Source organism: Salvelinus namaycush, chromosome 42 (genome assembly GCF_016432855.1).
Source record: "Salvelinus namaycush isolate Seneca chromosome 42, SaNama_1.0, whole genome shotgun sequence".
Classification (NCBI taxonomy): domain Eukaryota; kingdom Metazoa; phylum Chordata; class Actinopteri; order Salmoniformes; family Salmonidae; genus Salvelinus; species Salvelinus namaycush.
This window is the reverse complement of record NC_052348.1, coordinates 16521825-16593208: the sequence shown is the minus strand read 5'-3', so window position 1 is coordinate 16593208 and position 71384 is coordinate 16521825. Positions and strand designations below refer to the sequence as shown.

General features: G+C 43.6%; 5 protein-coding genes and 1 pseudogene across 6 annotated transcripts; 3 read left to right on the top strand and 3 right to left on the bottom strand.

The window, feature by feature from the left end:
• Positions 1-4484: 4484 nt before the first annotated feature.
• Positions 4485-11098, top strand: LOC120034685. Its single transcript, XM_038981289.1, has 11 exons — positions 4485-4898; positions 5208-5648; positions 5958-6398; positions 6647-6913; positions 7032-7289; positions 7397-7642; positions 7877-8134; positions 8378-8755; positions 8840-9109; positions 9273-9356; positions 9505-11098. Exons 1-11 carry the CDS (start codon positions 4609-4611, stop codon positions 9569-9571), a joined length of 3000 nt encoding a protein of 999 aa, XP_038837217.1. The 5' UTR covers positions 4485-4608; the 3' UTR covers positions 9572-11098.
• A 2659-nt stretch (positions 11099-13757) lies between these two features.
• Positions 13758-15031, bottom strand: LOC120034760 (annotated as a pseudogene).
• Positions 15032-15840: 809 nt separating this feature from the next.
• On the bottom strand, positions 15841-17401 carry LOC120034689. Its single transcript, XM_038981292.1, has 3 exons — positions 16872-17401; positions 16176-16601; positions 15841-16028 (listed from the first exon to the last, which is right to left on the bottom strand). Exons 1-3 carry the CDS (start codon positions 17345-17347, stop codon positions 16010-16012), a joined length of 921 nt encoding a protein of 306 aa, XP_038837220.1. The 5' UTR covers positions 17348-17401; the 3' UTR covers positions 15841-16009.
• Positions 17402-19944: 2543 nt separating this feature from the next.
• On the top strand, positions 19945-21893 carry LOC120034690. Its single transcript, XM_038981293.1, has 4 exons — positions 19945-20046; positions 20695-20791; positions 21035-21457; positions 21586-21893. The coding sequence occupies exons 1-4, from the start codon at positions 19980-19982 to the stop codon at positions 21614-21616; spliced, it is 618 nt and encodes a 205-aa protein (XP_038837221.1). The 5' UTR covers positions 19945-19979; the 3' UTR covers positions 21617-21893.
• Positions 21894-36022: 14129 nt separating this feature from the next.
• Positions 36023-52194, top strand: LOC120034901 (methylthioadenosine phosphorylase). 2 transcript variants are annotated; one of them, XM_038981559.1, is made up of 8 exons: positions 36023-36155; positions 36571-36657; positions 39498-39556; positions 40091-40258; positions 46059-46161; positions 46647-46886; positions 50504-50629; positions 51564-52194. In XM_038981559.1, exons 1-8 carry the CDS (start codon positions 36132-36134, stop codon positions 51603-51605), a joined length of 849 nt encoding a protein of 282 aa, XP_038837487.1. In that variant the 5' UTR covers positions 36023-36131; the 3' UTR covers positions 51606-52194. The 2 variants fall into 2 exon arrangements, with proteins under 2 accessions (XP_038837487.1, XP_038837488.1); XM_038981560.1 differs by lacking the exons at positions 50504-50629; positions 51564-52194 and adding an exon at positions 47047-50122.
• Positions 52195-54456: 2262 nt separating this feature from the next.
• On the bottom strand, positions 54457-57188 carry cdkn2a/b (cyclin-dependent kinase inhibitor 2A/B (p15, inhibits CDK4)). The gene is made up of 2 exons (XM_038981705.1): positions 56488-57188; positions 54457-55330 (listed from the first exon to the last, which is right to left on the bottom strand). The coding sequence occupies exons 1-2, from the start codon at positions 56614-56616 to the stop codon at positions 55079-55081; spliced, it is 381 nt and encodes a 126-aa protein (XP_038837633.1). The 5' UTR covers positions 56617-57188; the 3' UTR covers positions 54457-55078.
• Between the last annotated feature and the right edge of the window lie 14196 nt (positions 57189-71384).

Here is a 71384-nt window from a genome sequence, read left to right as displayed (position 1 = left end):
GGGCGGCTCTGGCTGCTCCTGACTGGCGGGCGGCTCTGGCTGCTCCTGACTGGCGGGTGGCTCTCGCTGCTCCTGACTGGCGGGCGGCTCTGGCTGCTCCTGACTGGCGGGCGGCTCTGGCTGCACCTGACTGGCGGGCGGCTCTGGCTGCACCTGACTGGCGGGCGGCTCTGGCTGCTCCTGATTGGCGGGCGGCTCTGGCTGCTCCTGACTGGCGGGCGGCTCTGGCTGCTCCTGACTGGCGGGCGGCTCTGGCTGCTCCTGACTGGCGGGCGGCTCTGGCTGCTCCCGACTGGCAGGCGGCTCTGGCTGCTCCTGACTGGCGGGCGGCTCCTGACTGACGGACGGCTCTGGCGGCTCCTGACTGACGGACGGCTCTGAAGGCTCAGGACAGACGGGCGGCTTTGAAGGCTCAGGACAGACGGGCGGCTTTGAAGGCTCAGGACAGACGGGCGGCTCAGACGGAGCTAGGCAGATGGGCAGCGCAGGCGGAGCTTGGCAGACGGACAGCTCAGACGGCGTTGGGCAGTGCAGGCGACGCTGGGCAGATGGACAGCGCAGACGGCGCTGGGCAGACGGCAGACTCTGGCCGGCTGAGGCGCACAGTAGGCCTGGTGCGTGGTGCCAGAACTGGTGGTACCGGGCTAAGGACACGCACCTCAAGGCTAGTGCGGGGAGCAGCAACAGGACGCACAGGACTCTGGAGACGCACAGGAGGCTTGGTGCGTGGTGCCGGAACTGGTGGTACCGGGCTGGAGACACGCACCATAGGGCGAGTGCGTGGAGGAGGAACAGGGCTCTGGAGACGCACCGGAAGCCTGGTGCGTGGTGTTGGCACTGGTGGTACTGGGCTGGGGCGGGGAGGTGGCGCCGGATATACCGGACCGTGCAGGCGTACTGGCTCCCTTGAGCACTGAGCCTGCCCAACCTTACCTGGTTGAATGCTCCCCGTAGCCCGACCAGTGCGGGGAGGTGGAATAACCCGCACTGGGCTGTATTGGCGAACCGGGGACACCATGCGTAAGGCTGATGCCATGTATGCCGGCCCGAGGAGACGCACTGGAGACCAGACGTGTTGAGCCGGCTTCATGGCACCTGGCTCAATGCTCAATCTAGCCCGGCCGATACGAGGAGCTGGTATGTACCGCACCGGGCTATGCACCCGTACAGGAAACACTGTGCGTTCTACCGCATAACACGGTGTCTGCCCGTACTCTCGCACTCCACGGTAAGCACAGGGAGTTGGCGCAGGTCTCCTACCTGACTTCGCCAGACTCCGTTGTCGCCCCCCCCCCCCCCCAAGAATTTTTTGGGTTTGACTCGCGGGCTTCCAGCCTCGCATCCGTGCTGCCTCCTCATATCGCCTCCTCTCGGGTTTAGCTGCCTCCAGCTCTTCACGAGGGAGGCGATATTCTCCCGGTTGTGCCCAAGGTCCCTTACCATCCAGTATCTCCTCCCAAGTCCATAAATCCTGTGTATTTTGCTCCTGCTGCTGCTTGACACGCTGCTTGGTCCTGGTATGGTGGGTAATTCTGTCACGTTCGTCTTTACGTGGAAGAGAGGACCAAGGCGCAGCGTGATACGAATACATCTTCTTTAATATGACGAAACAAACACGTTTACAAAACTAATACAAAAAACAACAAACGACCGTGAAGCTACAAACGAAAGTGCATACACAAGCTACTAACGTTAGACATAGACAATTACCCACGAAATACCCAATGAATATGGCTGCCTAAATATAGCTCTCAGAGACAAATGAACAACAGCTGCCTCTAATTGAGAACCAATCTAGGCAGCCATAGACATACAAACACCTATACAAGACACTGCCCCATTAAACATACAAAACCCCTGGACAATACAAACACACCTACATTCCCCATGTCACAACCTGACCTAACTAAAATAATAAAGAAAACAAAGATAACTAAGGCCGGGGCGTGACAGAACCCCCCCCCAAAGGTGCGGACTCCGACCGCAAAACCTGACACAGAAGGGGAGGGTCCGGGTGGGCCTTCTTATGGCGGCGGCTCAGGTGCGGGACGTGGACCCCACTCCACCATAGTCAATACCTGCTTTGGTGGCGCCTCTGGAACGGCGACCCTAGCAGCGAGTCCCGGACTGAAGACCATCCCAGAGGGCGCCACTGTACGGAGGGGCGGCTCCGGCAGAGCCTAGCTAGCGGGCGGCTCTGGCAGATCCTGGCTGACTGGCGGCTCTGGCAGATCCTGGCTGACTGGCGGCTCTAGCAGATCCTGGCTGACGGGCGGCTCTGGCAGATCCTGGCTGGCGGGCGGCTCTGGCAGATCCTGGCTGGCGGGCGGCTCTGGCAGATCCTGGCCTGGCTGCTCCTGGCTGGCGGGCGGCTCTGGCTGCTCCTGACTGGCGGGCGGCTCTGGCTGCTCCTGACTGGCGGGCGGCTCTGGCTGCTCCTGACTGGCGGGCGGCTCTGGCTGCTCCTGACTGGCGGGTGGCTCTGGCTGCACCTGACTGGCGGGCGACTCTGGCTGCAGCTGACTGGCGGGCGGGTCTGGCTGCTCCTGATTGGCGGGCGGCTCTGGCTGCTCCTGACTGGCGGGCGGCTCTGGCTGCTCCTGACTGGCGGGCGGCTCTGGCTGCTCCTGACTGACGGACGGCTCCTGACTGACGGACGGCTCTGGCGGCTCCTGACTGACGGACGGCTCTGGCGGCTCCTGACTGACTGACGGCTCTGAAGGCTCAGGACAGACGGGCGGCTTTGAAGGCTCAGGACAGACGGGCGGCTCAGACGGTGCTAGGCAGACGGGCAGCGCAGGCGGCGCTTGGCAGACGGACAGCTCAGACGACGTTGGGCAGTGCAGGCGACGCTGGGCAGACGGACAGCGCAGACGGCGCGTGGCAGACGGCAGACTCTGGCCGGCTGAGGCGCACAGTAGGCCTGGTGCGTGGTGCCAGAACTGGTGGTACCGGGCTAAGGACACGCACCTCAAGGCTAGTGCGGGGAGCAGCAACAGGACGCACAGGACTCTGGAGACGCACAGGAGGCTTGGTGCGTGGTGCCGGAACTGGTGGTACCGGGCTGGAGACACGCACCATAGGGCGAGTGCGTGGAGGAGGAACAGGGCTCTGGAGACGCACCGGAAGCCTGGTGCGTGGTGTTGGCACTGGTGGTACTGGGCTGGGGCGGGGAGGTGGCGCCGGATATACCGGACCGTGCAGGCGTACTGGCTCCCTTGAGCACTGAGCCTGCCCAACCTTACCTGGTTGAATGCTCCCCGTAGCCCGACCAGTGCGGGGAGGTGGAATAACCCGCACTGGGCTGTATTGGCGAACCGGGGACACCATGCGTAAGGCTGATGCCATGTATGCCGGCCCGAGGAGACGCACTGGAGACCAGACGCGTTGAGCCAGCTTCATGGCACCTGGCTCAATGCTCAATCTAGCCCGGCCGATACGAGGAGCTGGTATGTACCGCACCGGGCTATGCACCCGTACAGGAGACACCGTGCGTTCTACCGCATAACACGGTGTCTGCCCGTACTCTCGCACTCCACGGTAAGCACAGGGAGTTGGCGCAGGTCTCCTACCTGACTTCGCCACACTCCGTTGTCGCCCCCCCCCCCCCCCCCAAGAAATTTTGGGGTTTGACTCGCGGGCTTCCAGCCTCGCTTCCGTGCTGCCTCCTCATATCGCCTCCTCTCGGCTTTAGCTGCCTCCAGCTCTTCACGAGGGAGGCGATATTCTCCCGGTTGTGCCCAAGGTCCCTTACCATCCAGTATCTCCTCCCAAGTCCATAAATCCTGTGTATTTTGCTCCTGCTGCTGCTTGACACGCTGCTTGGTCCTGGTATGGTGGGTAATTCTGTCACGTTCGTCTTTACGTGGAAGAGAGGACCAAGGCGCAGCGTGATACGAATACATCTTCTTTAATATAACGAAGACGAAACAAACACTTTTACAAAACTAATACAAAAAACAACAAACGACCATGAAGCTACAAACGAAAGTGCATACACAAGCTACTAACGTTAGACATAGACAATTACCCACGAAATACCCAATGAATATGGCTGCCTTAAATATAGCTCTCAATCAGAGACAAATGAACAACAGCTGCCTCTAATTGAGAACCAATCTAGGCAGCCATAGACATACAAAACCCCTAGACAATACAAACACACATACATTCCCCATGTCACACCCTGACCTAACTAAAATAATAAAGAAAACAAAGATAACTAAGGCCAGGGCGTGACACCCTTTTAAAAAGGAAGTTTGTTCGTAACATCCTAATATGCTAAACATACACACACTGTTTTGAAAAGATACAATCTTACTTTGTGGTCATGATTATGAGGAATGATTGAAGTGGATGATGAGTTTAGAAAGATAGTCATGTTATTTTACCTGCCATAATGTGACCATCAGAAATGCATATTATATCTCACACATATTCATCTATTTGTTGTTAAACTGTTCATGCAGTTTTGCTCCACCACAGTATCAGAGAAGATCCCCTGAAGACTTGAGAAAGAGAGAGAAGACATTCCTACTGAATCTGTGTCTTCAAGCAGCCCTCCATGAGAGAGAAACCTTACAAACAACTGTAGAGAAAGTGTTTTCAATGTCTGAAGTTTATGACGATCGGAAATGGGATCTCCTGCTGGATCTGTACTCACATGTGAAGGACTATGAGACTCAAACAGGCAGGAGTGTCCTTCCAGCATTACAGCCAGTTTACCAGTCAGCTCCTGCAGTCTGGTCCATAGACCTCTCAGAGAGAAAGGTCTCCCTCCTCCTAGAAGTGCTGAAACTCCAACCAGAGAAGAAACCAGTAGAGCTGAAAGGCTGGTCAGATGAAGAGAGTGAAGTGAGGAGTTTCCTTCAGTGTCTGCCCTACATCTCACAGCTGAGGTGAGTCTGAACATGTGTGGTGGTTAGTGATTATGTGATGCTACTGATTATTGTCTTTTAGAAACCTGGTAAATATAAAAGTTCAAATGTTGGTGAATCTTGTAATATTTATGCTCAGATTTCCTGAATGAACATGTTGCATTTAGAAATGTCACACATATATATTTTGAATTTCTCTAAAATTATATATTTTTTCATTAAAACAAAAGCACATTATGTAAATGTATAACTACTTCATATATATTTTAGTGATGACTGGTTTCATGTGTCCATCCATGTCTGAATCAGCTGTTACTGTCCTTGTTGCAGTTTCTGTCCATGGTTGTCTGATAACTCAAAGCTGATCAAGTCCCTGGTGGGTCTCCTGTCTCAAGCAGCAGAGTGGGAGGAGCAGTCAGGAGAGAAGACACTGAGGCTGCTATCATCAGTGTGTACTTACAGAACTTTCCCTCTCTGTGACTGGGATGATGACGATAAGTGGTTTCAATGTGATTTCCTGCTGGATCTGTATTCACATGTGAAGGACTATGAGACTCAAACAGGCAGGAGTGTCCTTCCAGTATTACAGCCAGTTTACCAGTCAGCTCCTGCAGTCTGGTCTATAGACCTCTCAAAGAGAAAGGTCTCCCTTCTCCTAGAAGTGCTGAAACTCCAACCAGAGAAGAAACCAGTAGAGCTGAGAGGCTGGTCAGATGAAGAGAGTGAAGTGAGGAGTTTCCTTCAGTGTCTGCCCTACATCTCACAGCTGAGGTGAGTCTGAACATGTGTGGTGGTTAGTGATTATGTGATGCTACTGATTATTGTCTTTTAGAAACCTGGTAAATATAAAAGTTCAAATGTTGGTGAATCTTGTAATATTTATGCTCAGATTTCCTGAATGAACATGTTGCATTTAGAAATGTCACACATAGATATTTTGAATTTCTCTAAAATTATATATTTTTTCATTAAAACAAAAGCACATTATGTAAATGTATAACTACTTCATATATATTTTAGTAATGACTGGTTTCATGTGTCCATCCATGTCTGAATCAGCTGTTACTGTCCTTGTTGCAGTTTCTGTCCATGGTTGTCTGATAACTCAAAGCTGATCAAGTCCCTAGTGGGTCTCCTGTCTCAAGCAGCAGAGTGGGAGGAGCAGTCAGGAGAGAAGAGACTGAGGCTGCTATCATCAGTGTGTACTTACAGAACTTTCCCTTTCTGTGACGGGGATGATTATGATAAGTGGTTTCAATGTGATTTCCTGCTGGATCTGTACTCACATGTGAAGGACTATGAGACTCAAACAGGCAGGAGTGTCCTTCCAGTATTACAGCCAGTTTACCAGTCAGCTCCTGCAGTCTGGTCTATAGACCTCTCAAAGAGAAAGGTCTCCCTTCTCCTAGAAGTGCTGAAACTCCAACCAGAGAAGAAACCAGTAGAGCTGAAAGGCTGGTCAGATGAAGAGAGTGAAGTGAGGAGTTTCCTTCAGTGTCTGCCCTACATCTCACAGCTGAGGTGAGTCTGAACATGTGTAGTGGTTAGTGATTATGTGATGCTAATAGTGATGTGTCTTTATGAAATCTTGTAACATGAAACCTCAATGTTTACTCAGATTACCTGATCTATAAAACTCATATTACGTTATGTCGTGGCATATTATGTAACATTCTCTGTAACATCACATGGTATTACTTTTCCACAAGGCTGTTCAATATTCTAACTGTTGTTTGATTTCATGTGTCCCTCATGTTTTGCTGTTTCAGCTGTGATTCTGACAGGTTCTTCCAGCGCGTGTGTGAATCCATCCCTGTGAGGTCCAGAGAGGATGCCCAGCAGTTGGCCTCTCTCCTCCAGGCCTTGGGCTCCACCCTGTCACTGGGAGATCAGTTACCCAGGAAAACATGCAGGTCTGTGGTGAGAGTCCTAGGCCTCTGTGCCTCCAGAGTGGACCTCACTCTCACCCCCAGCAAGATCTCTCTGAAAGGGGCCTCGCTTCTCTTCACATATGTGTCACAGCTACACAAGCTCAGGTATGTTTTGTAAGCTATATTTTACAGGTCTATTGATTAGTTTGATTTCTTTTTGTGCATTTTATCTGAGAAGGTTTCTCTGTTTAAAAGTGGCTTGAGTTAGTTTTTTTCATTCCAGGCTGAATGTGGGCATGTCAGTGAGACTGGCCAGACTGGCTAGGAGGACAGGGAGAGGTGGGACTCCACTGACTGTCCCAGAACTCTCCCTGGTCCTAAAGAGCAGCCAGCCACCAGACAGAGTGTTATCCAGGGCTCTGAGTAGTGTGGCGTCCCTGCTGAGATTCTGGACGGTGCAGTGTTTGGACCTGACTGACTTCTGCATCCAGGGTCACTCTCTCATCACACTGCTGTGTCACCAGGGCCCTTTCACTCTCAGGTCAGTTTGAAGCTGTTTTTAACTAGTAGAAATAGGTAGAACATATACTTGTGTTTTTATTTATATCTGTGTTCATTTCTGACTGCCTGTATGTTCCAACCTCCTAGACTGCACTCAGACACTCTGCAGCAGCTGGCTGTAGTTGTGTATGAAGCTCAGGACAAGGACTTGACTCAGTGGTTCCTGGTGAAGGTTGGTGGAGACCTGACCTCCTGCAGGCTGGACTGCGAAGTCCTTCTCTCTCTGCTGCAGCATTCAACCCACAACATCACAGTGGACCTCAGGAAGAACAGGCTTCTAGAGAAGAACATCTCGGATCTTCTCCCCTTTCTGGGAAGGGTTATATTCAAGAGGTGACTGAACTTAATTTTATATATAAAGACTTTTTAGAAAGAAGAAAACAAATATTTTTGTTTTGAGTTATACCCTGTATTATCATTAGGGTTATATTCAAGAGGTATTTGATCTTTATTTAATATTGATAGACTTGAACTATTAATGTTCTACCCAGCTAGTTGTTGCTATGTGAGTTATCCTTTTTAAAACCTTAACATAACCATGACAATCCATTCTACATCTTTCTGCAGGCTCAGTTCCAGCTTTGTGAAGTCCATCATCAGACAGATCTATAACAGTAGAGACAGTGACTGTGTGTCCAGTTTGTTGAGGTCTTCAGACCATTGGATCAACCTGAACAGCAGAGAGCTGGACAGAGTGGACTGTACTGCTCTGTGTTTCACCCTGCAGCACAGCCACCAAGTCAAAGTCAACCTGCTGTGGACCTCCATACCACCGGGGGAGATAGAGAGCATCCTGCCTCTTCTGGACAGAGTCTCCCAACTCAGGTTTCGTTGGCACTCTTTGACCATTTTAGAATGGATAGAACTACGGTGCTTTACACTGTCTGACTCTGATAACCACTAACCCTAACCTTAGTGTAATGCACTTACCTTTCTCTCAGGGGTGGAATTGAAGGGGAACGTGTGGGAGTTGACGTGAATCACAGAGTTGTAGTGTGTTTTATCAGTGTTTTATTGTGTGCTGGTGTGTAAATAAGACGGTCTCTGTCTCTCTCTCACCTGCTGTAGTGTTGACAGGAAGCTGTTGCTGAGTTTCCTCCACTCCTGCGCTGCCTCTCAAATCCTGCAGGGGGCACTATCACCAACAACAACAACAACAGCAGCGGAGCTGCTCAGGGCTCTGCAGTACAGGTTGGACTTTTCCTGCTCCTCCTCTGTGGACCTGTCAGCTCACTACCAGGGGGAGGCGCTGTGTCTGACCACTGACCACTGTAGGGCCATAAACTCTGTTCTGAAGCAGAGCCAGCACAGCACACGGCTGGTTCAGAACCCAACCCAGAACCAGTCCCGAAACCAGCCCCACGTGCAGCTCATCCTTAAAGACTGTGAGGTGGAGCACGGAGCACTGAGAGAGCTGCTTCCCATCCTGCATATTGTCAAGCTGAGGTTAGACACACAAGGACAAACTAGTTTATAAAAGTAGGAGTTAGAGCTGTCCCATAATGTTATCTCTGGTTATTGTTCCCTCAGTCTCAGCAAAGCTCTGCTACTTCAGCTGCTGGACCATGTGTGTGAGGGGATTGAAGAGGGGGTTCTGAGGCACGCAGAGTTCCTGTGCAGAGCCCTGGATGGGGAGCTGGACCTCAGTGAGACCAGGCTGAACCAAAAGGCCTGTGGATCTCTGGCCCTGGTTCTGGAACACTCAGAGGGGCTGTCAGAACTGGACCTCAACCACTGCCAACTCACAGACCGCCATCTACAGCCCCTGCTCACACACCTGCACAAAGTTGAAGTCCTGGAGTGAGTGGGTTTCACTGTGTGTGTGTGTGTGTGTGTGTGTGTGTGTGTGTGTGTGTGTGTGTGTGTGTGTGTGTGTGTGTGTGTGTGTGTGTGTGTGTGTGTGTCCATGTGACTACATGACAAATGTCTGATCCTTCATTCTCTTTCTGTCTCTGTATTGTAGCCTGAGTCACAATGACATCACTGATGCTCTGACCGACAGAATACTCCAACTGGTCTCCACCAACACTTCAATACGCACCGTACGGTGAGTGTGTGTGACGTCAGTTTGTGTGTGCACGTGAGATCATATGGTCTCTTTTTCTGGGTGCAACTATTTAATGATGGTGATCTGTAGTGAAATGTTCTAAAACTAATAATGATGATGATGATGATAATAGTGTTCTTCTCTGCAGGCTCTTCAACAACAGAATCAAGGACAGAAGTCCGTTCCTGACAGACAAGAGGTTTGAGATCTGGTGAAGCAGCATCAGGTCCAAGTCCAGACAGGAAGAGAAGATGGATGTTGCAGAGGCAGAGGAAGAGAAGATGGATGTTGCAGAGGAAGAGAAGATGGATGTTGAAGAGGCAGAGGAAGAGAAGATGGATGTTGAAGATGGGTGTAGTAGCTACGAAGCCTCGGCAGGGTGAGACTAGAGGGACTCTTCTGACCAGCATCTCATCAACCCTAACCTTGACCCTAACCGTAACCTCATTTTAACCAATTCTTAAATTAAATATTGGTTTGCATGTCAGCCACATCCCCTTAGGTTTTAGCTGACCTCATCATGATGTCAGAAGAATGACCAGTGATGTCATCAGGGATTTTGGGACTAAGGTATTGAAAAAATAGTTGAGACTCCAGAACTCTGGAATGTTCTGAGTGTAATGGATAGGAATGTGTAGTTTTATTTACCTCTTACATGGTTCTTAAACACAGGAACATGTGTAGTATAACGGTTTTTGAGCTTTACTTAACTAGATGATTTTTGTGATCTGACAATTTGTGAAATTCCTTCAGAAGGAATAGATTGTATATGTGTTTTTATAGTCTAGTATTTATCAGGTTGATGTGAATGTGTTCTACAATTGCAGTGGGAGACTAATACATGAGTGTTTTGTTGCAGGTCAACTGCAGGGTATTGTGTTACTCAGGCTAGCCTTGTTGAGAACCAAGCTTCCCTATTCAGGAAGCAAGAGGTGTGTTGAGTTCGCTTGAACGTTTGCTATGTTGTGCAACGTTTTGTACTGAATGACACGTTTCCCCAAAATGTTCTTGAACAGACTTCGAGGTACGTTTGGTGGGTGTGGCGAGGTGTGGCTTGAAGCAATGAGTGACATATTTTTATTTTTAAAGGGCAGTGGCCATGCTGACAGCGTTCTCCAACCCACAACCCAACCCCTCCCCATTTTTCAACTGGTTGTTCAGTACAGCACCGTTTACCTTCAATTGAACCGTTTCAGAACGTAAAAACATACTGAACGCAGCCCTGGTGTAGTTCATGACAGAAAGTAGCTACAAGTGGGTGGAAACCATTGATGCCTCGCAACACGTCACACCAATCAATTGCCTTGCTTTGGCGGAGCCCTAAAGTTGCCCACTAGTGCCGTAGGAGGAACAGTGTGAGGATGCCCAGGAAATCGCTGATGTATAACATAGCCTGTATGTACACACACCATAACAAAATGTATTTAGTAGAGCAGTTGTAATGCCTTCATCGACTTGAGAAGAACATTACACGCAGCTTCCCTTTTAGGGGCATGTGGGGGAGGTTTCTTGAAATATAACATCCAATCAAAATGTAGCCACTGGAACCCAGCAGACCATTCTAACTGTTTTGGCTAATACAAAATTCTCCAGACCTCCAAAGGAGGCATGACAACAATGTGATTTTGGAGGTATGGCTACATGAGACTAGTACAAGCCTTTCTCATATCAAAACAGACAAACTATAAGAAATAATATATGAATATTTTGTGTTTTTAATAAATGTACCTTGAGGCCCATGATTGGTTTTTGACTGTGTTCTCTTCAGGTTGAAATCATTACTAATAAATCCTAAATAATCTGTATCGAGTTAATGCTGGTATTAAAGCGATCCCATCCCACGTGTATTTATTTTCATGAGAATTTAAGTTGAGAGCTAAGCACTATGGACCAGCAGATGGGGTTGCTTCAGAGAGACTTGACTGGGGATAGAACCTACAACCATGATTCAGAGAGCCTTGACTGGGGTTAGAACCTACAACCATGATTCAGAGAGCCTTGACTGGGGTTAGAACTTACAACCATGCTTCAGAGAGCCTTGACTGGGGTTAGAACCTACAACCATGCTTCAGAGAGCCTTGACTGGGGTTAGAACATACAACCATGCTTCAGAGAGCCTTGACTGGGGTTAGAACCTACAACCATGCTTCAGAGAGCCTTGACTGGGGTTAGAACCTACAACCATGCTTCAGAGAGCCTTGACTGGGGTTAGAACCTACAACCATGCTTCAGAGAGCCTTGACTGGGGTTAGAACCTACAACCATGCTTCAGAGAGCCTTGACTGGGGTTAGAACATACAACCATGCTTCAGAGAGCCTTGACTGGGGTTAGAACCTACAACCATGCTTCAGAGAGCCTTGACTGGGGTTAGAACCTACAACCATGCTTCAGAGAGCCTTGACTGGGGTTAGAACCTACAACCATAATTCAGAGAGCCTTGACTGGGGTTAGAACTTACAACCATGCTTCAGAGAGCCTTGACTGGGGTTAGAACCTACACAATGCTCTAGAGCCTTGACCAACTCCTTTCTTAATTGAGCCCACAGACAGAATCTTGAGGCTATGACTCACTCTCCAGCTAGGTGCCGCTGTTGGTCGAAGTCTTTAGCTTATTCTTTTAGTCCCGCCCCATTTTATCTTCACAAATTTATGCTGGGACCTGTTCCAAGTGTGAAGTAGCTGGTGGCTCTTGCCCTTGAAGCATGGTGTCACAGATTCATTTACATTTTTACATTTTAGTCATTTAGCAGACGCTCTTATCCAGAGCGACTTACAGTAGAGTGCATACATTTTATTACATTTTACATACTGAGACAAGGATATCCCTACCGGCCAAACCCTCCCTAACCCGGACGACGCTATGCCAATTGTGCGTCGCCCCACGGACCTCCCGGTTGCGGCCGGCTGCGACAGAGCCTGGGCGCAAACCCAGAGACTCTGGTGGCGCAGCTAGCACTGCGATGCAGTGCCCTAGACAACTGCGCCACCCGGGAGGCCAGATTCAAGCCTGGAATGTCAATATGAAGCCCATTGCCAAGGCAGGCCATGTGGCCACCCCATCAGCAGCAGGCAGTAGCCAGGGGACTGCTGAAAGTGTCCAAATGACAAGTACTCTATGGCATGGCTAGTCCACGGCTGCACTGTGGAGGCAACAGGTGTCCAGTCAGGTGCTGGTGGTGGCTCCCCAGCAGAGGAGGGCCACAACGCAGCATAGGAGAGCAGGCCCGAGGTGTGCTGTCCCACTAGTGCAGGAACCCGGATGAGGATAGATGGCGCTGCTGAGTGGACTGGAGGGCCGACGAATGCTGGGTCAGCCGGGGTTCTGGCTGCTGCTGGTCTAGTGAAGGGGCCTGTGGCCCTTGGCTAGGCGGGTGTGCTGGCTGAGGCTCCAGCTGGGATGCTGTCTCCGCTGTCAGCTGAAGTGTCGTCCGTTATTTCTCTACAACGCCCACAAGCTTCACAGGACTAGTCAGAAGGTCATTCAGTGACTGCGGTAAAAATGACTGGAGGTGAAGAGAGCCATTCCACATTTCCACATTTTATTCCACATATATCTCATACTTCAAACATTCTTCCTTTTTATAAAAAAAATGTACCATCTGTTTTGCCATGTATGAATGTTATTCAATGTGTTTCTATGGGCTAATAGATCCCCCTACAGGAGTCCTAAAATGCTATAAGAAATAGCTAAATGGTCCTTGGTATGATCATCTTAAAGGCCCAGCGCAGTCAAAAATGTGATTCTCCTGTGTTTTCCTGTGTTTTATACACTGAGTATACAAAACATTAAGAGCACCTTCCTAATATTGAGTTGCACCTCCCTTTTTGCCCTCAGAACAGCCTCAATTCATCAGGGCATAGACTATAAGGTGTTGAAAGTGTTCCACAGGGATGCTGGCCCACGTTGACTCCAAAGCTTCCCACAGTTGTCAAATTGGCAAATGCCCGTTGGGTGGTGGACCATTCTTGATACACACGGGAAACTTGATTGTGAAAAAAACAGCAGCGTTGCAGTTCTTAACACAAACCGGTGCGCCTGGCACCTACTACCATACCCCATTCAAAGGCACTTAAATATTTTGTCTTGCCCATTCACTCTCTAAATGGCAGACATACACAATTGTCTCAAGGCTTAAAAATCTGTTTATGTCATGGAAAGAGCAGGTGTTCATAATGTTTTGTACACTCAGTGATAATGTAAGAGCTGTTTGAGAAGACTGTTTTGGTGGGATGGAGTTTTGGCCTTCCATGGTGACATCACCATGTGTTAATTAGTGAATAGACCATATTCACTAATTAAGGCTATATTTCACAATAGGCCTACTCAGGCTAACTATTGCAATATGCAATTATTCATGTAACAATCATAACAAATACTTCAGAAATATAATCAATAATATTCACGATGTCATTGCCCACACTTTGATTGTCTTTGGATTGTAGACACACAAGTCTTCCTCTTGGTTGCTCTGCACCATCCCAACACCTGGTGAAAGCCAGGCAGAGTCAGAACAAGTTGTGATTGTCTATGATCAGAACTTCCAAAATCCAACCTTAGTTTCAGAACCACCCTGTCGGATTCAGGAACACCTAATGGGGTATTTAACGGCTTTTCGGACACCAGCACCAAGCATACCATCTCTGGATGGTGTGAAGCCATATCTCTGTAGTGTCACCGCAGACTGTTTTGTTGTTTCAAGATACATGGCGTAGACACGGCAACCTTTAGGGATGACTCCACTCTTAACATGATTGTTTTTAGATCAGTAAAACATACAGTATTTGCTGAAATTAGATATTGCATTTGTAGGTAGGTTACATTATTTCATATTATAGGCAAATTATTTTGTTGTTTGTCTGATTGAGGAAGGGGGAGTAAAAGATTTTGTAGAATTCATCACCAACTGGAATCACTGCTCTACTGTGAAGTTGTCACGTACCATCCCATACCATCACAGGTAATGACAAGAAAAATGGTTTGCAATGTATTTCAACAGTCTTTCATACTTACAAGTTCTTTCCAGTCATCTCCATGACCTTTCACTATCTTTGGGTCGTAGACACAGTCCTCCTCTTCCATGCCAACCTCAGGTGGTACCCAGCCAGTGTCATAGCCATGCAGTGTGCCAGGTCTTCTGCTTGGGGTGGTTCTTCTCATCCATGATAATAACCTTCCCCACATCCACTCTGACTTGAAGTACTCTTGTCTCCCAGTAGGGGACACCAGGAGGGTTTTCAATGGCTTTTAGAATGTCCCATCTAACATAGACACCAGTTCCAAGAACACTTTAGTCTGCACTTGGTGTGAAACCGTTGTTCTTAATCAACTCTGTTGTGGTGCCGTGGAACATCACATATTCTGTCTGATCTTCAGGACGTGTGTTGTTGTCTAGGAAGTTGATGTAGTATGGAGAGTTAGCCATAAGCTAGTAACCAAACTGCAACTGAATACACCTCTGCTGAGGTGAACAGTATTATAAGTCAATACAATGCACAATTACACTTTGTAATATTAAATAGTCCTTTGGCTGAAACTGTTACACCAAATAGTGATGTTTATACAATAACAATGTGCTGAATTACTATTGTTACAGTAATATTGTTTAATATATATCAGTGATGTGGTCAATAGCAAGACTTACCTGCTATTACTTGACAAATGCAGGACTATCATACTGTATTCTTAGGAAACCTACAGTAGTGCTTCATACAGAGTGTTTACTGATTTCATTTCCTGGTTACAACTCTTGTCTCTATAGAGATGGATAAGGCACACAGAGCAGGGATCTCCAACTGGTGGCCCAGTTAAATGGTTGGACATAAAAGACTGTAAAAACACCAACAAATCAGCTCCAAGTTATTTCAATTTGGGAAATCTGTAGGTATTCCCACGTATAATAGGGGTTTGTAATGATATTTTAGTCTAACATTATATTTGATTGGGCTTCTTGCGGTCAATATTCAGTCTACAAATTATTTGTAATTATGTTCCGGCCCCCTGACCACCCGTTCAAGAAAGAAATCGGACCTGCGGCTGAATCTAGTAGATGATCGCTGACCTAGAGCATAGTAGTCCCTCAGAATGTAGAACCATGATACCTCTATGTAAGGGGAAAGCAACAACACCCACTCAGATAGTAGAGGTAGTCTAATGAATACAGAACCATAAACATATATGGTATCCCAATCTGAGCATTTCAAAATGGCTGACACCTTCCGCAAACAGTGAGAACTCAGCTGCCACCTGTCTATGGAAGTCTATGGAAGTCTATGGAAGACACACAACATTGACTAAATTAGTTGCTATATTTCCGCAGCACAGATACTTCAATAGATTAACTGATTGGAATTCGGAGGGGGGAAAACACAACAAACAATGTGTGAAACTTGTTTATTTGAGATTTATTATAGGAACAAAGATCATTGCTACACATGTATTATTTACATCAGGTAAATATGAATATTTGATATGATGAGGTTATATGATTGATTGCATATAGATTGACATGTGAAATCATCTTGTGGGCCTGCAAAATATAGCTTCTTCTTCCTATGAACTGCATCATGTCGGTCCGTCTGATTCTATCCATCCTCTTCTGGTGACCATGAGGTGATGCTGGATGCTCCCACTGACTGCAGAACGCCATCAGTTCTACAGTGACGGGTTTAACCTGCAGGAAAGAGAATAGAATACAAACTGTCTCAAATAAAACCTGCATGTGTGTATAGTGGGGCTCACATTAAGTGCCCTTCAAGCCTTCTACTGTAGGGGTACTTCCATTGTGATAAGGTACTGACTGTGGCTCAATATCACTCACATTTTCATGGTGGACACTTTCAGCATTGCCAACACTGTGATTCTCTTTGGGTCGAAAACACAGTCCTCCTCTTGGTTGCGTTCCACCATGCCAACTCCAGGTGGAACCCAGGCAGTGTCATACCCATGCTTAGTGTGCCAGTTGTATTGCATGTCGTGACCCTGTTTGTTAATGATCTTAACCTTGCCAACATTCACCTTCACTTTCAGAACCATCTTGTCTGAGTCATCAGCACCAATGGGGTATTTGATGACTTTTCGGATGTCTCGACTGAGGTAGACACCGGCACCAAGCATACCATCTTTGGAAGGTTCGAATCCATTTCTCTGTATTTTCACAGCAATCTGTTTTGATGTTCCATGGTACATCACGTAGACGTGGCTGTCCTCAGGTGTGACTCCACTCTGAAGATGATTGTATCTAGATCTGTAAGACAGGCAGACAGTTTTTGCTTCAATATGATATTATATTAGCTTCTATTCTTCACATAGTTTATTTAAAATAATGATTTGTTAAAGGAGACTTGATTTTTAGGTCATTTGGGAAATTTTGATTTTTTTAAATTCCTGGTCATCTGACCTCCCAAACTAGGCTCTAAAAACAAATCAGTTAGAAAGCTCTAGAATGTATCTATTGCATCATCACAGGTAAAACCAATCAGAGGGTTTGCACTATAACAGTCTCTTTCATACTTACATGGTCTTTTTGTTTACTTTCATGACCTCCACGACTTTGATTCTCTTTGGGTCGTAGACACAGTTCTCCTGTCGGTTGCTTTCTACCATATCGACCCCTGGTGGAACCCAGGCGGTGTCATATCCATGCTCGGTGTGCCAGGTCTTCTGCATGGGGTGATCCTGCTGGTCTATGATCTTAACCTTCCCTACATCCACTCTGACTTTTAGTACTCTTCTCTTAGACTTGGAAACACCAGGAGGGTATTTACAGGCTTTTTGAATGTCCCGTGTAACATAAACACCAGCACCAAGCATGCTGATATCTGCTCTTGACGGTGTGAAGCCATTCTTCTTTATCAGCTCTGCAGCCTCTACTGAGGTGCCATGGAACATCACATATGTTCTTTGATCCTCAGGATGTTCACCAGTGTCGAGAAAGTTGTCTAAGTATGGAGAGTTTGGTTTCATTTTCCTCAGGCAAGCCCTAGTCAACATGATGATTCTAGCTGTGAGAACCTGTGGCAAAACATGCTTCTATGAGTAGACAAACTTCTGCAATCCTGTAGTAACGATTTAGATCTCCTACAGTGCCTTCAGAAAATATTCATACCTCTTGACTTATTCCTCATTTTGTCATGTTACAGCCGGAATTCAAAATGGATTAAATATATTTTTTTTCTCACCCATCTACACACACAATACCCCATAATGACAAAGTGAAAACATGTTTTTAGACATTTTAGCAAATTTATTGAAAATTAAAGACATAACTATCTCATTTAGATAAGTATTCGCACCCCTTTTCTATGACACTCCAAATTGAAAAAATAAATAATTGAATCCATTTTGAATTCAGGCTGTAGCACAACAAAATGTGGAATAAGTCAAGAGGTATGAATACTTTCTGAAGGTCCTGTACATGTGGAAGTAACCTGAAGTGTAATAAAAGGGGACTCCGCCTGCACATTATAATACTTGCCAATTAAATATTAATTAAAAAGGGCAACATGTCAACCACAAATAGACTTTATCCAGGCTACTAATTCAGAAATGTCACATGCTATTGCCAACTACTGTGTTGCCTTAGTACATTTCTTTGGCTCACATGAATAATACGTCAATAGTGCACAATATACTTGGTATGTTACAAGCACTTGAAACTTGTTTGTAATGTTATAAATACATTATAATTCAGATAATCTCTATTGTATCATTCACTTTTATAGAAAATACTATATATTGGACTATATCCTCCTGCTTGTGATTAAAATTTTTCAATGCGATGTTTAACATACGTGAAGTAGCAAATAAGCAACTTTCTAAAAAGTCAAATTATAATTTGGTCATCCTTACCTGCTACTGTGGAATCAGATTCAACCAACCAGTCAGACTAATTCAGGATTATATGACAGAGTTTAGGTCTCGTTTCTCCTGTGTTTCCTCTCTCTCCCCCCTCCCCTCTCTCTCTCAAATTCTAATTCGAGAGAGAGAGCAAAGTCCATCCATATTTATGACCAGGATATCTCTTTGCTAGTGAAAAGCAACCACACCAACTCAGATGAGAAAGAAGCCTAATCTAATGGGTACATAAACATGTATGATACATCTTATTATTGGAAGATGTCTGGAGCATTTTGAAATTGCAATGCTGACACCTTTGACCAGTAAATTGATGTCTGTCGTGTTTTTACATCAGACTAAGATCAGTTGTTGAGTCAATCTGAACAGTGAGTACACAGCTGTCATTTGCGACTAAATTGAAGATACTATTAGTCTATAGAAGACATCTATTGACTAATATTATACATTTGTCCATTAGATATATTATTTTAAGGTGCATTATATATTTAAGTGCAGTATTGTAGAGGTAAGTGCCAAAATAAAGGAAACGCCAACATAAAGTGTTTTAATAAGGTGTTGGGCACCACGATCTAGAACAGCTTCAATGCATCTTGGCATAGATTCTACAAGTGTCTGGAACTCTACTGGAGGGATGCGACACCATTCTTCCATGAGAAATTCCATCATTTGGTGTTTTGTTGATGGTGGTGGAAACGCTGTCTCAGGCTCCGCTCCAGAATCTCCCATAAGTGTTTAATTGTTTTGAGATCTGGTGGCTGAGACGGCCAGGGCATATAGTTTACATCGTTTTCATGCTCATCAAACCATTACGTCACCACTCGTGCCCTGTGGATGGGGGCATTATCATCCTATGGGGGCATCGCCATGGTAGCCAAAATAATGGCCTGCCCAGTATTTTTATACTGTACATGACCCTAAGCATGATGGAATGTTAAGTGATGAATTAACTCAGGGACCACACCTGTGTCAGTCTACAGTCCACAGTAAGAAGTAGCTAAATAGGCTCACAATAGGCTGAGGATTTGATATGGGAATTCATGTGCAAACAATCATATAACCTTATCATATATTTTAGAAATATAATCAATCATATTTACTTGATAATGAATGTGTATCAATGATCATACGTTGTTTAAAGAAGGGTTTTCTTTCTATAATACATTTCAAATAAACTAGAAGTTCCCGATACTGTTTGAGTGTTTTACCTCCACAAAGCATCTGTGGTGCAGAAATATATTGATAATATTGGTCAATGTTGTGTCTTCCATAGACGTATCAACGGTGTCTTCCTGTTAGTCGCAGACAGCAGTTGTGTGATCACTGTTTAGATTGACAACACATTACCGATTCTGATCCTAGTCTATATACAAGGCAAAGGGTGGCTACTTTGAAGAATCTCAAATATAACATATTTTTTTATTTGTTTAACACTTCTTTGGTTACTACATGATTACGTGTTATTTAATAGTTTTGATGTCTTCGCTACTTTTTTACAATGTAGAAAATAGTAAAAATAAAGAAAAACCCTTGAATGAGTAGGTGTGTCCAAACTTTTGACTGGTACTGTATAAAGACGAAAAACGTCAATGTATTTGTCAAAGGTGTCCGCATTGCAATTTGAAAACGCTCCAGAGGTCTTAATACGGCATGACGTTACACATATGTTTATAATCATGTACCCATTAGACTACATTCGAATGTGAGTGGGCGTGGTTTTTACTTACAAAGAAACAGAAAACCTAACGTTTTTCTCAAGAACCAGGAAATGAAACTTGAGTGGAAGGAAACCCTCACATACGGTATAATCCTGCATTCGTCTGTTAGTATAACGGGTGAGAATAATGTTATTTGAAACACTAGACAAGTTAGCTGTCTTATTATTGAACACTTGATATAAGTCAAATACTGTTTTGTTTACCAGTCTTTACTTGAGAATGTTATAATGCTATTCTAATACTATTGTAACATTGATTCTGGATACGTTGAATAGTTATTTAAATATTACAATTTGCTTTAACGGTTTTAACGGTAACTAGCCCTTAAAAATAGTTTTGGGGATTACAGCTCATTTGTCAGAGGTGTATACAGCTGCAGATTGATTACTATGGCTTTGAAGGGGTACACCAAGCAGAAAAACAAAACAAATTCACCATACTACTTAGAAAACATTCTTGAGACCAATGAGCATCCAGAGGATCACAAAGAATATGTGATGTTCCACGGCACCACAAAAGAGGCTACAGAGTTGATAAAGAAGAATGGTTTCACACCATCAAGAGAAGAACTTGGGCCTGGTGTGTATGTCAGTCGAGACATAGGGAAAGCAATTAAATACCCCCTTGGTGTTTCCAACAATAAGAGAAGAGTACTAAAAGTCAAAGTGGATGTAGGGAAGGTTAAAATCATAGATCAACAGGATCACCCCATGCAGAAGACCTGGCATACCGAGCATGGATATGACACCGCCTGGGTTCCCCCAGGGGTCAGTATGGTGCTGAGCAACCAACAGGGGAACTGTGTCTACGACCCAAAGAGAATCAAAGTCATGCAGGTCATGAAAGTAAAAGAAAGCAACATGTAAGTATGAAAGTGACTGTTGTAAAGCACTGCTAACTTTCTCTTGGTTTTACCTGTCATGAACAATTGAACTTCACAGCAGTCAATTGTGTTTTGAGCTTTCCAATGGCATCGTTTTATAGTCTATTTGTGGAGGGCTTACAAATTCGTTTGAGATATTTTGCCTCAAATTTTAAAATACTGCAACTGTAGAAGGTTGTACTTTTATCACATTTCTGCAAAAACTGTCTCCCTGTCTTACAGATCTAGACACCGTCATCTTCAGAGTGGAGTCACCCCTGAGGACAGCCACGTCTACGTGATGTATCATGGAACATCAAAACAGGCTGCAGTAGAAATACAGAGACATGGCTTCACACCATCCACAGATGGCATGCTTGGTGCAGGTGTCTATGTCAGTCGAGACATCAGAAAAGCCATCAAATACCCCATTGGTGCTGATGACTCAGACAAGATGGTTCTGAAAGTGAAGGTGGATGTTGGCAAGGTTAAGATCATTGATGTGCAGGGTCACGACAGGCAATACGACTGGCACACACATGGGTATGACACTGCCTGGGTTCCACCTGGTGTAGACATGGTGCCGAGCAACCAACAGGAGAACTGTGTCTACGACCCAAAGAGAATCAAAGTCATGGCATTGCTGAAAGTGGCCATCTTGAAAAAGTATGTAATATTGAACTTCTCTCACAAATCACGAGATGGAAGTTTATTTTCCTAGAAGGCTTGCACTTGAAATATGAACTCCACTACTTGCAGGTTCTAACATGTTGTATTTGTTTCTCTATCCTCAGGTTAAACCCGTCACTGGAGGTGGAGGCTTGAAGGTGTATTCAAGGAGTATTAATTACACTTCATGTTCATCGAGATAAGAGGATGTAGCATGCTGCTATAGCTACACATTCAATATTGCATAGGAAGAAGCTATATTTTGCCAAAGGCTTACTGATTATTGGCAATATACCTACTGTATATGCAATTAATATACCCTTGTCACATTTCAAAAACCGATTCAATGATATTCACTTGACGTAAACAAGGTGTGTATCAATGATCATAATTGTTCAGAATAATTGTCTTCCTGTAATAAATCTCAAATAAACCTCTAAAAGTCACCCATTGTTTGAGTGTGTTCATTTCATCTGAAGCATCTTTACTGCGGAAACATTGGCAATATTTAGTCAATGTTGTGTGTCTGCCATAGGTTTATAAGGTGTCTTCCAGTTTGACGCTGGTGGCAGCTGAATGCTCACTACTGTTTGCAAAAGGTGTCAGCAGCTTTCAATGTCAGGTTGGTGGCATACTACTTAAACATTTTAATACTATAGGTTCATGGTTATGCATTTATTAGACTACCTCTACTATCTGTGTGGGATGGTTGCTTTTCACTTACATAGAGGTATCATGGTTCTACATTCTGATGGACTACTATGCTCTCTAGAGACAGTTATTTGTGGCAATTGTGCCCTCTATCCATCTCTATGTCTAGTGAGAGAGGAAACCTGGAAATGAAACCTAAGCACGGGAGTGAGTCGTTACTAGTTACCTCAGCCGCAAAGTACTCTACCTCGCCTATTTCTTATTAAAGTGTGATTTTAAACCGAACCCTAACCTTAACCCTAGCCGTAACCTCACTGCTAACCCTTATGCCTAACCTTAAATGAAGACCAAAAAGCTCATTTTTGTTTACATGCATTTTTTTGTGGCTGTGGTAACTAGTGGAAAGCACAGCAGCGAGATCAGTAAGAAGCACTGTTTCCTAAGCATACACAGTATAATAAACAAATTTTTTATTAAACAGTCTTGTTATTGGACACTTAACTTAGATATATCAAACAATCCCTGTTTACAAAGTACATTTCTATGTTAAGCATGATAATGTTACAACACTTGTAATATTACTGTAACAATAGTGATTCGGCATATTGTTATTGTATAAATATCACTATTTAGTGTAACAGTTTTAGCCAAAGGACTATTTAATATTACACAGTGTAATTGTGCATTGTATTGACTTATAATACTGTTCACCTCAGCAGAGGTGTATTCAGTTGCAGTTTGGTTACTAGCTTATGGCTAACTGTCCATACTACATCAACTTCCTAGACAACAACACACGTCCTGAAGATCAGACAGAATATGTGATGTTCCACGGCACCACAACAGAGTTGATTAAGAACAATGGTTTCACACCAAGTGCAGACTAAAGTGTTCTTGGAACTGGTGTCTATGTTAGTTGGGACATTCTAAAAGCCATTGAAAACCCTCCTGGTGTCCCCTACTGGGAGAAAATAGTACTTCAAGTCAGAGTGGATGTGGGGAAGGTTATTATCATGGATGAGAAGAACCACCCCAAGCAGAAGACCTGGCACACTGCATGGCTATGACACTGGCTGGAGGAGGACTGTGTCTACGACCCAAATATAGTGAAAGGTCATGGAGATGACTGGAAAGAACTTGTAAGTATGAAAGACTGTTGAAATACATTGCAAACCATTTTTCTTGTCATTACCTGTGATGGTATGGGATGGTACGTGACAACTTCACAGTAGAGCAGTGATTCCATTTGGTGATGAATTCTACAAAATCAGACAAACACACTCAAAAACATGTAAATAATTTGCCTACAATTTCGAATAATGTATCCTACCTACGAATGCAATATCGTATATTTCAGCAATTGTCCTACAGATGTAAAAACAGCCACCTTAAAAGTAAAGTCGCCCCAGACTATAGACACATCTACGCCATGTATCATGGAACAACAAAACAACACGTCCAGGTGTCAAGCCTCAGTTGCGGTCCTAGAGCCTCAGGCCCTCTGGAAGAGGAGACAGAGAAAAGATGAGGGAGTTCATTTGACTTGAGGGAGAGAAAGAACCAGTGGAGGCAGCAACAAGCAGGGATTGGCCCAGGCACGTCTAGGAATCAGGACACCAACAGGCAGGTAGAAGGGGGCCAGGTGGGATTGGCCCAGGCACGTCTAGGAATCAGGACACCAACAGGCAGGTAGAAGGGGGCCAGGTGGGATTGGCCCAGGCACGTCTAGGAATCAGGCCAGGGTGTCCTCAGTTGCGGTCCAAGAACCTCCGTAAGGGGAGAAAGAGAAAATATGAGTGTTAGTGAGAGCATGGCTAAAACCATAGTACACATCACAGTAGAGAATAATCAATGATGTTACTGTGGACACTGGATAATCTGACACAAACACCTGTTTGACCTTGCTGTGATACTATAGGCCTACTTATGTTACCTTTCTGAGTCAATTCAGGTAGCATTCAATGTCCTGCATTTTTGTTAACCATGACAGCCAGCATTGTAAATAAAGAGATGTGCAGAAAGATAATCAGCCTCTGTATCTATGGATCCTTTCCCCTAATGTATTTTTCATGTCAGCCAGGCCCATCTTTTCAAAGAAATACCATTTAATTAAATCTATAGTTGAGTAAAATAAGTAGTTTTGTTCTGGTCACAAGATACTCCAGAAAATAGCTGTAAACATCGCCACACTCAGGCAGAAAACCGACTTTGTCTTGAATCCATCAATAGCCTAGGCCTAGGTGTTTGGAGACAGTATATTATTACTTTCATTTTAAAATTAAACGACTAAAATCAAAGTGAGCTCAAAAGTTAATGGACCTATATTTTAAAATAAGATCATCTTTGAGAACTAACAATCACCAAAATAAAACTAAACAGTAAGGGAGAATCTAAAATTATCCAAATGATGCATTCAGGAGTATATTTGTTATGGCATGGGGCCCATTGATTTTGATATAATGTTTGAGTCACTCAATTGGCCACGTTCATGACCACGCCCCCGCCATACCACCTAAATTATGATCCAGAAAAACCCTGCACAGAAGAACAATATTCTCTCGCACTCTCTGCAGCAAGCGCGATGCCACATCCTTAGTCCGCATGATCCTAAAGCCCCCTTCTCGCAGGAATTATTTTCGAGCAATTATTAGACCATCAAACGGTTCGGGGCTAGACCAAAAACATTCAGGGCTGCACCCCGTGAAGCCTACCTTTAACAACGCAGATAGCTTGGTTATACTCCACTTGTTCAATAAGTGTCTATTGATCCACATGGGAACGCAACCTGCTAGTCTCCACTGTCTGCTCGGGTGGAGAGAGGACAAAACACGATTAAAGGTACAATCTGCAATATTCAATCGCCATTACCCAGTGCTTAATTTGGACCGGATCCTGGCACCTCTCCGTTTTGGACTGTGTTGTCCCGGAACCTAATTGGCCAGACCCGGTACCTCTAGTGGCATGAACACTTATTTAAACTTTTCTCGGAATTGATCAAAGTTCATTCGAGTTGCCTCTTCATTAATTCTCCTGCCGCCACAAACAAAAACGTATTGTGAAAAAGTTGATTTTCAGCCCGGGCCAAATATTCTAAGAGTTGATTTGGGTTGGGTTTATGGTTTGCCACATCCTTAGTCCATTGTAACCTATGTTTGAGACCAACGCTTGGCGGTGGCTGTGTGAGAAGCGCGCCAGTATCTCTCACATAACTAGGATATTTGCTTTCTATGATACCTCTCTGCTCTGATAGACATATGCCTGATAAAGATATGCCTGATAGCAACTCATCTCTCCAGTGTTGCAATTCAACATTTATTTCCTTATATAATTTTTTATTTATCCTTTATTTAACTAGGCAAGTCAGCTGATAAAACATTCTTATTTACAATGACAGCCTACCGGTGAACAGTGGGTTAACTGCCTTGTTCAGGGGCAGCATGACAGATTTTTACCATGTCAGCTCAGGGATTCGATCCAGCAACCTTTCAGTTACTGGCTCAATGCTCTCACCACTAGGCTACCTGCTGCCCTGAATCATAGCCCCGCGAAGTCTTTTGAATGAACTGCAGCACCCCTAATAAATTTAAATACATTTGCTAAAGTTATAGAATTACTGCTGTCTGTTCAGAAATAAATTAAATAATTCAGAATACCCTACTACGCCATGAGAAGGCCTATAATTTAGCAACAGAGGATCAATAGCTTTTTTTTATAGCCTGGCTGTGGATTGTAGCACAATAACAAGGAAAAAGGAATAGCAAGGAACGAGGAATAGAACAAGGAATAGCCTACAGTTGGGAACAAGCAGCAAATATGTCTGTGGAAAAAAGCAGCATGCAGACAAAACAGGCCCTTCAGTATATTTCAAATACAATCGAGGAAAAACACAGGTTGGAAAGCAAATGGCTCCTGCTGAAAAGAGAAGACTTGTGTAACAGTATAATTTCCGTCCCTCTCCTCGCCCCTACCTGGGCTCGAACCAGGGACCCTCTGCACACATCAACAACAGTCACCCACGAAGCATTGTTACCCATCGCGCAACAAAAGCTGGGGCCCTTGCAGAGCAAGGGGAACAACTACTTCAGGTCTCAGAGCGAGTGAGGTCAACAATTGAAACGCTATTAGCGCGCACCACCGCTAACTAGCTAGCCATTTCACATCGGTTACATAGGCTACCAAAATATTTGATCGACTTCCAAATATTGTTTTACAAGAGAGAGAGCGTGAGAGGTAGGCTTTTGGCATGTGTTGATAATACAAGTTTACTGGAGAACTGAGACGAAGTAGAGACTCTGGACAGGGTGGATGAGGTTTAATTAAATGCAATTTATTCAGAGGTAAAGATATCTGAAATAGCGTGCACGGACCCTTTTCATCAAGCTCAAATGGAACTATCCGAAAGAAGCCCAGATAACAGAGTGCATATACATTTTATACAGTACAGAAAGTAGGTTGAGTCTGGAAGTTCTGGTCCTCTGGTTGGTTCTGATGAGTTGGGCGAGGTCTCCTTCAGGCCAGTATCACTGTCCCATTGGCTCTGAGTAGAGTTCTTTGTCTTCAGAAATGTTCAGCTAAAACAGGAGATTAGGTGTGTGCGTAGATGTTCCTATTTTGACATTTCTGTGTGTCTCTGTAAAATGTTCAGACTGAAGAGGAGTTTTTGTGTGTGCGAAGATGTTCCTGTCTTATCTGTGTTTATGAAAGGTTTACGTCAGCCCTCTGTCCTTGGGTATGTGTGTGTCTCAGTTTCTCGTGATATGCAGTACCAGGCACCACTTTTCTTATCAGTCTTTATGAAAAGGCCTGTGTCAGCCATCTGTCTCTGGGTGTGTGAGAAACCCTGCTTAGAAAGAAGTTAGTTATAACAATGTAATAGCAATATGCTTGTGTTATTTTCAAATGGTATTTATTACACATGAGTGCATCGGCCATCACCAGCAAGTGAGCTGCGCAACATTGGGTGAGTCAGTGAAACTGGAAAGCATTTTTAGGACTATAATTTCCTCCTCATATTGTAGCCTACAATATGTGTCTCCACACACACAGGCCTGGGCTATTAATTGATTCAACACAAACTCGTTTTTATTGATCTCAGATTCTCAGTTTGTCAGTGTAAAGTAACCTGCCATTTCGATCATGTGTGTGGTATTAACAAGTATTCTGCCAAAGTCTTCAGTCATGTAAAATGAAGAAGAATTGCATGAAATGCATTTATAAAAGGCCAACATTTTCCCGGACGTTATGCTACTAAAAACGTTCTCCATGTTTGCAACCTGTGTAAGGGCCTCTCCTCTACAGCTCTATGCCACTAGCAAATGCAATGATATTATAAAGGACTTTTTTTGTATGCGTTCCGGTACTTCAGATCCTCCCCAGGTCACCCCACTCCAGTGCTCACTTTATGTTCCGGCACCTCCCGATTTACAAATTAAGCACCCGTATTACCATAAACGGTCATAGTTTACAGCCCATATTGTACTGCAAATACCGTATAGTGATTCAAGGGGATATTTTTATTTAACTAGGCAAGTCAGTTAAGAACAAATTCTTATTTACAATGACGGCCTACCACGGCCAAACCCTAAGGACGCTGGGCCAATTGTGCACCGCCCTATGGGACTCCCAATCACGACCAGTTGTGATACAGCCTGGATTTCGAACCAGGGTCTGTAGTGACACCTCTAGCACTGCGATACAATGCCTTAGACCGCTGCGCCACTCGGGAGCCCTGGATCGGTATATCCACCATTTTTTAAAGTAGGCCTAATGATATACACTGAGTGTACAAAACATTAAGGACACCTTTCTAATATTGAGTTGCAACTCTCATCTCTCCAGTATTGCAGTTCATCATGTATTTCTTTGTATGTGTGTTTTGTGAGTTCACCAGATCAGAGGCAGTAGGGATGACCAGGGAAGTTCTCTTGATAAGTGCGTGAATTTGAAAATGTTCCTGTCCTGCGAAGCATTCAAAATATAACAAGTACTTTTGGGTGTCAGGGAAAATATATGGAGAAGTACAATATTTTCTTTAGGAATGTAGTGAAGTAAAAGTTACAAAAAAAATAGAAATAAATTTCCAAATATTGTTTTACAAGAGAGAGAGCGTGAGAGGTAGGCTTTTGGCATGAGCGCATCGGCCATCACCAGCAAGATCAGTACTTAATTAGTACTTTAAGGTATTTTTACTAAAGAACTTTACACCACTGATTCTTGCATTCTAAATAACAGGCTCTCTCACTATCTAGAACTGTCTGGCCAGCTTTGTGATGAACAGAATGCTTTTAGGAAAGCCAGAGCATGTATAGAACATATCTATACCACAGGAGGTTGGTGGCCCATTAATTTGGGAGGACTGGCTCATAATGGCTGGAGCGGAATAAGTGGAATGGTATGAAATGCATCAAACACATGGTTTCCATGTGTTCGATGCCATTCCATTACCTCTGTTCCAGACCTTATTATGAGCCGTCCTCCCCTCAGCAGCCTCCACTAATCTATACTGTCTAGAATTCAAGAGAGAGAACCAACTTCTGAACTAAAACTTCCTGTTTTATTGATTTTCAGAAGGCTTTTTATTGGGTGAATCGAAACCTTGCTTTTAGACAAATTAAAATAGGAATTGATGGATTATTCTTTGATGCTATCAAAGCTCTTTATCTGACTCCAGGTGCCTGTATTTAGGTCAGTATCCTCAGGACTGGCTTGTTTCCAACCCCTTTACGGTGTAAAGCAGGGAGACACACTCTTGCCCACTTTATTTGCACTATATGCTAATGATTTAGCCCTACAAATCAAAAATGCTACACTGGGTGTTGAAATTGCAGATATATTCCTGGGCATCTTGTTGTATGCTGATGTCATAGTTCTCCTTGCTTCCAGAATGTGTAGAATATTGTTAATTTATGGTGTACTAAATCGACACTAGCGATGAATCAAGAGAAGAACCAGATTGTTCATTTCAGAAAGAAGGGTGTGCAGAGAAGTGGACACAACCTTTGTTTTGGCACAACCCCATTATTCTACACTGGGCTCTATAATTACCTTGGTTTCACACTGGATGAACACATGACCGTTGAAGACGGCATTAGATCACTGGCAGAATCTGCAGGTAGAGCCTTGGGGTCAGTGTTTAAACAAAATGAAAATATGTAAGGATCTTGCTTACTTTCAGCTGTATACATGTTGTGGGTGTCCAGTGATAGACTATGCTGCTGGGGTGTGGGATCCAACGTGCTTACTAACTGTAACAATGTTCAAAACAGAGCATTCTGTTTCTTGGACTGTACAAACTGACGGTGGTTGGGAACCATGTGTGCCATGGAACATCTATAGAAAAGACTGATAAATATGCCAGAACACAGAATCACTAAAGAATTGTTAGACTGGGATCTTACTCATAACAATTCTCTAGCCCTCGGAAAGTTATCTATTTTTTTGTGATATATTCAGGAACAAATGACTATGTGATTCACAAGGAACAATGGCCAGTTAATGTTTGGTGCAAACCTAAACTTAGAACGTACACTTTCATCAAAGAGAACTACGCCCCTGAACCATTATGTCTGCCTGAACCTAACGAAAATCCGGCCCCCTTCCTCTGGCTATATAGACGAGTAGATTAACAGAGTGCCTGAAGAGGAGACAATGTGTCTACTGTGTGATCTTGGCGAAAACAAAATCCATTTAGTGTTTTATTGTCCTCTGTATATCTAAGACATGTTGTGTTTTGTGAAAATGGTGATGATAACCCTGAAGTATTCTGGTTAGGGGACAAGTAGAGGCTTGAATTCTGTTTCAGACAGGGCCTATTTTAGATTGCTCACCTTGTCCACAATGCCTGAATGAGAAGGAGAAATGTACTGTTTGTGTAGTGTGGCTAGATGGTAGCTGTTCTGGGCATTGTTATTGTATGAGTATAATTTGTAAAATGTTATTTAGTTCTGTCTTATTTTTGGACATAGGCGGCCTGAAAAAAACTCAGGTGGCCCACCGAAGACTTTTCTATGCAGGAAAAACCCTGCTGCTATTAGTTTTCATGATAGCGGTGCGTGTAGTAGCTTGTTTTCATCAAACTGGTGTGGTGAGATCTCTCGATCCGTTGGAAAATGGTGACGGGTGCTTATTTCAAAGAGCGCTCCGTAAGCCATGTCCCAGTGGGCAGAGCTAGGCATGTTGCACTGGGACACGTTTTAATACAGGAAAATCATCTCTTTCTATTTCTAAGTAACAGCCATATCAATCAGAGAAACACTTTGTTCTCACTTTATAATAGAACAGTCAGATTTTTCTGCCTGGCTGTGGCGCTTTTTTCCTGAATTGTTAGGATTTTCTTGTGATCACAAACAAAACAACCTATTTTGTTCAAATAGATATAATTAGTTTTCTTTGAAAAGGTGGGCCTTGCTGAGAATAGAACATTCAGTTTTCTGCCCGAGTCTGGAGCTGTTTACCGCTATTCTCTGGATTATTTTATGACGAGAACAAAACAATTTATTTTACTCAACTAGAAATGGAAATAAAAGGGGTTTCTTTAAAAAGATGGCCCTGGCTGACATGGACAGTTCCCTCGCCTTTTTCTCCTTGGGGTTAACCATGGCTGTTGGTTATTTACCAGGTAACAAGAAGTCAAAACGAAACAACTGAAGCAATATCTGGCTGTCATGGTTAACACAACCGCAGGACATTGAATGCTACCTGAATTAACTCAGAAAAGTAACATAAATAGGCCTACAGTATCACAGCAAGGTCAAACAGGTGTTTGTGTCAGATTATCCAGTGTCCACAGCAACATCATTGATTATTCCCTACTGTGATGTGTACTATGGTTTTAGCCATGCTCTCACTAACCCTCATCTTTTCAAGGTCTCCCCTCCCCTTGGACCGCGACTAAGAACACCCTGGCCTGACACCTGGACATGCTGTACCTGGCCCAATTCCACCTGGCCCCCTTCTACCTGCTTGTTGATGCCTCCACAGGTTCTTGCTCCCCCTCAAGTCACTGATCCTTCTCCGCACACACACAGAAACCTGGATTCCATTACTTACCATCACGTCTTTATCAAAAGCCATCAGACCATCTGACCAAGGCTCTCAAAAACTCAAAAGTAGAGCATTATACATGGAAAAGTTAGAGAAAATGGTGCCCTTTGGGATGCCTTCCGCCTGTTGAGCCCCGCCCTGCTTATTGTAAACCGTTTCTTCAGCCCTTCCCCCCAGTTAAGCAAATGAGAGAGGCTGTGCCTACAACTGATGAAGTGAATGACTTTTCTTGTCAATGACTTTATTTGATAAACTCCCTTTATTGTGTGTGTGTCCCTTTTTGACGGTCAAATAAAGCCAAGAAATCCCTCTGTTCATTGATGGAATATTCAACAGGCTGAACAGTCTGTTGAATATTCCATCATTAGTTCCATCATTAGTTGCATTGCAGTTGTGTGTGGTGTTGTTGCCATTCAGCTTCATCTAGCCTTGGTATGGAATAACTGATAACTGACAGGCTCAGACCATATCCATAATGACTATAGGGAAAGTACTAACACTTCAAGACCCTATGGTCTGATGGCTTTTGATGAAGACGTGATGGTAATGGAATCCAGGTTTCTGGGTGTGTGCAGAGTGGCATCAGTTACTTGAGGGGGAGAAAGAACCAGTGGAGGCAGCAACAAGCAGGTAGAAGGGGACCAGGAGGGATTGGCCCAGGCACGTCTAGGAATCAGGCCAGGGTGTCCTCAGTTGCGGTCCAAGAGCCTCCGTAAGGGGAGAAAGAGAAAATATGAGTGTTAGTGAGAGCATGGCTAAAACCATAGTACACATCACAGTAGAGAATAATCAATGATGTTACTGTGGACACTGGATAATCTGACACAAACACCTGTTTGACCTTGCTGTGATACTATAGGCCTACTTATGTTACCTTTCTGAGTCAATTCAGGTAGCATTCAATGTCCTGCATTTTTGTTAACCATGACAGCCAGCATTGTAAATAAAGAGATGTGCAGAAAGATAAGCAGCCTCTGTATCTGTGGATCCTTACCCCTAATATATTTTTGTGTCAGCCAGGCCCATCTTTTAAAAGAAATACAATTTATTTCAATCTCTAGTTGAGTCAAATAAATGGTTTTGTTCCGGTAACAAGATAATCCGGACAATTGCGGTAAACAGCACCCCACTCAGGCAGAAAACGGAATGTTCTATTTGAGCAAAATAAGTAGTCTTGTGATCACAAGAAAATCCTAATAATTCAGATAAAGAACGCCACAGTCAGGCAGAAAAATCTGACTGATCTATCATAAAGTGAGAACAATTGGTTTTCGGGGTTGCTACTTAGAGATACTATAACAGTAAATTAATAGATAACTGTCACTGCCATCAACCTGTCTCCAATACAATCGCATAATTTACACAGGCCCACTGCGGAATTTGAACAATGAATCTCTTTGTGAAAAGGTGTCCCATGGTCTGTTTTGTCAAGGAGGTCAATGTATTCCAAACACTGGTGGTAACCAGATAATCCCGATAATTTAGGTAGTAAACGATGCCCCTCTTCTCGTATGTACATTGCGAACTGTCTGGACTCATTGGCATAAACTACAGACGAACACAATTAGCATTTTATCGATGGCAGTTTGAATGCACAGAGATACCGTGACGAGATCCTGAGGCCCATTGTCGTGCCATTCAATCGCCGCCATCACCTCATGTTTCCGCATGATAATGCACGGCCCCATGTCGCAAGGTTCTGTACACAATTCCTGAAAGCTGAAAATGTCCCAGTTCTTCCATGGCCTGCATACTCACCAGGCATGAATTCCCAGTCATGTGAAATAAATAGATTAGGGCTGAAAGAATGTATTTAAATGGACAGATTTTCTTATATGAACTGTAACTCAGTAAAACAATTTAATTGTTGCATGTTGCGTTTTATATATATTTTTCAGTATAAAAGTCAAATGATGAGGACAGGCTACAACACCAAGAGCCAACAGGTAGGCTGCTACTTAATCATATGAATGGATTTGGACGGGGAGAAAGAGCACAGTTACATTTATGTAAACTCAATTAGCCTAGTTAACGTTACCTAGCTGAGCTTAACTAGCTTCTCTCGGTTTGATGCAGTCAAGACACGTACTATGTAATCAGATGAGATGATAAATAACTAGCAATAAGTTAGCAACCAAATCGACTCCTGTTGGTAAACCTATCTCACTCCCCTTCCGTTCTCCCTTCGTCACACCTTCACTTCTCAGGTTTTACATTTTTTATATAAACTCAGCAAAAAAAGAAACGTCCTCACTGTCAACTGCATTTATTTTCAACAAACTTAACATGTGTAAATATTTGTATGAACATAAGATTCAACAATTGAGACATAAACTGAACAAGTTCCACAGACATGTGACTAACAGAAATGGAATAATGGGTCCCTGAACAAAGGGGGGGGGGTCAAAATCAAAAGAAACAGTCAGTATCTGGTGTGGCCACCAGCTGCATTAAGTACTGCAGTGCATCTTCTCCTCATGGACTGCACCAGATTTTTGCTGTGAGATGTTACCCCACTCATTCACTAAGGCACCGGCAAGTTCCCGGATATTTCCCCTCACCCTCCGATCCAACAGGTCCCAGACATGCTCAACGGGATTGAGATCCAGGCTCTTCGCTGGCCATGGCAGAACACTGACAATCCTGTCTTGCAGGAAATCACATACAGAACGAGCAGTATGGCTGGTGGCATTGTCATGCTGGAGGGTCATGTCAGGATGATCCTGCAGGAAGGGTACCACATGAAGGAGGAGGATGTCTTCCCTGTAATGCACAGCATTGAGATTGCCTGCAATGACAACAAGCTCAGTCCGATGATGCTGTGACACACCGCCCCAGACCATGATGGCCCCTCCACCTCCAAATCGATCCCGCTCCAGAGTACAGGCCTCGGTGTAACGCTCAGTCCTTCGATGATAAACGCGAATCCGACCATCGGTTGTGCGTGGCTACACAGTCATGGGTGAACAGGGAGTACAGGAGGGGACTAAGCACACACCCTTGAGGGGCCCCCGTGTTGAGGGTCAACGTGGCAGATGGGTAGTAATTTAACTTTTTAAATCTAATTTTAAAACATACAATCTACCTGCAGTGAAGCTGCTCAACATTTACATTACATTCAGTCCTCTAGCAGACACTCCCATCCAGAGCGACCCACAGGAGCAACCAGGCTCAAGCGCCCCACCCAAGGCCACAAGGACCGAATCTCCACCAAGTCGAACTGTGGACCCAAACCAGCAACCTCTTGGCCGCTGGCCCTAGCTCCTAATCATCAGGCCACCAACCATCCAAGATCCCCCTCACAGCCCCCCCCCCCCCCCCCCCCCCCCCCGAAGAAAAAAAACCTCCCCCGCCACTCTCCAACCCCAAACCCCTCCCATCCCCCCAAGACACCGTCCCCCTCCAACCCAACCAAAACCACCCAATGCACCAACAAAAATAACTAAAGAGAAAAACTACGAAAAACATCAGAAAACAACAATGCTAAAACAAAAGACATCGAGGACAACAAACATCTAAACAGCAAGGCCAACTGTATACGTTTGAGGGCATGTGTGGCACTATTTAATTGTGTATATGTGTGTATGTGTGTTTGAATGTGAGTGTGTGTGTGTATGCATGTGCAGATGGGTTGTTACCTACCCTCACCACCTGGGGGTGGCCCGTCAGAAAGTTCAGGATCCAGTTGTATAGGGAGGTATTCAGTCCCAGGGTCCCGAGCTTGAGTGGACTATGAATGCTGAGCTGTAGTCAATGAACAGCACTCACATAGGTAATCCTCTTGTCCAGGAGAGAGCAGTGTAGAGTGCAATAGAGATTGCATCATCTGTGGATCTGTTGGGGCGGTATGCGAATTGGAGTGGGTCCAGAGTGTCTGGGATGATGGTGTTGATATTCACTAGCCTTTACCAGCCTTTCAAAGCATTTAATGTTTACAGATGTGAGTGCTACGGGACGATAGTTGTTTAGGAAGGCTGCCTTTGAGCTCTCAGGAGCAGGGACAATGGTGGTCCGCTTGAAACATGCCAGCTGGTCTGAGCATGCTCTGAAAATGTGCCCTGGTATTCCATTTGTCCCAGCTGCCATGTGAGTGGTAACCAATTATGTGTATAAACTCTGGATTGCTAATGCTATGTATTGGCCATTGAGAGGCTTTGAAGCCACCGGTCGGCCATATTGGCTCTCACCAGTAGGAGCAGCCCTCCATAGGAATTAATGGAATTCTACAGTATTTCAATTAAATGTTTCATGGACAAAATTACATGTATTTAATACGTTTGTTGTTGTAGTGGGGGCAGTAACATTAGCAATCTCAAAAAATTATACTTTAAGGAAAATGTTTTATATATTTTGTCATGTTTTATTTTTATGTTTAACTCACATAATATAAGGTGTCTGTAATATAAAAAACCAATGTAGGCATTAATAGTTAAACCACTGTTCCCCGGGCGCGGATGACGTGGATGTTGATTAATGCACCCCGCACCTTTCTGATTTTAGAGGGGTTGGGTTAAATTCGGAAGACTCATTTCAGTTGAATGCGTTCAGTTGTACAACTGGCTAGGTATCCCGCTTTCCCTTGCACATAATGCATCCATTTCTGTGCTTCCAAAATATTTTTTACAACCGTGGGGGAGTGCGGATGGTTTCAAAACAGCGCCCCCTAACAGTCATCTAGTGTTTATATAAATAATTGGCGTTAACTTAATAACTGCCAATGGTACAAATAAAGTTTGTTTTATGGATTAATTATAATGAATCTCAAAGTCTACAATCCATAACAAATTAGCCTCTAAAAGTTTCTCGACATTGTTTGAGTGAGAGTATTGTTCTGATACGAGAGACTAACGGTACGCTTAAGTACACGTAACGTTACTGTACAAGTCATCGTATGACATAGGAGGAAGTGAAGGCAGCAGTTGCAAGATATAGTAATTTTGCCAGCTAATCTCAGATACATTTTTTTATCCGAGAAGATATGTCAGCAAGCATGCAAATTAAGGTAATAACGTTCTCCTGTTGAAATGTTTGACTTCTCGTGACAAACTGACCAAAGCATTATGCACTAGCTAGAATGTTACAATTCTACAGCGATACACGTGTCACATTATGGTAGCTATTAGCTACCCAGGATATAGCTAGGTCGCTAGCTAGCTATATCTACATGGACAACGTTAAACTCAAACGTCTCAAGTATACACTTTACAGCTTGCAGAACTAGTTAGTGCACTAGCAGCTAGCTAACATCATGCTAGTAGGCATCCGCTAGCAGTCAAACTGTATCACGTATTTCACCATAGATAGCTACTGTAGAATGGTCATTGACATTACTCCACTCCAATGCACCTACATAGCTATTAATTTATGTGACAGGTCATAGTCAAGAGTGTGACTAATGACATGTATATTCTTGCTAGATTGGAATCATTGGAGGCTCTGGCCTTGATGACCCAGACATATTGGAGGGAAGGACCGAGAAATATGTAGACACACCTTATGGAAAGGTAAGTTCAAATTCTAAATATCCTATGTGGTAGGCAGGCAGGCTGTCTCTGCTATGAACAAACAGTCATGTGCACCTTTGAATGATGCACGATACCGAAATCTCCGCCATTTTCTGGTTGCTAAAATTCAAATAGTTCTCCTAATTTCAGTGTGACAACTAGCATGTATAGTGTTGAGAATCATTGTACCATCCAAACCGCTGTGAAATATATTTTCCATAACCAAAAATATTTTATTTTCAGCTGTTTTGAAACTGGTGTACAACACCGAAGTAAAAGACTCAAACGAAATTTAAACTCGAAGCATAGAAATAGCACACATAGAACAGATGTACTGCTTCTTAGACTTGTTTTCAATGAGAATGACGGATCCATTTATATGTGAATTTGGTTTGGTAGCACAACAATTACATATTGCAGCTTTAAAATTACAAGTACCACCAATCTTAGTCCTGAATGTGGAAATGCTTTCCATTGTGTACAGCATAGCCATTACTAACCTAATATTGGACGAAAGGAGCTTAACATTACTCCATAGGCCAAGGACCTTGTGTCAGGGTTCCCCAACTGGCAGGCTGAATTTAGCCCTTGGGTGTAATGTTAGGCTCTGAGCAACAACAAAGTTTTGAAATTATGTTGTAATCAAATATTTTATGTTTGGGCTTCTTGCGGTCAATTTGCAGTCTACAAATGATTTGTACTTCAGGGGAAAGGAGATGCCTAGTCAGTTGCACAACTGAATGCATTCAACTGTAATGTCTTCCTCATTTAACCCACCCCTCTGAATCAGACATCTACTTCATCAGCACCCAGGGAATTTGTTGTTGTTTGGGGTTAAGGGCAGAACGGCAGATTTTTCAACCTTGCTGGCTTGGGATTTCAAACAACAACCTTTCGGTTACTGGTGCAACGCTCTTAACCGCTAGGCTACCTGCCGCGGTTATGTTCCGGCCCCCTGGCCATCCGCTAAAGAAAAAAATTGGCCCGCGGCATGATCTAGTTGATGGTCCCTGACATGGATGTTATGTTTAAAGGGAGAATTAGCCCTGGAAGCAAAAACGGCTAAATACGCCATCTAAATGTGAGCCAAGGAAAGCCCCCTGGCCAAACCCTTCCCTAACCCGGATGGCGCTGGACCAACTGTGTGCCGCCCTATGGGGCTCCCGGTCACAGCTGGATGTGGGATTGAACCCCAGGCTGTAGTGGCGGTTAAAACAGTCTACAGTAAGTGTATATTTTCCATTTGTGAAATAATTTGAAGTGATATGAAAGCAGAGGGATTTATGTTCCTGAGTCTTAGATTGCTGCGCCACTCGGGAGGCTCGATTGCGGTATGGTTCTAGAAACATAAATCCCTCTGCTTGCATGTCACATCAAAATATACACTTACTATTTTAACACAGTTGCAGCAGACAGTATTTTTCAGTGACAACACATTTGTGGTGTCTGTCTAACGTTTACACACAGGTGTTCGGAGACACCGATAGTTAATTAGCACAGGTAGTCCCTTCTGTCAGTTTTCAGTAAACATGGAAATATAGCCGTGTGGGAACCCTATAAAGTCGTTTATCAATTTACCTTTTTGTTTTATGCTTCCAAAACCGTACCTCAAGCGATGTGTGTTAATGTTCAGACTGAGCGTAGTGGCTCTTAACAAACTCCCCTCTACAGAAGACGCCTTCCTCCAATGATTCCTATGTGTAATGGAACTGAACTCATTACACAAGTCATTGGCTATCTAGTGTGTGTAAGCGTAACTGTTAAGTGTAGTTTGTCAACTGGAGGCACACACACAGCGTGTTGATACTGTGCAAGACTTATACAAAATGTGTAGCTTTTTTATTTGAAAGATTTTTCTTGCTGTTATGAAAGATAAGGGGAATATCGGCATAGGTTTCCAAAACCAGTTTGAACGTGATGTTTATTGACTTTTCCAAACGTTAAAACACAATGACTGTAGTTCACATGGAGCCAAATGTGGACAAATGTAACTGAGAAGGGTTTTCCAGAGCTACATAGCCACGCACATTTACATAAAACGAAATGGCCCTTGTCTCACGATTTGTTGATTCAAATTATATTTGAATTTACTCTGCCGATTGTCCATGGGGTTGGTCCTTCAGCTGGTCAAACTTTTTGACAAAATATCGACAGGAAAGTATTCTTAAACAGACTTCAAAACGGGGGTCTCGGAGAATGTGTGCTGCAATCAAGATGTTTGCTCATGCATGTGATGCATGTATGTTAACCAAAGTCTTGCAGGTGTTTACGTGGTTTTGCGCATGTGCCAGGGGATCGAAATTTCAACGGCAGTAGCCGGGTATAACATTTTGACCAGCTGAAGGACCAACCGCACAGATAACCTGTAGGATTATGGAAAATATATTTCACAGGGGTTTAGATGCTACAATGATTCTCTACACTATACATTGCTTGTTTTGCCACAAACTAAAATTAGGCAAATTATTAGAATTTTAGCAACCAGGAAATGGTGGTGTGATTTCCGCATAGTGCATCTTTAAACTTAGAATCGTTTACTTGACTTTTATACTCCTAGAAATTGACTCCTTAAAATAATTTAGTCTGTCAAGTTTGCCACCGGCGTGCTGCTGTGGGAAGTAAAGCGGAAGTCGAATCCATCACTTCCGTTGTTTGGCTGTGCCCATAGCAACATTTAGAAAATGAGGTGGATACCAATGATTGGTATAACAGTCTGGTTTATTAGACAACACCAATCTCTGCGTTCCAGTGTAATGCCAATCTTTTTTACCAGCTGAAAATTGTGCTTTAGATCCTACCTAATGCCATCTTTTCTATTTTTCCCCTGACAACCCAACCAGCCTTCAGATGCCCTTATAATGGGGAAGATCAAAAATGTTGAATGTGTGCTCCTTGCAAGGTAAGCAGTGGAATGAATTGGAGAATCTCAATTGCATTCTCTTTGCGTCCTCTCTCCTCACCTCCTTCTCAAAACCCATTGGATGAGGCGAGGAGAGAGGACACGAGGAGTATGCAATTGAGATTCACCCTAGGTGTACTGAACCAGATGAACTCCTCCTGTTTCTTATGAATTTGCGCCATCTAGTGGCTGTGCGTTGCAATTTTAAAACATATTTGACCTGATCTCTTCTCCAACACCCTATAGGCTAAACATTCCCCCAATACCAAATCCACCACTAGCCCTCTATGTAGATGTCTAATAATCAGATAGGTATAGTTAGAATGATTTTTTTTTTAAAACAGCTTGCCCTTTTTATAGGTGGAGTTTGTAAACGTATTGCTTAGCCTACACATACAAATCCTTTCAGAGATACAGAAGTTTCTAGGGGATTAGGTGCTATAGGAGTCGATTTAGTGATTCATTTTCAGGCTTTTCACTGTCCTTCGGTAAATACTGAAAACTATTCACACTCCCCATTATACTGGTCCCCAGGCATGGGAGACAGCACACCATCATGCCAACCGACATCAACTACCAGGCTAACATCTGGGCGTTGCGAGAGGAGGGCTGCACACATCTCCTGGTCACCACGGCCTGTGGTTCCCTCCGGGAAGAGATCCAACCGGGAGACATCGTCATCATCGACCAGTTCATAGACAGGTGAGTGCCAGAGTTTCCTTGGCCTGGAATCCAGGACTCACCGAAGGTTGAATCCATGATTGAAATGAGAATGAGTCCAAATCCAATGCTTCTCTGGTATATGTACTGTTATGTACACTGAACAAAAATACAAAATCAACATATAAAGTGTTGGTCCCATGTTTCATGAGCTGAAATAAAAAATCTCAGAAATTGTCCCTATGCAACAAAAAGCTTATTCCTCTCAAATTTTGTGCACAAATTTGGTTACATCCCCGTTCTCCTTAGCCAAGATAATCTGCAGGAATGTCCACCATTTCTCTACCATAAGCTGCCTCCAACTTCGTTTTAGAGAATTTGGCAGTATGTCCAACCGGCCTCACAAACGCAGACCACATGTAACCACGCCAAGTGGGTGGGCCTATTCCCTCCAAGGCCCACTCATGGCTGCACCCTGCCCAGTCATGTGAAATCCATAGATTAGGGCCTAATTTATTTAAATTGACTGATTCCCTTATGTGAACTGTAACTCAGTAAAATCTTTGCAATTGTTGCATGTTGCATTTATATTTTTGTTCAGTAGGCTATGTTTGACTTTTACTCTATATCTGTAAATGCTATCAATTGATAAGTCTAGATATTGTTTAGGTTTCTACCTATTACATACCTGATGGAGTATAAATAGAACGGTACATGTGTCATGGCCAAACAGAATGTTTGTAAAGCCATGGAATTACAGTAGGAATGAGAAGTCATCAAGAGAGAATCTCAGTTATTTGAAGAATTATTCCCAAGTCACTATCTCTGAAATGGGCCGGTCTGGCTCAGACAAGGATTTCTTCATCTCTCAACCATCTTTCTCCTGTTTAAGTTCAGACAGTGCGACATCTATCTCAACTGATAACATTCAAAAGAACTTGCAAGTTGTCCATTATTTTCCCTTCCAAACAGTGACTGATGCAGAGTGTGTGTGTACAGTATTCCAGCCTGGGGCAAGGCAACAACAAAGGCGATGGTGTCAAACAGAAACAGATGGTGGCATCCAGGCTCACATTACTCATCTCTGAAGACCACATTCTCTGACTGGTATTTCTAATAGTCCACGACTCAACTATCATCCCACTGCCACCCACTGTTCATCTGTCTCATTTCCTCATTCCCTAAAAGAACCAATAAGAGAAGGAAAGAGATTGTGTCTCATGATTGGTGGATAGGCGACACTTTGAAACGGACTCTGCACTGAGGGCCCGGGACTTGTCTGTGTGGCGGAGTACAGCTGCCACGTGTGTCACGTTGTGGCTAGAGCTGCGTCCTGAGAGGAAACCAACACTTTTTTTAAAGAACCGACAGGACTTGTAGGGTTTTAAGGGCTGCTGTTTTGAAACGGGGGTTTCCGTAGTTTTTTTTATATGTGGTTTTGTAGTTTCTTGTGAATGAGGAGGACAGTGAGAGGTTTTGAATGAACTGAGACCTAGGATCTGATGAGGTTGTTCTGTTGACTGGCTCTTTGATACCTTTTGGTAGGAAGTGCTTGTATTACCTGAAGCGTTGTGGAATGTGCTTAGGGCGTGAATTGTGACATACCGAAAGTTCAGTGGGTCTATCCTCCATGTCGTAGCTGTGCATAAGGTTCGACTTTGTTTCAGTGAAAGCGATGAACTCAAGAGAAATAGGCCTAGGTGGAAGGTATTTGCATCACAAATTGATCTCATTTGAATAAGGATGCAGTGAGGCGATCACGGGGAGTAAAACCATCATGACTGTTCAGTTTTGAATGTTATCATCTTTGTCAGTCTATGGGAATACATTTCAGTAACAGGTCGTTTTAATACTTCAGCAGGTCAACAGGTCATGTTTCCCACGGTTAGGATAGACCTCTGGACGGCCTTCAGTTGAGCAGCATTGTTTAGTAAACTGTGGCCAGATATGATATCATTTCAGCTCTAGGCCCGGACAGGCAACAGCAGAGTCCCAACAGTCAGCAAAGCTGATTAGCATCTTGTTACTGTACGTACGTAGGCCTGCACCACACCTAGGAATCAACACACCATTCACAAGTGTATCCTCTCTGGCCGTTGTCACTTTCATTAATAATGAAACAGAAATTAGACACAGCACGTTGTCAGTAAGTTTGTCAGAAATCTGTGTGGGATGATTCCCAGTTGAAGAATTCCCTCTGCTTGTTCCCTCCTGGTTCAAGGGAAGCTCCAAGCAGGATTTCAGAACTCTATCTGGAAATGTTGCAGCCCAAAACACATGTGATGGCCATGTAGCACTGATAAAACGTGCTGAATTTCAAGTTGTTTGGTGGCCAATTTTCTCTACTAGTAATAGACTATTCATTCTAAAGTGCACAAGCATTCATTGTTTTGATTGGATGGTATTTTTAGGACGATTATCCAATGTGTTTGCCTTAGGTGAGCATGCATTATTTCTTTGCTATTTCCCCCCCCCCATCTCTAGATTCCAAGTTACCACACACAACTCTACCCATTATTCTATCAGAGTGGAACATAACTCCTCTCATTGTCCTGAGGGTGCATTGCTGTATTGAATTGTCAGTAGAATTCTATGCAATGGACCGTAAATTGAGAATGTGTTCATGAGGCAGTCTTGTTGATTGAGAGTGCAGTGCACACAAACAGCTTTGTCTCCAAGCTCTGTCCGTTGCCCATTAAGTCAAAACGTAGTGCCTTGAATGAGAAGTAACTGATCATTTCTGCACCCCTCCCTCGGATTGCCACCTGACATTGACTCCACATCCTCTGTGCCTGACATGACATTGACTCCACATCCTCTGTGCCGCTCTCAGAGAAGCTATTCGTCATCACCTCCAGTCCACCCATATGTGTTGTATATTAATAGTCTACTGTTACAACAAGCATGGGCAGTCTCTGTTGGCCAGAATGGGGAACTAACATGTTAGGACTTGTCCCGCTGCAAATCATGTGACCCATCAGCATATTTCTGAAGGGTTTACTTGATGATTATCTTAGTCAGTGAGTTATTTGTTTTGCCCCCTGCTCCTGTTCCAAACACTGTTGGCCTGTCTAGGTTAGCTAGGGTTTCTCTGCTCCGCCGGTGTGCTGGGAGCAATAACGGATCACGATGCCTCAAAGACAGTCTCTGGTCTCCCCAGTTCTCTGTCTCCCTCTTGCATTGCACCACATTACAGTATGTGGTCCTGGACAGCTGATGTGTAGTGCTAAGATGAGGTATATTTTCCAAACTACAATGAGTGAGATACAATACATAGCCTAATTATAGTCTCTCTCTGCTTTAACTGACAGTAGCCAATGTTCCTCCTCGGGAGTCTTGTTGACATTGACAACAGAAGGTTATTTCTCAAACGTGGCAGTTCTGGAATGTTCATGTTTTAGTTGGGTGGGGAGGGAGGGGTGGGTCACTACACATTTCCTGTATAGAATGGTCCTGGAATGCTATGCTGCCTCAGCATTTCTGGAATGTAAGGTCACTCTGTATGGTAAACAAACCTCACCGTTTAGTAGTCGGCTCATGTGCACTCACTCTGACTACGATGTACCGGTTCTTCTCTCAATGTTCTCTGTAACAGCTGATTTACTCTGTTGATGATGTGGACACGGGAGAGACCTGTTAGCAGAGCTTCACTGAGCTCTCACTGTGACACCCAAAGCAGAAATGGGTCATTGTCTGTGTTGTGTAACTTCAAGCCTCAGTAAGAAATGTCCCAGGCCATCTCCATTTACTGGTGTGACCAAATGACTCATTGGCTCCTGTCACTGTCCGTACAGTCTAAATATGTGTTCCTCCTGTCAGCGTCCCTACAGCCTAAATATGTGTTCCTCGTGTCAGTAAAGTCTAAATGTGTTCCTCCTGTCAGTGTCCCGACAGTCTAAATATTTCCTAGTAACATGAGGACAAGGAGTTGTCTTTCTAAGCTTGCGTTTTCTCAGTGTAACGTTTAGGCGGTAGGTAGCTTCAGGGCCCGGGGTAGCACCTCGCAGCAGCCGGTTTCTGGGCTTGCTCATTTGAGCAGAGACTGGGTAGAGCGAGTGTGTGTGTGAGGGAGGGGCATGTAGAACTGGCATGTGGCCTGGGTGGAACCCTGACTCAGCGCTACAGCTCTGGAATCTGGAGGGCAGCTGCCTGTCGGCATGGCGACATGTTAAATGCTGGCTCAGCCCATCCTCACCACCCCTTGAAATATGAAATGCATAACCATGGCAGCAATTGAAATGAAACAGTTGAAAGAATATGGGGAAATTATTAGACCAAAGTTGAGGACACAACAGTCCTCCTGACACGAGACTGAATCCAAACATTACACTGTTGATGTTATGTGCATTTTACATTTACTGTACTTTTCGCCACATTTGTTGATAACGAAATCTGATCATATTCTGGATACATTCAGTAACATAAGAACATTCCTGGAAAATGTGGGGTAGGTGCAACATAAGACAAAAAAAATTACACGGGTTTGAGTGAGCGGACTAACTGGTTTCTCCAAGTGGCCACACACCTTTCCAAAGTGTACACAGTTCATATGTAATTTCAATGCACTTTCTGACAAGTCTTTTGAGCTCTTCTAGCTGGTCTGTTGAGGAACTAGAGCACGCACACTTGTTTTGAACACAGCCCTGCATCCCCGCCATCACACAATTACTGTTTACACAATCAAAAAACGGCCCATTATAAATCGCATCTGGGACAGGTGGGCATCATTTAAAAGCTGTTGTATTGCCAACGTGGCTAGCTAAGTTATAAAATAGGATCTTACAACTGTACATCAAACAGTGGTCATAAACGTTGACACTGTATATGACTTGATTTTTATGATATGGACATGTGAAGTGCACATTTGGATGGGTGTTTGGATTGCTTGTATGACATCAAAGCAGTATTTATTATAATCCTCAACGTCTCATCTTTCAAAATACATTGAGTCCTCTTATCTACACCATTTTCCCTCACTCAAGACAACAAAACATGTGCAAAAGTTTCCCAATTAGCAGGAGGTATGGGGACAACTTATTGTCGCGTGTCAGTCAAACCCATAGCGCTGAGCTCTGTTTTATAGCATGTTACTTGTACAGCCACTCGGATCTAATTTAGGCATTTATCTGTGCCCAAATCGGTAATTTGTATACGGGTGCGAGTGTAAAGGGTTAATAACTAGCCTCCTCCTCCTCCTCTTAAGGGTTTTGGGGGGGATTCCAAGCAGTAATTTCCAGATTTAGTCCACATTGCTAAACAGTTTGGCTCGTTTCAATGTATCCAGCCATGAAATATTTTATTCTCAGTTTCTATGGGGATTTGTTTGTCTTATGTATTGTGAGGGCCAGCTGTTGCAAAGCACCGGCTTGTTATTAAAAGACCCTGATCATTCAGCATGTATTAGTCATTGTGATGATGACTACTTGTGGATTAGAATCACTTTGTTTTCGCTACAGTGACAGGATGAATGCCTTTCACATTCAGACACCATTTTTGCCACATTGCACAACTCAAACCTTGAAAGAGAGAAGAATACCAACATTTGCTGTAGAATTTAGTCACTCTGGGCCCACCCTGATAGAATGTAGTCTATTTATAGTATCTTAAAATGTATTGTATAAAGTATTTTGTGCACTGCGAGGAAACTAAAAAGTCAGACACGAAGTGAAGTGTTAAACGGAAGAGAAAATTCTCCAAGTTCTCATTTTTATCACCAGAATAACTGCCAGCAGGTACATGTTCTTGTTTTGCCCCTGAGTGAGACGAGCCATGGTAGCAGAGTTGTTGAGCCCAACCCATGTCACTAACCTGTCATTTCCTGTGTGTCCTCCCTCCCTCCCAGGACGACAAAGAGGGCCCAGACGCTGTACGACGGGCGGCCCACCAGTCCTCCAGGCGTGTCTCACATCCCCATGGCTGAGCCCTTCTGCACCCGGACCAGAGAGGTCAGTGTCCACGGCCCCATTCCAAATCAACCACTAGCACCTAGACCAGTGTCTGTGGCCTGGTTCCAAATCAACCCCTGCCACTACAATGTAAATGTTGTAGTGGCGGGTGTTGCCTGCTGGGGAGTGAGTGAATGTTATGTCATTGGAACACAGAATGCTCGTGCGGGGATGACGGCTCATAAATGGCTGGAACAGAGTAAATGGAATGGTATCAAATACCTGGAAATTGTGTTTGTTTGATACTGTTCCATTCATTCCGTTCCAGCCATTACTATGAGCCTGTCCTTTCCAATTTAACGTGCTACCAGCCGCCTGTGCATTTTAACTTTTTGTTGCTGTGTTTGGTGTGTAGTGAGGCTTTGCATAGTTAGTTATTTCCTTCTTTCTAAGTGTTCATAAAACACAAAAACATGGGCGTTGACAAAAACACTGACCACTCTCTCCTAGAAAATGACGTCACACCTCTCCCTCCCCATGCCCAGGTGCTGCTGGAGGTGGCGCGCGGCCTGGGGGTGAAGTGCCACCCGCAGGGTACGGTGCTCACCATCGAGGGCCCTCGCTTCTCGTCGCGTGCCGAGAGCCTGATGTTCCGCCAGTGGGGTGCCGATGTTATTAACATGACCAGCGTGCCCGAGGTGGTCCTCGCCAAGGAGGCGGGCCTTTGCTACGCCAGCATCGCCATGGCCACCGACTACGACTGCTGGAAGGAGCATGAGGAGGCTGTGAGTTTTTTGTTTTGTGGAAATTCTCTCCCCATTGTATTTTTTTTATTGATTGTATGCTCTGATGGTCTTGCGACCGAAAGCTTAGCCTTATTCAATGAAATGTGTGCATTGATCCTGAGTGCGTGGAGACTTTATTCCATGACATATTTTTTGATAGGAAAGTTAGTATGAGAAGACAGGAGGAGAGTGTCAAACACGCAGTGGGATGGATACGCATCGACGCCCAACGGCGACAGTGGTGTGCAGCCGCTTGTCAGCAACCCAGGCCACAGGGAAGAAGCTTTTACACAAGTGTGTGTGAGGTTCTGTAACTGTTTCGAGGAGAGATGTTTTGGATTGTCCTCAATTTTCAGTTGCACCACAACACAGATTATCTGTAAATTTGTTACGCAAATGCACCCGTTTCACTAAGATGACGCATTCATGTACTGCATGTGGTCAATTGTCTTGTTACTTGGTAATATGTCTTACATCCGCTTTCACAGCAGTTGGACATTTCCAACTGAAATATTAGGCAAAAAATGAGTGGCTAAGAACTGAAATGCGTCAGAGCTTTTTATTTTTCCCATCGTAAAACACTTACTGCTTTCCTTGTTTCAATTTCTCAGGGCTCCGGTCTTTCCCACCAGATTCTTGACAAGGTGACATGACATTTTACCTCACGTGGTATTTAGAAAGAGTCAAATCAAATGTAGGTTAGAGGTCACCGTCAGTGAATTCCATGAACACTTTTAGTGTAGATTGATTTCTCTCTGAATTTTGAGAACTAGCCTTTTTTTCTTAATATCCTGTGTGTAGTTAGTCACTTCCCCATCAGTAAGAGCCATTGTTTGGTAGTGTGTCTAAAACGTCCATGACATGAGGGCTGAAGTGACCGTTCCGTTTCTAAAACGGCTCCCAACGTGTACTCCAGTTGTCACACTGACCTAGAAGTCAACTCAATCTGATTTAAATGCATTTATATTTGTACATAAGCAAAGCAGGAATTCAAAATGTGTCTCAAGTTAATAACTAAATAGTCACATGCCTTTGTCACAAAGCTGTAGCAAAACAAATGCAAATAGTATTTTTTCGGGATTTGAAATTGCACAATAACATTTTGTCTGGTATAGATTTCCTCCTCGTCAGCGTTTTACAGGCAACTGTTTACGTTTCTAATTCTTCCGCCTGATTGTTATATCACTCTGAAGTACCTCATGTACACACACACACACACACACACACACACAACAGCTTCCGAGTGAGTGACTCACCCACTCTCCAGTTGATAAATTATGTCTGGGGGAGGCTCGGCTTCCGTGCCCTTACCCGACTTCCCCTTCCTAGTTCCTGCAGCTGACCTCCTGGCCACCCCTCCCCCTCCTTCCCCCTCCTGTTGCACACCCTCTCGCCACATCCTTCCGCCCTATCTACGCCTTCCCGCCTTCCCTCCCTGGCTCCCGCCCTCCCTCGCTGTGAGCCTGCCAGCCTCCGCTGTGAGCCTGCCAGCCTCCGGTGTGAGTCCTGCCAGCTGAGGTTGAGTCACCGGTATACAGTTGTCCACAGGGCCTGAGAGATCTCAACAAAACAGACCCTCAGTTCAGGGGTGTGTTCATTAGGGCACACATCAACAAAAAATGTTTTGCTGGTCACATGTTGTGGCCATTGTGCTACATTTCACAAAGTAACTTGGTCTCATGTTGTAGTGCATCAACATGTCATTAAAAGGTTGTATAAGTGAATGTCCTTTGAGGAGTACCATGGTAACATACAATCTTGGGTGGCACACCCCAACTGTATCGTCTTGTTATAAACGGCATGCTGTCTGGAGCTGCATGGCATTTAGCCTAGTCGACAGTGAGTGTAGGAACAATTTATCTGAATTCATCATAGTAATTATCTCAATGTACATGTATGATTCGATCAAATTCTTTACATGTTTTGCTCCAATCTAAATGCTGTTAATGGTGAAAAGGATTGCCTAAACCTGCATTGTCTCTATAGGATAAGATCAACATGGTTATCATGGCTTTATAGCCGTATGTATTATAATGGGTTTCTATCATTACTTACTGTACTGTAAGTAGCCATATGTATCACATCTTGATGCAGCCCTTGCTTGGTCTAAAGTAGCGCACTAAATAGGTGACCAGGTGCTATTTGGGACACAATCTTGATGTTGTTGGAGCTGCTGTGTCCAAAGTCTCCATGGACACATCACTCTCTGTCTGACAGAGATGGATACCACTCCCTAATGTGTTTCAGTTATTGTCATGTGTTGTCATTACCACTGATGACTAGGCGGTAATGAAGTGAAGGACAGAGGTAGGTAATTACGCAACAAGCAAGGGTTTAACAAACCATTAGATTATCTTTAGTGATTTTCATACTCCCTTTTACTTGAGCTGTTAGCTATACCATGCTGTAAGGAGTACAGGTGTGTTTCGCACGGTCTTATTTTATAGTCTTATCTAAGCAAACAGTCCTATAGAAATCACTCCACGGGCTAGCTGCCAATGTTTACAGAGGATGGGCCTAGCTTTCAGAGCACCCCGTTTTACACTCTGCAATGTGTAAATCCTAAAACGCATGAAGGCACGAAAAACACATGGGAAACGTTGTATGAAATAAATGCCTGCTATTGAACCATGCTCATTGCGCACTCAAACTGGACCTGTAGGCTGTCTGTGTGAACTGGGCAAAAGAGAGGAGCGTTAATTCACAGATGTGTTTATTTTGTACCTCACAATATTTCAACTGAGGCTTGGGTTTAATTTGTTTTGTTTTTTGCGCTCAAGTTCAAAATGAAGTTGACGTTCGAATGCGGTTGCTTGGAGACAATCACGAGACGGGTAAGAAAGGAAAGTGAAAGTAATGTTGACAGTAGCTCCAGGTCTTAACGAGTCCAACCGGCTGTGTGACTGTCCAGGCGTGGCACTACGATCTGTCACGATGACTCTTGTCAGATTACTGAGGTGTGAATTTTTATCAGCAATAGCAATGGGCGATAATATCATGGATTAAGTAAACGCATGTAATTACACAACAAGCAATGTATTTGTGTGTTCAGGAGGGCGTTTTTGTTGTCAGTTTCCACAGATAATTATTTTTATGAACCGCCTGGTTCGAACAGCCTTGGTTATACTGTAAAAACTAACTTTGAATATATATATATAAAAAAAAATAGCCCTTTAACTAGGCAAGTAAATTATTATTTACAATGACGGCCAAACCCGGATGACGCTGGGCCAATTGTGCGCTGCCGTATGGGACTCCCAATCACGGCTGGATGTAATGCAGCTTCGATTCGAACCAGGTACTGCAGTGTCAGACCACTGCGCCACTCGGGAGCTAATATTACTCTTCTTAAAATGAAAGAGAAAAAATGGTGTCGCAGGCCGGATATTGACAAGAAGAAATGTACTCATTTATTAACAACCTAACGTTTTGACAACGGTATTTTGTAAATGTTTGCGTCTCACATAGTGAGGCACCTCCTTTGGTATTGCAAGTGTTTAAGGCTGTCAGTCGCCATCTTTCTCCATATTCAGAATGTGACTAGAATTGACCGAGATAAGCACCTCAATCCCACACAAAAAACCGTATTCATTAAATGTATTTCCTGGTTGTCCCAGGTCTGCGTCGACAACGTCCTGAAGACTATGAAGGAGAATGCCAACAAGGCCAGCAGTATCCTGCTCACTGCTATCCCCCTGATCTGCAACCAGGAGGACTGGACCCACACCATAAAGGCTCTGAAGGTAATATTTGCCATTGTAATGTGCCTGGCTCATCTCTACAGGGGGGGTTGAATAGAATTAAGCAGAATAGTATAATTAAACATGCTTTATCCTCAGGCAATTAAGTACTTTATTTTTTTCCATCTTACTGAATATTTTGCCCTACTCATCAACCTCACCAAGTCAACGTACAACACAAAATGTGTAACCATATGGGTATGTAGGAGAGCTGGTGCTGTTCAGGGTCTTTCTACCAGGTCAGGCGCTCAGTAAGCACATTCTCAGTGAGTTACTCACTGCTTATTCTCAGTTACTCACTGCTTATTCTCAGTTACTCACTGCTTATTCTCAGTTACTCACTGCTTATTCTCAGTTACTCACTGCTTATTCTCAGTTACTCACTGCTTATTCTCAGTTACTCATTCTCACAGTTACTCACTGCAGAGTCAGCCTGCATCCATATTGAATAGTTATTGGGTGATAAAATGACCTGTCCTGATGCCTCAACATGTCAGGCTTCTGGTCTGTATACAAACGGGTGTTAAAGGGGATGTATTTTAGGACGTCTAGCTCTGAACCTACTGAATCCTGCTTATGGAATTAATGGAATAGTCCCAAAAGTGATGAAATAAATGCTATTTGAACCCAGGTATGGTGTTGAAGGGGATTTCCCTCAGGACACCTGGCTCTGAACCCAATCAGCCATAATGTGAAGGCCCTTAGGCTTACCCTCGCTTTGTTATTCATCCTCAATGACACTTCAGTCAGTGAGATGGTGACTGCAATTTGACGTGCTAAACAGAAATTCCAGTATGGCATGCTTCGTGACGCAAACACTCAAAACTAACGTATTAGTTTGTTTTACTAACAGATTGCAATATGTATATTTCCTAAACTGTTTTTGTTAGTACCTCTGCTACTATTTTAGTGTGTTTCTGTGTTTGGTTTCTTTCAGGCAACAGCGCAATCCTCAATAATGCTACCGAAACAACACTGAGAACCACCGAAAAGCCCCTCTTCACCCCTGTATATCAGAGAATGACTTGCAACACACCAGCCACCAATACCAACAATGGATTCATCTCTCTCGCTCTCTCTCTCTCTCGATTCCTCATCAGTGAATCACAATAAAGTGCCTGATATGCATGTTTTCAGTACTGTACATTTGCCAGGATTTCACAACACATTTGAGTAACATTACATCGTTTGCCAGAAGCATACCATCCTGAATCCCACTGCTGGCTTGCCTCTGAAGCTACGCAGGTTGTTCATGGATGGGAGACCAGATGCTGCTGGAGGGTGAATAGGAGGCATTCTTCTGGTAAAAAAAAAAGCTCCCAAGGCAGTGATTGGGGAAATTTCCCTGTGTAGGGTGCTGTCTTTCAGATTGGATGTTAAATAGGTGTCATGACTCTCTGGTCACCTAAAAGATTCCTGCTAAAATAAGGGTAAACATTTCTCTATCTATATTACATTGTCAGTATTTCACTATAGTTTGTATACTGTTCATTTCAGCCATGTTTTCATACTGTAGATACTAAAATGTATGTAATTACTCATTAAAGTATGTCTTCTGAAAGGTTAAAGGAGTTAGTCAGTTGTTTTCATGGATTGTTTGTAGCCGGTATGGTCTGTACATGTAGGTCTATGACCAACAAGACTTTTGCACAGAGTATATTTGGAACAGGACATTCAATCAAAAGCAACTGCCACTACCGTTGATAAAGCCTCCAGCCTGTTTATCTGGCTCCGGGGTGAAGTTTCGCTTAGGTACATATCTAGGATCAGCTCCCCCAATCCTAACCATAACCATTTAGTGGGGAAAATGCTAAACTGACCCAAGACCAGTGACTAGGGCCAACTTCACCATACTCTGTTTATCCACTTTGTTGCCCTGAAACAAGGTCAAACTACATTGTTGATAGATTCGTGGCTCTTTACTCCTAATTATTAGGTGAGGGAATAGTGGATTCATGGCTCATATTTTCCATTCAATAAAATGCCTTGTTTAATGAAGAAAGACTCCCACTGAGGGCATTATCGATCTATCTTCAAAACACTTCATGTTAACCTAGCATTTATTTTTACATGGATTCACAGCTGCAGTATTATAATGGGCTAATAGGGTTCACTTCAGTAAGTAGGCTTAACAGTCAACATGATGGTTGATATTCAGTTATGATTGTGTTCGACTGCGTACAGGTCAAATGTGACAAAATCAATAAAGTTATGTAGATTGGAAATGTGCTTTCATTTCTTTAAAATCAGGAAGTTAGCTAGAATCTTAACCTAACACTTGTTTGTGAAGTGACAACCGCATATGCCTCAACATTGGACTTCCTGTCATTATGTTTGCATAATGTCACTCTTCTGTTATACAAGTGAAATGATAGGTACTTTTGCAAAATGCGTGTGCCAGATGCTTATAAGATTATCCCTTCATCTCTTCATCTTGCTACTGTACCTTTAGTGACAAGTTGTCACCATGAAAATACGTTTGATTCGGAGAAAGATGATCAGGAAGTAGACTGACTGGAGGTCGTAAACATAATGCCGCTTAACGCAAGTAAATAAATAGACTTTGAAATGACTAGAATAACAAACTTCAAGAAGCGCACATGGTTTAAATATAGCCTTTCAAAATACACGAATGTTTATATTTTACTATTTAATTAGACGACTTGTGAAATTTGCTTCACAATGTCCATTAACATTGTATTGGCTCCTCATTCCTGCCTTGCTGATCGTGCATGCAACATTTTGCACCAGTGTTCCAAAGTTATTTGTGGCTTCCCGCTGGCCTGGTGCGAAATGATAAGAGAAACTGCATGGGGCGTCATACGTCGACATCCATGCTTTGGTTATGCTTCTCTCATACACAAAACAAGTGTGTTTTGTCCCCAAAATAGAGCGCTTTCTTTTGCTTTTACCATGGTCTAGTTTATATTGACCTTTCAAATAAAATGTAGCAAAATGGCGGAACGATAAATAACATTTATATTCAAGCAAAAAGTAGGCCTATTAGGCCCATGAACCAAAATCTTGCATTATTCGTACAATGTACTATTTGAATTTTCAGGTGACGCCCACTTTGCTATCTCCTCTTGTACAGTAAGTTACACACACAGTCTCGTGAGTGTTTATTCCACAGTGAAAAATAAATAATTTTAATGATATTGATTTTGAAATAACTGGGCTATTGTGTAGGGCCAGGGCTATTCAACTCTTACCCTACGAGGACCGGCTCCCCGAGGACCGGAGCCTGTCGGTTTTCTGTTCTACCTGATAATAAATTGAACCCACCTTGTGACCCAGGACTAAATCAGTCCCTGATTAGAGGGGAACAATGAAACAACTTAGTGGAACTGGCTTCGAGGTCCAGAGTTGAGTTTGAGGGGTGTGATCTATGTTAAATAAACACAATAGGTCTCGCAGCCTATCCAAACATTCGTTTCAATAGAACAAGAATGTTCCCATTATAGTAGGCCTAAATAAAAGGTATGTTTAAGTTGTAAAAATAATGAATAAGTAAATAGTTGGTTATCGAGCTGAAGGGACACACCTTACTTATCTCACGAATGGACACGCTAATTCATTGTGGTCTAGATCCTTCCATTATTTAGATTATTTCCTGCCATCAAAAGTTAAACATTTCGTTCAATGTCGATGCATTGCAGCGAAACTTATGGTTTTCAAATTGAGCTCCATAAATACTTAATTATAGCCTAAATTAATACATATTTAAGTAGGTACGTCTACTTAAATAATTCAGAATCGAAGTAACCAATTTTAGGTTTGACATGAAACAATGTTCTCGGAATTATTCAAAATCGAAACATCATCAGCTTTATATACAGGAAGTCCAGACCCATTTCCAAATGTCCAATAACACTTGTCTTAATATAAACAATTATGGATTATTATCAAAATACACAAATCCATACCCCACATACATTTTTTTTTTGATTTCTAATAATTCGTTATTTTAGAAGAGTTCAATTCTAAAATAAGATACAAACTCACCATATAGGCCTAATGCAATTTGAGAAAAACAATCATTTCTCCAAACAAAAGTTCAAACGGGTGTATTGAAGGTATCAATACCTGTGTGCTTTTATTTTTGGTTCAGTAAATTCCTCACCTTATCAATATGGCAGAGTATATATTTTCCTATAGCAACGCCAAAGCAGTCTATCTGTGATTATTACATGATTTAATATTTTTTTTAAACCAAATAGCCTAATTACAACTTAACACTAAAAACAAAAATGTTACATGTACTTATAAATCTTAAGCCTAATTAACAAACCGTTGATTAAGTGCATAAGTGCAATACTCTTTGAGAGGCATAAATAAAGCATTTTTTTTAATCGAGAAAAAAAGTGTTTAAGAAATGAATGGGTCTAGAATATACATCCGTATTCTATACAATAAAATCGTCACACAAATAAATACAACGTATCTTTGATTTCACAAAGCCTGCAGAAACGCAACGACATTATGATGTCCACTTTCTCTCGCCAAATCGATTGGCCGGCAGTTCCTATTGTCCCGGCTATTTGGATCGGCGAGGAATTGGACAAGGATCTCTACCGTGTCCAAAAAGCCCATCCTGGCGGCATCGTGTAACGGCGTTGTCCCAGTGTGTCGGTCTGCGATATTAGGATCCGCTCCTTTCATTAGTAACAACTTCGCCACTGGTGAACTGCCCATCATCATCACCTAGGAAATACAAATCCAGTTGATTTTACTTACAGATCTTCTGCTAGAATATTTAATAAATATGCCTATATTTGCGAGGAAAATAATGTTGCCATGGTGTGTAATACGTTATTTAGAGCGGCATTTGAATAACACTAAATAATACATTACCCCTGTAGTTCTATCAGACCATAAAAGCGCATGCTTTTCGTTTCAGATTGCTTAAAGTGTTTTAAATATCCAACAATGTCGGTGCTGTTATTCACTTAACAATTTAATAACAATATAATAATGGATCTAAATGACAAAAAAAAGCAGTTAGGCCCAACTGATGCTATAACACTGTTAAAGGGTATAAGTCGGCCTACAATTTATCTTATGATTTCGATGTAACTTTTTTTAATTGCAGCCCCACCTTTCCTATTGTAGCAAACCTAAAGAGCATCAAAATGTAGGGCTATCAAAGTTAAGGCCAAATATAGATAGGAAGAGTCAGCCATGGCATTTTGATAGCAGCCCAAGGAAATTGTTTTTTTTAGAGTAAGTCATTAAATCTGAACATATTAATAATTTAAAATAAGATAGATCATGTTATATGGATAACTTTGGCCATTTTTGGGAGAGCAATTTTGAGTTTGGAAGGTTGGGTGTGGTGACCTGCATGCATCCTCCATCGCCCCGGTATAGCTTACATTGGTAATGCCATGGACCATTTTGATAGAGTATAATATCGAATTGTTTCTATGTTTATTTGAAAGACAAACTCGTGGAAATATTTCGAACAATAGAAGTAACAATTTGGACTTGATAAAAGTTAATGACAGGCCTATAGAAGCCCCCAGGCAATTGCACACCATTCCCATCACTCGGTTCCTGAGGCGCAACAGACTAAACTATGACGCAAATAAAGCACATTAAAATATATAGAATATATAACAAAGGTAATATAGCTCCCATGCAAATTATTTCACAGTATGACATGCTATTCTAGTAATTTGTTAAGACAGTTTATGTTTTCATCCTAAAACAGTCGATTTTTTTTTAACAAAGCGGCATGGGCCGTCTCTGCAATGTTAAAATATTGATGACACCGTTGAACATTTACTCTCGTTTACAATAAACACGACACGATCTTCACCAATAAGCACGACGACTAGAGCGTAGCGCGAGACACTTACCTGCAGAGGTGTCCGTCCAAAGCAGTTTACACCGTTGACGTCCACTCCACTTTGTAATAGAATTTTAACACGATCGGTGTTGCCAGTCGCCGCTGCTGAGGCTAGATCATCCTCGAGAGGCATCGTCATGAGCAGAGATAACACCGCTCGGCTCGTGTCAATAACAGTCCAGCACTTCACAGATTCCTTTGACAGGTAGCTTCACAATGTCAATATCCGGACATCTCGCGCAAAATTATATTCCTTCGAAATAAGCCAAAACAGTCGTTGACGTTTCCTCTTTCAGGCTTCATTCGCATGTAACGTGATAGAAAGATCCTCGGTCAGTTGGCTAGAATAAATTAAAGCGTACATCGTATGACCGATCAGACGGTAGTGTGTCTGGACTTGCCTGTGTTTTGAATTGCTGACGTCATTCTGCAGCAGAGCTAACCAGTCGCGCATGCTCTTTTGGAGCTCTATAGAACGTAACCAGGAAGAGAGCGAGGTTGCTGACTGTAGAGTTTACAGTGGAAAAACAGTGGGACAAATGTTTCGTCAAATCGTCTAAAACCAAGGTGTTGAATATGAGCTTTTGGATATCAATGTGAAACCTATGCTGCTACAATTTTGCCACATTTGTTGTTACAAAATAACTGTATGCGCTGCAATCTACTGCTATAATGTATCACCGTCTCTGGCAGATATTATTGCAGCGCGTGCCTCTCTACACGCTCGGATAGTACAGAATGCTGGTTACACCCGCATTAGGACACAGCAGGTGGCAATCACCATAGAACTCAGCTGCTTTCTGCCTGTAGACCTATAGCCTCAATGTCAATACTATTGAGGAACATGTCTGTTTGCTATGCACCTATTGGTGTATTCAATAATGTAGGCTAAAGCAATTGTGCACGTTATATACTGAACGAAAATATAAACGCAACTATTTCAAGGTTTTTACTGAGTTACAGTTAATCTCAGGAAATCAGTCAATTGAAATAAATAAATTAGGCCCTAATCTATGGATTTCACGAATGGGCAGGGCGCAGCCATGTGTGGGCCTTGGAGGGCATAGGCCCACCCACTTGGGAGGAAGGCCCAGCCAATCAGAAATAGTTTTCCCCACAAAAGGGCTTTATTATAGACAGAAATACTCCTCAGTTTCATCAGCTGCCCGGGTGGGTGGTCTCAGACGATTAGGCAGGTGAAGAAGCAGGATGTGGAGGTCCTGGGCTTTCAAAGGTCTTACAGTGCCTTCAGAAAGTATTCACAAAGCTTGACTTTTTCCACATTTTGTTGTGTTGCAGAGAGAATTTTTGTCACTGGCCTACACATAATACCCCATAATGTCAACGTGGAATTATGTTTTTCGAAAATGTTGCTAATAAATAAAAAATTAAAAGTTGAAATGTCTTGAGTCAATAAGTATTCAACCGCTTTGTAATGGCAAGCCTAAATATGGTCAGGAGTAAAAATGTGCTTAACAAGTCACATAATAGGTTAGGGTTAGGACTCAGTCTGTGTGCAATATAGTGTTTAACATGATTTTTGAATGACTACCTCATCTCTGTACCCCACACATACAATTATCTGTAAGGTCCCTCAGTCGAGCAGTGAATTTCAAACACAGATTCTACCACAAAGACCAGGGAGGTTTTCCAATGGGGCAAGCTATTGGTAGTTGGGTAAAAAAAAGCAGACATTGAATATCATCTTAAGCATGGTGAAGTTATTAATTACACTTTGGATGGTGTATCAATGCACCCAGTCACTATAAATATACAGGTGTCCTTACTAACTGGAGAGGAAGGAAACCAATCAGGGATTTCACCATGAGGCCAATGGTGACTTTAAAAAAGTTACAGAGTTTAATGGCTGTGATAGGAGAAAATTGAGGATGTATCAACAACATTGTAGTTACTCTACAATACTAGAGCGAGAAGAAGGAAGCCTGTACAGAAATTAAATATTATAAAAACCTGCGTTCTGTTTGCAACAAGGCACGGAAGTAATACTGCAAAAAATTCACTTTTTGTCCTGAATACAAAATGTTATATTTGGGACAAATCCAATACGACACATTACTGAGTACCACTCTCCATATTTTAAAGCATAGTGGTGGCTGCATCATATTATGGGTAAGCTTGCAATCGTTAAGGACTGGGGAGTTTTTCAGGATAAAAAAGAAACAGAATAGAGCTAAGCACAGGAAAAATGGCAAAATCTACACTGGAGTTGCTTACCAACAAGACAGTGAATGTTCCTGAGTGGTAAAATGTGCTTGAAAATCTATGGCAGACCTGAAAATGGTTGTCAAGCAATGATCAACAACCAATTTGACAGAGCTTGAATAATTTTTTAAAGAATAATGGGCAAATGTTGCACAATCCAGGTGTGGAAAGGTCTTAGAGACTTACCCAGAAAGACTCACAGCTGTAATTGCTGCCAAAGGTGATTCTAACGTGTGTTGACTCAGTGGGTTGAATAATTATCGGATCAAGATATATTAAGGTTTTATAAAAATAAAAATTATGTTAGAATTTTTCTTCCACTTTGACATTACAGAGTATTTTGTGTAGATTGTTGACAAAAAATGACAATTTAATCAATCCATTTGAATCCCACTTTGTAACACAACAAAATGTGTAAAAGTCAAGGAGTGTGAATACTTTCTGAAGGCACTGTATATGCTATTTTATTCATTTAGTAGCAGCAAGAGCAAAAACAAAGTTTTGGCTGTTAGTGTGTGTGATTTCACATTCTCCAGAAGGACCGGAAGCAATTTGAAGGACTTGACTTAGGGAATTTACATTCACTAAATTAATCAAATCCATATGCAGCTAATCAAAAGCAAAAGGGAAAATGTTTGCTCTTATTCGTCTAAGGCCAAAGTGGAATCTCTCGATCTTGAGAAGATTCTATGGTAGTGAGATTATTTTATCGGAGGATGATGATGATGATGATGATGAATGAAGAGTTAGTGTGTGTCAAGGCGCTCCCTGCCGTGTTGTCAGGTCTGTCTGGGTAAATGTACATTATGTGTTCTGTGTGGAATGCCATTGTGTTAATAGTCTGAGGGTTCGTGGCCTGTCGTGATTGAGGTTTGGCGTGGGCGGAGGTGAGTTGGTTTGGAAGTCCCCCTTCACTATTGATGCCGCGTGTGAGTTAAAAAAGGACTCCTCCGTACAATAAGGCCTAATAAAGTGTATAGGTCAAGTCCGGCCGTGTGCTGTAAACATCCAAACTACAGCAGGGTACACAACAGACATTTTCACATAGTCAGGAATGTGCTTTGAAGACAGTTAAACATTGAAGATCAGTTTTAATAACAGGCCCAGCCCCTCATCAAAGGACTCTGACTGACTCGGCGGTTTTTCTCTATGGGGCTTGGATGCAGGATGATGACATCAGAGGGCTTTGAACTCCATGGTTAGAAAAATCTCCTGCTCAGTGCTAAAATTAACACATTTGCTTAGACAGGAGGACTTTAGATAGAAGCCTCTGTAATCGTTTGAGAGAAACTGCTTTTAAAGTGATAACTAGGTTGTCTTGGTCTTCCTCCAGAATAGGAATATTTGGACTTGCACGGTGGCCTTAGCAATGAATGAAAACATTTAAAAAATGTGAACCCTCCTCCTGCAAATCCAATGTCCTGAACTCTATTTAAACCACGGCTGTGCTGAATATCCCCTAACATTACCCTAACATCTTAGTGCTGCCTACTGCCCAATGATCCAACACTTCCCAGACAAGCCAAGAAGGGGAATACCTCCTTTCTGATTCCAGATGAATGATGTCACCTTGTCTGGGCTGTTTTCTTGAAAGCCCCTTTCTATTGACCGTTTCACACCCTTCCATCACTTTCATCCTTTACCACTTCAAAATAATCTCAAGCATTCGAGAGCCTTAAATGTTGAGTAAATGTCTATCAACCCCTATGGAGTCATATGTGACAGATCATGAACCATATCTTTATGAATTTTGAAAATGTGTACAGGAAAAGTGAGTAGTAGTTGATTTCGGTTCTCAGTTTCCGTAATAGGTATAGTTTCTGTTTTCTGGGGGGGTTTCAGTTTGAATTGATCACAATATAGTTCTTTAACAAACACGTAAGAGTGTGCAGTATGTGCGTTATTGTTTCATTTGAATAGAGGTGTTGTCAGAGATGCTTGTCTGACTGCATATGCTTGGCTTTGCCTCCACCCTGTGGGATCCCATGCTTCTACAGGCAGACAGAGACAGTATGAGCCAGCCAGCTCTCCCACTCACCCTGACGAGACACACTGACGATATTAATAACCTCTCGTTTCTGGCGTATTAACCGTACCAATGTGTGGTATTTCACTCTGCTCCGATGAGAGGGAGCCACTGTGCCCTAGTTCTACTTTCACATTGTTTTCATTTCTCATACAGTCCCTGGAGCTTATAGCCTACCCTGAATGATAGGAGTCATCCACAGACTAATCCTTTTACATTTGTGCCTTGCTCAAGGGCACATCGGCATATTTTTCACCTAGTCGGCTCGGGGATTCAAACCATTGACGTTTTGGTTACTGGCTCAATGCTCTTAACTGCTAGGCTACCTGCCACCCCTAATCCTAAGGACTCCCTTGTCCTCGCCCAGGCGTGAAAAAATAGTTGAAAATCCATTCATTGTGTTAATATTGTGTTACAATGTAATTCAATACATTTCAAGCCTAACACAAACAAATCTGGTTTGAAATGCATTTTCAGTTTTGTGAGTTTATTCATAATCATGTTCTTAGCTTTTGTGTGAAACTTCCAGTACAGGGTTTACCTGTGTGCTTCATGGTTGCTCTCTTCAGCACTTCCACGTCTCTCCCAGCTGTGTGTAATTTACTTCTGCCAGATAGGGGTTGACTGAGTCATGTGTCCTGAGCAGACTTTGTGAACTACAGTACACAGACACACCCTCCTCTGCTATCTATAGTTAGAACAGATTATATCAAAGGAGAAAACACACACCATGACTTGGGTCAGACACACAGTATTAACCGTACCGTCTCTGACACGGCATGAGCATTCAAATGTGTAACGGGCTTCCTCCTTCTCTTCATCCGAAGAGGAGTAGCAAGGATTGGACCAAAGTGCAGCGGGGTGTGAATTCATAATGATTTATTAAACAAAAACGACGAAACACGAAATAACACTTTAGAAATACAAAATAACAAAACGAACTAAACAGACCTAAACTTACGAACTTACATGAAACGAAGAACACACGAACAGGAACAGACAAACCGAAACAGTCCCGTGTGGTAACATGTACTGACACGGAAGACAACCACCCACAACAAACAATGTGAAACAACCTACCTTAATATGACTCTCAATCAGAGGAAACGCCAAACACCTGCCTCTAATTGAGAGCCATACCAGGCAACCCATTAACCCAACATAGAAAACACATAACATAGACTACCCACCCAAAACTCACGCCCTGACCAATTAAACACATACCAAACAACAGAAAACAGGTCAGGAACGTGACAGAACCCCCCCCTCAAGGTGCGAACTCCGGGCGCACCCCTACAACTCAAGGGGAGGGTCTGGGTGGGCATCCGTCCGCGGTGGCGGCTCCGGCGGTGGACGAGGACACCACTCCACCACTGTCTTTGTCCCTCTCCTTCGTGTCCTTTGAGTGGCGACCCTCGCCCCCGACCATGGTCCAGGAACCTTCACTAAGGCCCCTCCTACATAGAGGAGACAGCTCAGGACAGAGAGGTAGCTCAGGACAGAGAGGTAGCTCAGGACAGAGAGGTAGCTCAGGACAGAGAGGTAGCTCAGGACAGAGAGGTAGCTCAGGACAGAGAGGTAGCTCCGGACAGAGAGGTAGCTCCGGACAGAGAGGTAGCTCCGGACAGAGAGGTAGCTTAGGACAGAGGGACAACTCTGTACTAATGGCAGCTCCGGACTGAGTGGCAGCTCCGGACTGGGTGGCAGCTCCGGACTGGGTGGCAGCTCCGGACTGGGTGGCAGCTCATGACTGGAGGGCAGCTCATGACTGGAGGGCAGCTCATGACTGGAGGGCAGCTCATGACTGGAGGGCAGCTCATGACTGGAGGGCAGCTCATGACTGTAGGGCAGCTCATGACTGTAGGGCAGCTCTGGCAGCTCCTGACTGGCTGGCGGTTCTGGCAGCTCCTGACTGGCTGGCGGCTCTGGCAGCTCCTGACTGGCTGGCGGCTCTGGCGGCTCCTGACTGGCTGGCGGCTCTGGCGGCTCCTGACTGGCTGGCGGCTCTGGCGGCTCCTGACTGGCTGGCGGCTCTGGCGGCTCCTGACTGGCTGGCGGCTCTGGCGGCTCCTGACTGGCTGGCGGCTCTGGCGGCTCCTGACTGGCTGGCGGCTCTGGCGGCTCCTGACTGGCTGGCGGCTCTGGCGGCTCCTGACTGACGGACGGCTCTAGCGGCTCCTGACTGACGGACGGCTCTAATGGCTCGGGACAGACGGGCGGCTCTAATGGCTCGTGGCAGACGGATGGCTCAGAAGGCGCTGGGCAGACGGATGGCTCAGAAGGCGCTGGGCAGACGGATGGCTCAGAAGGCGCTGGGCAGACGGATGGCTCAGAAGGCGCTGGGCAGACGGATGGCTCAGAAGGCGCTGGGCAGACGGATGGCTCAGACGGCGCTGGACAGACGGATGGCTCAGACGGCGCTGGACAGACGGATGGCTCAGACGGCGCTGGACAGACGGATGGCTCAGACGGCGCTGGACAGACAGATGGCTCAGACGGCGCTGGGCAGACAGATGGCTCAGACGGCGCTGGGCAGACAGATGGCTCAGACGGCGCTGGGCAGACAGATGGCTCAGACGGCGCTGGGCAGACAGATGGCTCAGACGGCGCTGGGCAGACAGATGGCTCAGACGGTGCTGGGCAGACAGATGGCTCAGACGGTGCTGGGCAGACAGATGGCTCAGACGGTGCTGGGCAGACAGATGGCTCAGACGGTGCTGGGCAGACGAGCAGTGCAGGCGGCGTTGGGCAGACAGCCGACTCTGACCTGCTGAGGCGCACAGTAGGCCTGGTGCGTGGTGCCGGAACTGGTGGTACCGGACTGGAGACACGCACCTCAAGGCTAGTGCGGGGAGCAGGAACAGGGCACACTGGACTCTCGATGCGCACTATAGGACTGGTGCGTGGTACCGGAACTGGAGGTACCGGGCTGAGGGCACGCACCTCAGGGCGAGTGCGGGGAGAAGGAACAGTGCGTACAGGGCTCTGGAGACGCACAGGAGGCTTGATGCGTGGTGCCGAAACTGGAGGCACTGAGCTTGAGACACGCACCACAGGGAGAGTGCGTGGAGGAGGAACAGTGCGTACAGGGCTCTGAGGACGCACATGAGGCTTGGTGCGTGGTGCAGGCACTGGTGGTACTGAGCTGGGGCGGGAAGGTGGCGCCGGATATACCGGACCGTGTAGGCGTACTGGCTCCCTTGAGCACTGAACCTGCCCAACCTTACCTGGTTGTATGCTCCCCGTCGCCTGACCAGTGCGGGGAGGTGGAATAACCTGCACCGGGCTATGTAGGCGAACCGGGGACATCATGCATAAGGCTGGTGCCATGTAAGCCGGCCCAAGGAGACGTACTGGTGGCCAGATATGTAGAGCCGGCTTCATGGCACTTGGCTCAATGCTCAATCTAGCCCTACCAGTGCGGGGAGGTGGAATAACCCGCACCGGGCTATGCACACGTACAGGAGACACCGTGCGCTCTACTGTGTAACACGGTGTCTGCCCGTACTCCCGCTCTCCACGGTTAGCCTGGGAAGTGGGCGCAGGTCTCCTACCTGCCCTAGACCCACTACCTCTTAGCCCCCCCCCCCAAGAAATTTTTGGGTTGTACTTGCGGGCTTTTCAGGCTTTCGTGCTAGACGCGTCCCCTCATAACGCCGGTTCCTCTCTCCGGTTTCCTCCGCTCTCCGAGCTGCCTCCAGCTGTTCCCATGGGCGGCGATTCACTCCAACTTTAGCCCATGGTCCTTTTCCTTCCATGATTTCCTCCCAAGACCAGAAATCCTGCTTCGTGCGCTGTCCGTTAACCCGCTGCTTGATCCGGGTTTGGTGGGTGGTTCTGTAACGGGCTTCCTCCTTCTCTTCATCCGAAGAGGAGTAGCAAGGATTGGACCAAAGTGCAGCGGGGTGTGAATTCATAATGATTTATTAAACAAAAACGACGAAACACGAAATAACACTTTAGAAATACAAAATAACAAAACGAACTAAACAGACCTAAACTTACGAACTTACATGAAACGAAGAACACACGAACAGGAACAGACAAACCGAAACAGTCCCGTGTGGTAACATGTACTGACACGGAAGACAACCACCCACAACAAACAATGTGAAACAACCTACCTTAATATGACTCTCAATCAGAGGAAACGCCAAACACCTGCCTCTAATTGAGAGCCATACCAGGCAACCCATTAACCCAACATAGAAAACACATAACATAGACTACCCACCCAAAACTCACGCCCTGACCAATTAAACACATACCAAACAACAGAAAACAGGTCAGGAACGTGACAAAATGTCAGTTTATGGGTGATAAAGTTTCGGTCATGTTGGCTTTGGAATGCTGTAAGTCTGTTCAGTGGGTTAGTTTCCATGGGAAAAAAGTAACAGCAGACATGCATTAAATGCTTCTTGAATACAATGTCAGTACAGTAGGTATGTTTCCATTGAAGGAGGTATCAAAGACAATTTATTGTTTTGTTTTGTTGAGATAAAAAACAGATTTCGCTAGAGAGACCTGTTCAAATGTTGTTTGAGGATGATGTTGTATAGAAAGAAAGTCACTATATATGTTTCCAACAATTTAATGGGTAAACCTCATAACCAACGTTTCGGCGACGCAGTGCCTTCTTCTGGGTGGAAGACAATGCTGAACAGTGTTTGTGGGTAAACTCTACTGTGAGTCACTGACTGTACTGTATCACTGGCCCAGAGGCCTGTTCTGCTGACTAGACTATTGTTAATGGTAGCGATGTAGATTCTTTAGGTGTGCAGCTGTCATATCGAAACTAAGTCAGGGGAAGCAGCCAGTATAGTATCCAAACTCAGAGACCTGCATCTTATAATTGTATTTTTTTTAAACCCTGTATACAACGTTAGGATAGAGTAATTATGTTAGACATCAAGTTTTCTCAGAGGAAGCGGTCTATGTAGATCAGTGAATGCTTTGTCTGTCTTGTTCACAGAGTGAGATACTTGACCTTGGCAATGAACTCTAAAATAGGACCAGGAGACAGCCAGTGTGTTGGAAAAAGACCAAACATGAGGCATCATCGGCTGGATCAAAGAAGGTACAAATATACAGAAATCCCATAATAGAGCAAGATGTTAAAGTCTAGCAACAGACAACAGGAGCCTACTTCCCTTCCATCTAGGAATAGTCATCGCTGACGTAAACTCCTGTTTTAGCAGCGTTAACGGGAAGAAGCTCCGCTCACACAAACATTCCTGAATCCTAACTTCCTGGCTAATAAGCAAGTAAACCCATAGACATTTTTTTGTATTTATATTTTACCGGTTGGCTTCCACCCCCCTTCTCAAAGTTCTCTATGTTTAGAAAAGTCTGGTGCTTTGGATTACTGTTAAAATATTTTGGAATACTGTTACTATTTTGGATCAATGGAAATTCAGTTATACCACTCAAAATAATTTGTTTGTTTGTGTGTGTGTGTGTGTGTGCGTGCGTGCGCCCGCGTGTGTGCGTGTGTGCGTGCGTGTGCATGTGTGTGTGTGTGTGTGTGCGTGTGTGCGATGATGAGGAGGCTGATGTGGATCATGCATACATACTATGGGTCAGTCTGAGGTGAGACACACAGCGAATAAGTTCTGTTCCAGAATGGAATTCATCTCTCTAACCTTGCATTGACCCTGACTATGTTGACGCATCATCACACATCCACTCTATGGCCATTCCAGATGTCTTTGTTGTCCTACTCTATGCACTGAATGTCAAACACAAAGGGAAGTACATCCGAGGCCCATATCTTTAATGAACAACACACACACTCGGGTGACATGTTTGTCATGGTAACATGTTTTGTAACCTTTTTTAAATTTTGACATTTTTTAAATGTAACCTTTATTTTACTAGGCAAGTCAGTTAAGAACAAATTCTTATTTACAATGACGGCCTAGAAACAGTGGGTTAACTGCCTTGTTCAGGGGCAGAACGACAGATTTTTACCTTCTCAGCTCGGGGATTCAATTGAGCAACCTTTCTGTTACTGGCCCAATGCTCTAACCACTAGGCTACCTGCCACCCTACCTGACCTTTTGAAGCAGACATACTTGAACCCCTTTCGTCTATGATCACGTACATCAGAAATTAAAGAGCTTTGATGGGACACAGTGGAAACCAAACCAATTCCGTGTCTGCTATTCAAAGTCCTTAGTCCGTTTGTCTGGCATAATATTACATTAATAGAACACTGTGATTAGTAGAATAGCTGTAGAGGTGATATAGGACACTGTGATTAGTAGAATAGCTGTAGAGGTGATGTAGAACACTGTGATTAGTAGAATAGCTGTAGAGGTGATATAGAACACTGTGATTAGTAGAATAGCTGTAGAGGTGATATTAAAAGGGTTGTAATAGCAATAGAAGTAGAAGTAGAGCAAAGCATCTCTGACGTGCTTAAAGATACTGACATACTGAATGATACTGACGTACTGAATGATACTGACATTCTTAAAGATACTGACATACTGAATGATACTGACGTACTGAATGATACTGACATTCTGAAAGATACTGACATACTGAATGATACTGACATTCTTAAAGATACTGACATAGTGAATGATACTGACGTACTGAATGATACTGACATTCTGAAAGATACTGACACACTGAAAGATACTGACATTCTGAAAGATACTGACGTACTGAATGATACTCACATTCTGAAAGATACTGACACACTGAAAGATACTGACATTCTGAAAGATACTGACATACTGAAAGATACTGACATACTGAAAGATACTGACATACTGAAAGATACTGACATTCTTAAAGATACTGACATTCTTAAAGATACTGACATACTGAATGATACTGACGTACTGAATGATACTGACATTCTGAAAGATACTGACATACTGAATGATACTGACTTTCTTAAAGATACTGACATAGTGAATGATACTGACGTACTGAATGATACTGACATTCTGAAAGATACTGACACACTGAAAGATACTGACATTCTGAAAGATACTGACGTACTGAATGATACTGACATTCTGAAAGATACTGACACACTGAAAGATACTGACATTCTGAAAGATACTGACATACTGAAAGATACTGACATACTGAAAGATACTGACATACTGAAAGATACTGACATTCTTAAAGATACTGACATTCTGAATGATACTGACATTCTTAAAGATACTGACATTCTTAAAGATACTGACATACTGAATGATACTGACATTCTTAAAGATACTGACATAGTGAATGATACTGACGTACTGAATGATACTGACATTCTGAAAGATACTGACACACTGAAAGATACTGACATTCTGAAAGATACTGACGTACTGAATGATACTGACATACTTAAAGATACTGACATTCTTAAAGATACTGACGTACTGAATGGTACTGACATTCTGAAAGATACTGACACACTGAAAGATACTGACATTCTGAAAGATACTGACATACTGAAAGATACTGACATACTGAAAGATACTGACATACTTAAAGATACTGACATACTGACATACTTAAAGATACTGACATTCTTAAAGATACTGACGAACTGAAAGCTTCTGACATACTGACATACTTAAAGATACTGACGTACTGAAAGATACTGACATACTGAAAGATACTGACATACTGAAAGATACTGATGTAATGAAAGATACTGACGTACTGAATGATACTGACGTACTGAAAGATACTGACGTACTGAAAGATACTGACATATTGAAAGATACTGACATACTGAAAGATACTGACATACTTAAAGATACTGACATACTGAAAGATACTGACATACTGAAAGATACTGACATACTGAAAGATACTGACATAGTGGCAGATACTGAGGTACTGAAATATACTGACATACAGTGCCTTCAGGCTTCAAACAGTATTCACCCTTGACTTTTTCCACATTTTGTTGTGTTACAATGTGGGATTAAAATTGATTTAATTGTCATTGTTGGTCAACGATCGACACAAAATACTCTAATGTCAAAGAGGAAAGGAACATTCTAACATAAATTTAAACATCCTCTCAATGTCAACTGCATTTATTTTCAGCAAACTTTACATGTGTAAATATTTGTATGAACATAAGATTCAACAACTGAGACATAAACTGAACAAGTTCCACAGACATGTGACTAACAGAAATGGAATAATGTGTTCCTGAACAAAGGTGGGGTCAAAATCAAAAGTAACAGTAACAGTCAGTATCTGGTGTGGCCACCAGCTGCATTAAGTACTGCAGTGCATCTCCTCCTCATGGACTGCACCAGATCTGCCAGTTCTTGCTGTGAGATGTTACCCCACTCTTCCACCAAGGCACCTCCAAGTTCCCGGACATTTCTGGGGGGAATGGCCCTAGCCCTCAACCTCCGATCCAACAGGTCCCAGACGTGCTCAATGGGATTGAGATCCGGGCTCTTCGCTGGCCATGGCAGGACACTGACATCCCTGTCTTGTAGGAAATCTCGCACAGAACGAGCAGTATGGCTGGGGGCATTGTCATGCTGGAGGGTCATGTCAGGATGAGCCTGCAGGAAGGGTACCACATGAGGGAGGAGGATGTCTTCCCTGTAACACACAGCGTTGAGATTGCCTGCAATGACAACAAGCTCAGTCCGATGATGCTATGACACACCGCCACAGACCATGACGGACAATCCACCTCCAAATCGATCCCGTTCCAGAGTACAGGCCTCGGTGTAACGCTCATTCCTTCGACGATAAACGCAAATCCTACCATCACCCCTGGTGAGACAAAACTGCGACTCGTCAGTGAAGAGCACTTTTTGCCAGTCCTGTCTGGTCCAGGTACGGCGGGTTTGTGCCCATAGGCGATGTTGTTGCCGGTGAAGTCTGGTGAGGACCTGGCTGACAACAGGCATACAAGCCCTAAGTCCAGCCTCTCTCAGCCTATTGCGGACAGTCTGAGCACTGATGCAGGGATTGTGCGTTCCTGGTGTAACTCGGGCAGTTGTTGTTGCCATCCTGTACCTGTCCTGCTGGTGTGATGTTCAGATGTACCGATCCTGTGCAGGTGTTGTTGCACGTGGTCTACCACTGTGAGGACGATCAGCTGTCCGTCCTGTCTCCCTGTAGTGCTGTCTTAGGCGTCTCACAGTACGGACATAGCAATTTATTGCACTGGCCACATCTGCAGTCCTCATGCCTCCTTGCAGCATGCCTAAGGAACGTTCACTCAGATGAGCAGGGACCCTGGGCATCTTTCTTTTGGTGTTTTTCAGAGTCAGTAGAAAGGCCTCTTTAGTGTCCTAAGTTTTCATAACTGTGACCTTAATTGCCTACCGTCTGTAAGCTGTTAGTGTCTTAACGACCGTTCCACAGGTGCATGTTCATTAATTGTTTATGGTTCATTGAAAAAGCATGGGAAACAGTGTTTAAACCCTTTACAATGAAGATCTGTGAAGTTATTTGGATTTTTACGAATTATCTTTGAAAGACAGGGTCCTGAAAAAGGGATGTTTCTTTTTTTGCTGAGTTTATCTTGATTAGGTAATCACTCTGCCAAAAGTGATTCTAACAGTCAATACATGTTAGAATCACTTTTGGCAGCCATTACATTTGTGAGTTTTTCTGGGTAAGTCTGTAAGAGCTTTGCATACCTGGATTGTACAATATTTGCCCATTATTCTTTTTAAAATTCTTCAAACTCTTTCAAGTTGGTTGTTGATCATTGCTAGAAAGCCAAGTCTTGTCATCGATTTTCATGCCAATTTAAGTAAAAACTGTAACTAGGCCACTCGGGAACATTCAATGTCGTCTTGCTAAGCAACTCCAGTGTAGATTTGGCCTTGTCTTTTAGGTTATTTTTCCTGCTGAAAGGTGAATTTGTCTCCCTGTGTCTGTTGGGAAGAAAATTGAACATGGTTGTCCTCTAGGATTTTGCCTGTACTTAGTTGTATTCTGTTTCTTTTTATTAAAAAAAACATCTCTAGTCATTGATGATGACAAGCATACCCATAACATGATTTATGCTTGAAAATATATATACAATGTTTAACCATTAAACTCTGTAACTGTTTTAAAATCTTCATTGGCCTCATAGTGAAATCTCTGAGCAATTTCCTTCCTCTCCGGCAACTGAGTTAGGAAGTAGGCCTCTATCTTGATAATGACTGGGTGTATTGATACACCATCCAAAGTGTAATTAGTAACTTCACCATGCTCAAAGGGATATTCAGAGTCCGCTTTTGAATTTTTTTATTTTTATTTTTTTAACACATCTACCAATCTTTGTGAGTCATTGAAAAACCTCCCTAGTCTTTGTGGTTGAATCTGTGATTGAAATTCACTACTTGATTGAGGGACCTTAGAGATAATTGTATGTGTGGGTTCAGAGATGGGGTAGTAATAAAAAAAATACGTTCACCACTATTATTGAACACAGAATGAGTCCATGCAACTTATTATGTGATTTGCTAAAAACATTTTTTTTACTCCTGAACTTATTTAAGCTTGCCATAAGAAAGGGGTTGAATACTTATTGACTCAAGACATTTCAACGTTTCCTTTTTTATACATTTCAGAAATTCCACTTTGAAATTATGGGGCATTGTGTGTAGATCAGTGACACAATATATCAAGTTGATCATTTTTTTATTCAGGCTGTAACACAACAAGAT

Coding starts and splice junctions, on each gene's coding strand:
- LOC120034901 (XM_038981559.1), top strand. CDS start 36,132: ATGTCAGCAAGCATGCAAATTAAG. Junction 36,658..39,497: donor TAGACACACCTTATGGAAAG/GTAAGTTCAAAT, acceptor CAACCCAACCAG/CCTTCAGATGCCCTTATAAT. Junction 46,887..50,503: donor GGAAGGAGCATGAGGAGGCT/GTGAGTTTTTTG, acceptor TGGTTGTCCCAG/GTCTGCGTCGACAACGTCCT.
- LOC120034685 (XM_038981289.1), top strand. CDS start 4,609: ATGTCTGAAGTTTATGACGATCGGAAATGGGATCTCCTGCTGGATCTG. Junction 8,135..8,377: donor GACAGAGTCTCCCAACTCAG/GTTTCGTTGGCA, acceptor CACCTGCTGTAG/TGTTGACAGGAAGCTGTTGC. Junction 9,357..9,504: donor ACTTCAATACGCACCGTACG/GTGAGTGTGTGT, acceptor TCTTCTCTGCAG/GCTCTTCAACAACAGAATCA.
- LOC120034690 (XM_038981293.1), top strand. CDS start 19,980: ATGAAACTTGAGTGGAAGGAAACCCTCACATACGGTATAATCCTGCAT. Junction 20,047..20,694: donor TTCGTCTGTTAGTATAACGG/GTGAGAATAATG, acceptor GGGTTCCCCCAG/GGGTCAGTATGGTGCTGAGC. Junction 20,792..21,034: donor AAAGTAAAAGAAAGCAACAT/GTAAGTATGAAA, acceptor CCTGTCTTACAG/ATCTAGACACCGTCATCTTC.
- cdkn2a/b (XM_038981705.1), bottom strand. CDS start 56,616: ATGACGATGCCTCTCGAGGATGATCTAGCCTCAGCAGCGGCGACTGGC. Junction 55,331..56,487: donor TTGGACGGACACCTCTGCAG/GTAAGTGTCTCG, acceptor TGTATTTCCTAG/GTGATGATGATGGGCAGTTC.
- LOC120034689 (XM_038981292.1), bottom strand. CDS start 17,347: ATGTTGACTAGGGCTTGCCTGAGGAAAATGAAACCAAACTCTCCATAC. Junction 16,602..16,871: donor AAAGTAAACAAAAAGACCAT/GTAAGTATGAAA, acceptor CCTGTCTTACAG/ATCTAGATACAATCATCTTC.